The sequence below is a fragment of the Triticum urartu genome, chromosome 5A, assembly GCF_056163025.1.
Source record: "Triticum urartu cultivar PI428250 chromosome 5A, HENAU_Tu73, whole genome shotgun sequence".
NCBI classification, from domain to species: domain Eukaryota; kingdom Viridiplantae; phylum Streptophyta; class Magnoliopsida; order Poales; family Poaceae; genus Triticum; species Triticum urartu.
This window is the reverse complement of record NC_141877.1, coordinates 343297648-343369067: the sequence shown is the minus strand read 5'-3', so window position 1 is coordinate 343369067 and position 71420 is coordinate 343297648. Positions and strand designations below refer to the sequence as shown.

General features: G+C 46.4%; 3 protein-coding genes, 1 long non-coding RNA gene and 1 pseudogene across 4 annotated transcripts; 2 read left to right on the top strand and 3 right to left on the bottom strand.

Annotated features, from left to right (window-relative positions):
- Nucleotides 1–29509: 29509 nt before the first annotated feature.
- Nucleotides 29510–33365, bottom strand: LOC147971332 (uncharacterized). The gene is made up of 3 exons (XR_015604631.1): nt 32736–33365; nt 31420–31496; nt 29510–29798 (listed from the first exon to the last, which is right to left on the bottom strand). It is a non-coding gene; the product is annotated as an uncharacterized LOC147971332 (long non-coding RNA).
- Nucleotides 33366–41903: 8538 nt separating this feature from the next.
- On the top strand, nt 41904–47278 carry LOC125543055 (uncharacterized). Its single transcript, XM_048706300.2, has 5 exons — nt 41904–42341; nt 43766–43919; nt 44777–44997; nt 46642–46815; nt 46924–47278. Exons 1-5 carry the CDS (start codon nt 42150–42152, stop codon nt 47008–47010), a joined length of 828 nt encoding a protein of 275 aa, XP_048562257.1. The 5' UTR covers nt 41904–42149; the 3' UTR covers nt 47011–47278.
- Nucleotides 47279–49285: 2007 nt separating this feature from the next.
- On the bottom strand, nt 49286–50713 carry LOC125548050 (uncharacterized). Its single transcript, XM_048711745.2, has 2 exons — nt 50406–50713; nt 49286–50277 (listed from the first exon to the last, which is right to left on the bottom strand). Exons 1-2 carry the CDS (start codon nt 50560–50562, stop codon nt 49550–49552), a joined length of 885 nt encoding a protein of 294 aa, XP_048567702.1. The 5' UTR covers nt 50563–50713; the 3' UTR covers nt 49286–49549.
- Nucleotides 50714–52458: 1745 nt separating this feature from the next.
- Nucleotides 52459–56059, top strand: LOC125543054 (PLC-like phosphodiesterases superfamily protein). The gene is made up of 8 exons (XM_048706299.2): nt 52459–52696; nt 52965–53087; nt 53210–53347; nt 53488–53586; nt 53912–54215; nt 55057–55280; nt 55378–55464; nt 55747–56059. Exons 1-8 carry the CDS (start codon nt 52619–52621, stop codon nt 55930–55932), a joined length of 1239 nt encoding a protein of 412 aa, XP_048562256.2. The 5' UTR covers nt 52459–52618; the 3' UTR covers nt 55933–56059.
- A 1962-nt stretch (nt 56060–58021) lies between these two features.
- On the bottom strand, nt 58022–62144 carry LOC147971331 (uncharacterized; annotated as a pseudogene).
- Nucleotides 62145–71420: the final 9276 nt, after the last annotated feature.

Here is a 71420-nt window from a genome sequence, read left to right as displayed (position 1 = left end):
CTAGATTTTTGCAATAAGTATATGAGTTCTTTATGACTAATGTTGAGTCCATGGATTATATGCACTTTTTCCCATCCTTCCACCATTGCTAGCCTCTCTAATACCGCGCACCTTTCGCCGGTATCATACACCCACCATATACCTTCCTCAAAACAGCCACCATACCTACCTATCATGGTATTTCCATAGCCATTCTGAGATATATTGCCATGCAACTTTCCACCTTTCCGTTTATTATGACACGCTCCATCATTGTCATATTGCTAGCATGATCATGTAGTTGACATCGTATTTGTGGCAAAGCCACCATTCATAATTCTTTCATACATGTCACTCTTGATTCATTGCATATCTCGATACACCGCCGGAGGCATTCATATAGAGTCATATTTGTTCTAAGTATCGAGTTGTAATTGTTGAGTTGTAAGAAAAATAAAAGTGTGATGATCATCATTTTCTAGAGCATTGTCCCAAGTGAGGAAAGGATGATGGAGACTATGATTCCCCCATATGTCGGGATGAGAATCCGGACGAAAAAAAGAGGCCATAAAAAAAAGAGAAAAGGCCCAAATAAAAAAAATGAGAGAAAAAGAGAGAAGGGACAATGTTACTATCCTTTTACCACACTTGTGCTTCAAAGTAGCACCATGATCTTCATGGTAGAGAGTCTCTCGTTATGTCACTTTCATATACTAGTGGGAATTTTTCATTATAGAACTTGGCTTGTATATTCCAATGATGGGCTTTCTCAAATTGCCCTAGGTCTTCGTGAGCAAACGAGTTGGATGCACACCCACTTAGTTTCTTTTGATGAGCTTTCATATACTTATAGCTCTAGTGCATCCGTTGCATGTCAATCCCTACTCACTCACATGATATCTATTGATGGGCCTCTTCATAGCCCGTTGATACGCCTAGTTGACGTGAGACTATCTTCCCCTCTATTTGTCTTCTCCACAACCACCATTCTATTCCACATAGTGCTATGTCCATGGCTCACGCTCATGTATTGCGTGAAGATTGAATTTTTTTTTGAAAAAGTTAGAGTATGAAACAATTGCTTGGCTTGTCATCGGAGTTGTGCATGATTTAAATACTTTGTGTGGTGAAGATAGAGCATAGCCAGACTATATGATTTTGTAGGGATAACTTTCTTTGGCCATGTTATTTTGAGAAGACATAATTACTTTATTAGTATGCTTGAAGTGTTATTATTCTTTATGTTAATATGAACTTTTGTCTTGAATCTTTCCAATCTGAATATCCATACCACAATTAAGAAATTTTGCATTGAAATTATGCCAAGTAGCACTCCGCATCAAAAAATCTCTTTTTATCATTTACCTACTCGAGGACGAGCAGGAATTAAGCTTGGGGATGCCTCATACGTCTCCAACGTATCTATAATTTTTGATTGCCCCATGCTATATTATCTACTGTTTTGGACTATATTGGGCTTTATTTTCCACTTTTATATTATTTTTAGGACTAACCTATTAACTGTTGGAAATATGCCCTAGAGGCAATAATAAAAGGATTATTATTATATTTCCTTGTTCATGATAATTGTCTTTTATTCATGCTATAGTTGTGTTATCCGGAAATTGTAATACATGTGTGAATACATAGACACCAACATGTCTCTAGTAAGCCTCTAGTTGACTAGCTCTTTGATCAACAGATAGTCATGGTTTCCAGACTATGGACATCAGATGTCATTGATAACGAGATCACATCATTAGGAGAATGATGTGATGGACAAGACCCAATCCTGAACTTAGCACAAGATCGTATAGTTCGTTTGCTAGAGTTTTTCCAATGTCAAGTATCTTTTCCTTAGACCATGAGATCGTGTAACTCCTGGATGCCGTAGGAGTGCTTTGGGTGTACCAAACGTCACAACATAACCGGGTGACTATAAAGGTATACTACGGGTATCTTCGAAAGTGTCTGTTGAGTTGACACGGATCAAGACTGGGATTTGTCACTCCGTATAACGGAGAGGTATCTCTGGGCCCACTCGGTAATGCATCATCATAATGAGCTCAAAGTGACCAAGTGTCTGGTCACGGGATCATGCATTACGGTACGACTAAAGTGACTTGCCGGTAACGAGATTGAACGAGGTATTGGGATACCGACGATCGAATCTCGGGCAAGTAACATACCGATTAACAAAGGGAATTGTAGACGGGGTTGCTTGAATCCTTGACATCGTGGTTCATCCGATGAGATCATCGAGGAGCATGTGGGAGCCAACATGGGTATCCAGATCCCGCTGTTGGTTATTGACCGGAGAGCCATCTCGGTCATGTCTACATGTCTCCCGAACCCGTAGGGTCTACACACTTAAGGTTCGGTGACGCTAGGGTTGTAGAGATATAATATGCAGTAACCCGAAAGTTTTTCGGAGTCCCAGATGAGATCCCGGACGTCACGAGGAGTTCCGGAATGGTCCAGAGGTGAAGAATTATATATAGGAAGTGCAGTTCGGGCCATCGGGAGAGTTTCGGGGGTCACCGGTATTGTACCAGGACCACCGGAAGGGTCCCGGGGGTCCACCGAGTGGGGCCACCCATCCCGGAGGGCCCCATGGGCCAAAGTGGGGAGGGGAACCAGCCCATAGTGGGCTGGTGCGCCCCCCTTGGCCCACCCCATGCGCCTAGGGTTGGGAACCCTAGGGTGGGGGGGCGCCCCACCTGGCTTGGGGGGCACTCCACCCCTTGGCCGCCGCCCCCCCTAGGAGATCCCATCTCCTAGGGCCAGCGCACCCCCCTAGGGGGCCTATATAAGGGGGGGGGAGGGGCAGCCGCACCCTTGAGTCTTGGCGCCTCCCTCTCCCCTGCTACACCTCTCCCTCTCGCAGTAGAACGACGAAGCCCTGCTGCGGTGACCCCTGCATCCACCACCACGCCGTTGTGCTGCTGGATCTTCATCAACCTCTCCTCTCCCCTTGCTGGATCAAGAAGGAGGAGACGTCACGCTGACCGTACGTGTGTTGAACGCGGAGGTGCCATCCGTTCGGCGCTATGATCTCCGGTGATTTGGATCACGTCGAGTACGACTTCCTCATCCCCGTTCTTTGAACGCTTCCGCGCGTGATCTACAAAGGTATGTAGATGCAATCCGATCACTCGTTGCTAGATGAACTCATAGATGGATCTTGGTGAAACCGTAGGAATTTTTTTGTTTTCTGCAACGTTCCCCAACAGTGGTATCAGAGCTAGGTCTATGCGTAGTTCTTTTTGCATGAGTAGAACACAATTTGTTGTGGGCGTAGATGTTGTCAACTTTCTTGCCGCTACTAGTCTTATTTTGCTTCAACGGTATTGTGGGATGAAGCGGCCCGGACCAACCTTACACATACGCTTACGTGAGACCGGTTCCACCGACTGACATGCACTAGTTGCATAAGGTGGCTGGCGGGTGTCTGTCTCTCCCACTTTAATTGGAGCGGATTCGATGAAAAGGGTCCTTATGAAGGGTAAATAGAAGTTGACAAATCACGTTGTGGCTTTCACGTAGGTAAGAAAACGTTCTTGCTAGAACCCTATTGCAGCCACGTAAAACTTGCAACAACAATTAGAGGACGTCTAACTTGTTTTTGCAGCAAGTGTTTTGTGATGTGATATGGCCAAAGTTGTGATGAATGATGAATGATATATATGTGATGTATGAGATGTTCATGCTATTGTAATAGGAATCACGACTTGCATGTCGATGAGTATGACAACCGGCAGGAGCCATAGGAGTTGTCTTTATTTTTTGTATGACCTGCGTGTCATTGAGAAACGCCATGTAAATTACTTTACTTTATTGCTAAACGTGTTAGCCATAGTAGTAGAAGTAATAGTTGGCGAGCAACTTCATGGAGACACGATGATGGAGATCATGATGATGGAGATCATGATGATGGAGATCATGGTGTCATGCCGGTGACAAGATGATCATGGAGCCCCAAGATGGAGATCAAAGGAGCTATGTGATATTGGCCATATCATGTCACTATTGATATTTGATTGCATGTGATGTTTATCATGTTTTTGCATCTTGTTTACTTAGAACGACGGTAGTAAATAAGACGATCCCTCATAATAATTTCAAGAAAATGTTCCCCCTAACTGTGCACCGTTGCGACAGTTCGTTGTTTCGGAGCACCACGTGATGATCGGGTGTGATAGATTCCAACGTTCACATACAACGGGTGTAAGACAGATTTACACATGCAAACACTTAGGTTGACTTGACGAGCCTAGCATGTACAGACATGGCCTCGGAACACAGAAGACCGAAAGGTCGAGCATGAGTCGTATAGAAGATACGATCAACATGAAGATGTTCACCGATGTTGACTAGTCCGTCTCACGTGATGATCGGACATGGCCTAGTTAACTCGGATCATGTTATACTTAGATGACTGGAGGGATGTCTATCTGAGTGGGAGTTCATTGAATAATTTGATTTAGATGAACTCAATTATCATGAACTTAGTCTAAAATCTTTACAACATGTATTGTAGATCAAATGGCCAACGTTGTCCTCAACTTCAAACGCGTTCCTAGAGAAAACCAAGCTGAAAGACGATGGCAGCAACTATACGAACTGGGTCCGGAACCTGAGGATCATCCTCATAGCTGCCAAGAAAGATTATGTCCTACAAGCACCGCTAGGTGACGCACCTGTTCTCCCTGCAGAACAAGACGTTATGAACGCTTGGCAGACACGTACCGATGATTACTCCCTCATTTAGTGCGGCACGCTTTACAGCTTAGAACCGGGGCTCCTAAAGCATTTTGAGAGACACGGAGCATATGAGATGTTCGAAGAGCTGAAAATGGTTTTTCAAGCTCATGCCCGGGTCGAGAGATATGAAGTCTCTGACAAGTTCTTCAGCTGTAAGATGGAGGAAAATAGTTCTGTCAGTGAGCCCATACTCACTATGTCTGGGTTACATAACCGCTTGACTCAGCTGGGAGTTAATCTCCCGGATGACGCGGTCATTGACAGAATCCTTCAGTCGCTTCCACCGAGCTACAAGAGCTTTGTGATGAACTTCAATATGCAGGGGATGGAAAAGACCATTCCTGAAGTATTTGCAATGCTGAAATCAGCAGAGGTAGAAGTCAAAAAGGAACATCAAGTGTTGATGGTGAATAAAACCACTAAGTTTAAGAAAGGCAAGGGTAAGAAAACCTTCAAGAAGGACGGCAAGGGAGTTGCCGCGCCTGGCAAGCAAGCTGCCGGGAAGAAGCCAAAGAATGGACACAAGCCCGAGACTGAGTGCTTTTATTGCAACGAAAGTGGTCACTGGAAGCGGAACTGCCCCAAATACTTAGCGGACAAGAAGGCCGGCAAAACGAAAGGTATATGTGATATACATGTAATTGATGTGTACCTTACCAGTACTCGTAGTAGCTCCTGGGTATTTGATACCGGTGCGGTTGCTCACATTTGTAACTCAAAGCAGGAGCTGCGGAATAAGCGGAGACTGACGAAGGACGAGGCGACGATGCGCGTCAGGAATGGTTCCAAGGTCGATGTGATCGCCGTCGGCACGCTACCTCTACATTTACCTACGGGATTAGTTTTGAACCTCAATAATTGTTATTTAGTGCCAAGTTTGAGCATGAACATTGTATCAGGATCTCGTTTAATACGAGATGGCTACTCATTTAAATCCGAGAATAATGGTTGTTCTATTTATATGAGAGATATGTTTTATGGTCATGCTCCGATGGTGAATGGTTTATTCTTAATGAATCTCGAGCGTAATGCTACATATATTCATAGTGTGAGTACCAAAAGATGTAAGATTGATAATCATAGTCCCACATACTTGTGGCACTGCCGCCTTGGTCACATAGGTGTTAAACGCATGAAGAAGCTCCATGCAGATGGACTTTTAGAGTCTCTTGATTACGAATCATTTGACACATGCGAACCATGCCTCATGGGTAAAATGACCAAGACTCCGTTCTCAGGAACAATGGAGCGAGCAACCAACTTATTGGAAATCATACATACTGATGTGTGCGGTCCAATGAGTGTTGAGGCTCGTGGTGGTTATCGTTATGTTCTCACCCTCACTGATGACTTGAGTAGATATGGGTATGTCTACTTAATGAAACACAAGTCTGAGACCTTTGAAAGGTTCAAGGAATTTCAGAGTGAGGTTGAAAATCAACGTGACAGGAAAATCAAGTTCCTGCGATCAGATCGTGGAGGAGAATACTTGAGTCATGAATTTGGCACACACTTAAGAAAATGTGGAATAGTTTCACAACTCACGCCGCCTGGAACACCTCAGCGTAATGGTGTGTCCGAACGTCGTAATCGCACTCTATTAGATATGGTGCGATCTATGATGTATCTTACCGATTTACCGCTATCATTTTGGAGCTATGCTTTAGAGACTGCCGCATTCACTTTAAATAGGGCTCCGTCGAAGTCCGTTGAGACGACACCGTATGAATTATGGTTTGGGAAGAAACCTAAGCTGTCGTTTCTAAATGTTTGGGGATGCGAGGCTTATGTCAAGAAACTTCAACCTGAAAAGCTCGAACCCAAGTCGGAAAAATGCGTCTTCATAGGATACCCTAAAGAAACTATTGGGTATACCTTCTACCTCAGATCCGAAGGCAAGATCTTTGTTGCCAAGAATGGATCCTTTCTAGAGAAGGAGTTTCTCTCGAAAGAAGTAAGTGGGAGGAAAGTAGAACTTGATGAAGTATTACCTCTTGAACCGGAAAATGGCGCAACTCAAGAAAATGTTCCTGAGGTGCCTGCACCGACTAGAGAGGAAGTTAATGATGATGATCATGAAACTTCAGATCAAGTTGCTACTGAACTTCATAGGTCCACAAGGACACGCTCCGCACCAGAGTGGTACAGCAACCCTGTCTTGGAAATCATGTTGTTAGACAACGGTGAACCTTCGAACTATGAAGAAGCGATGGCGGGCCCGGATTTCGACAAATGGCTGGAAGCCATGAAATCCGAGATAGGATCCATGTATGAAAACGAAGTATGGACTTTGACTGACTTTCCCGTTGAGCGGCGAGCCATAGAAAATAAATGGATCTTTAAGAAGAAGACAGACGCGGATGGTAATGTGACCATCTATAAAGCTCGGCTTGTCGCTAAGGGTTATCGACAAGTTCAAGGGGTTGACTACGATGAGACTTTATCACCGGTAGCGAAGTTGAAGTCCGTCCGAATCATGTTAGCAATTGCCGCATTCTATGATTATGAGATATGGCAAATGGACGTCAAAACGACATTCCTTAATGGTTTCCTTAAGGAAGAATTGTATATGATGCAGCCGGAAGGTTTTGTCGATCCTAAGAATGCTGACAAGGTGTGCAAGCTCCAACACTCGATTTATGGGCTGGTGCAAGCATCTCGGAGTTGGAACATTCGCTTTGATGAGATGGTCAAAGCATTTGGGTTTATGCAGACTTATGGAGAAGCCTGCGTTTACAAGAAAGTGAGTGGGAGCTCTGTAGCATTTCTCATATTATATGTAGATGACATACTTTTGATGGGAAATGATATAGAGTTTTTGGACAACATTAAGGCCTACTCGAATAAGAGTTTTTCAATGAAGGACCTTGGAGAAGCTGCTTATATATTAGGCATCAAGATCTATAGAGATAGATCAAGACGCCTCATAGGTCTTTCACAAAGCACATACCTTGATAAGATATTGAAGAAGTTCAATATGGATCAGTCTAAGAAGGGGTTCTTGCCTGTGTTGCAAGGTGTGAAATTGAGCTCAGCTCAATGTCCGACCACGGCAGAAGATATAGAAGAGATGAGTGTCATCCCCTATGCCTCAGCCATAGGTTCTATTATGTATGCCATGCTGTGTACCAGACCTGATGTAAACCTTGCCGTAAGTTTGGTAGGTAGGTACCAAAGTAATCCCAGCAAGGAACACTGGACAGCGGTCAAGAATATCCTGAAGTACCTGAAAAGGACTAAGGAAATGTTTCTCGTTTATGGAGGTGACGAAGAGCTCGTCGTAAAGGGTTACGTCGATGCTAGCTTCGACACAGATCTGGATGACTCTAAGTCACAAACCGGATACGTGTATATTTTGAATGGTGGGGCAGTAAGCTGGTGCAGTTGCAAGCAGAGCGTCGTGGCGGGATCTACATGTGAAGCGGAGTACATGGCGGCCTCGGAGGCAGCACATGAAGCAATCTGGGTGAAGGAGTTCATCACCGACCTAGGAGTCATACCCAATGCGTCGGGGCCGATCAAACTCTTCTGTGACAACACTGGAGCTATTGCACTTGCCAAGGAGCCCAGGTTTCACAAGAAGGCCAGGCACATCAAGCGTCGCTTCAACTCCATTCGTGAAAATGTTCAAGATGGAGACACAGATATTTGTAAAGTACATACGGACCTGAATGTAGCAGATCCGTTGACTAAACCTCTCCCTAGAGCAAAACATGATCAACACCAGAATTCCATGGGTGTTCGATTCATCACAATGTAACTAGATTATTGACTCTAGTGCAAGTGGGAGACTGTTGGAAATATGCCCTAGAGGCAATAATAAAAGGATTATTATTATATTTCCTTGTTCATGATAATTGTCTTTTATTCATGCTATAATTGTGTTATCCGGAAATCGTAATACATGTGTGAATACATAGACACCAACATGTCCCTAGTAAGCCTCTAGTTGACTAGCTCGTTGATCAACAGATAGTCATGGTTTCCTGACTATGGACATCAGATGTGATTGATAACGAGATCACATCATTAGGAGAATGATGTGATGGACAAGACCCAATCCTGAACTTAGCACAAGATCGTATAGTTCGTTTGCTAGAGTTTTTCCAATGTCAAGTATCTTTTCCTTAGACCATGAGATCGTGTAACTCCCGGATGCCGTAGGAGTGCTTTGGGTGTACCAAACGTCACAACGTAACCGGGTGACTATAAAGGTATACTACGGGTATCTCCGAAAGTGTCTGTTGAGTTGACACGGATCAAGACTGGGATTTGTCACTCCGTATAACGGAGAGGTATCTCTGGGCCCACTCGGTAATGCATCATCATAATGAGCTCAAAGTGACCAAGTGTCTGGTCACGGGATCATGCATTACGGTACGAGTAAAGTGACTTGCCGGTAACGAGATTGAACGAGGTATTGGGATACCGACGATCGAATCTCGGGCAAGTAACGTACCGATTGACAAAGGGAATTGTATACGGGGTTGCTTGAATCCTCGAGATCATGGTTCATCCGATAAGATCATCGAGGAGCATGTGGGAGCCAACATGGGTATCCATATCCCGCTATTGGTTATTGACCGGAGAGCCATCTCGGTCATGTCTACATGTCTCCCGAACCCGTAGGGTCTACACACTTAAGGTTCGGTGACGCTAGGGTTGTAGAGATATAATATGCAGTAACCCGAAAGTTTTTCGGAGTCCCAGATGAGATCCCGGACGTCACGAGGAGTTCCGGAATGGTCCAGAGGTGAAGAATTATATATAGGAAGTGCAGTTCGGGCCATCGGGAGAGTTTCGGGGGTCACCGGTATTGTACCAGGACCACCGGAAGGGTCCCGGGGGTCCACCGAGTGGGGCCACCCATCCCGGAGGGCCCCATGGGCCAAAGTGGGGAGGGGAACCAGCCCATAGTGGGCTGGTGCGCCCCCCTTGGCCCACCCCATGCGCCTAGGGTTGGGAACCCTAGGGTGGGGGGGCGCCCCACCTAGCTTGGGGGGCACTCCACCCCTTGGCCGCCGCCCCCCCTAGGAGATCCCATCTCCTAGGGCCAGCGCACCCCCCTAGGGGGCCTATATAAGGGGGGGGGAGGGAGGGGCAGCCGCACCCTTGAGTCTTGGCGCCTCCCTCTCCCCTGCTACACCTCTCCCTCTCGCAGTAGAACGACGAAGCCCTGCTGCGGTGACCCCTGCATCCACCACCACGCCGTCGTGCTGCTGGATCTTCATCAACCTCTCCTCTCCCCTTGCTGGATCAAGAAGGAGGAGACGTCACGCTGACCGTACGTGTGTTGAACGCGGAGGTGCCATCCGTTCGGCGCTATGATCTCCGGTGATTTGGATCACGTCGAGTACGACTTCCTCATCCCCGTTCTTTGAACGCTTCCGCGCGTGATCTACAAAGGTATGTAGATGCAATCCGATCACTCGTTGCTAGATGAACTCATAGATGGATCTTGGTGAAACCGTAGGAAATTTTTTGTTTTCTGCAACGTTCCCCAACATTAACCGGAGGCCCAGCCCAGAATTGCTGTTTTTTGCCTATTTTAGTGTTTCGAAGAAACATAATATCAGACGGAGTCCAAACGGAATAAAATCTTCGGGAACGTGATTTTCTAACCGAACGTGATCCAGGAGACTTGGATCCTGCTCCAAGGAACAAAAGAGGCGGTCACGAGGGTAGGGGGGCGCCCCCCTAGGGCGCGCCCCTGCCTCATGGGCCCCTCGTTGCTCCTCCGGCGTACTTCTTCCTCCTATATATACACACGTACCCCCAAACGATCAGAACAGGAGCCAAAAACCTAATTCCACCGTCGCAACTTTCTGTATCCACGAGATCCCATCTTGGGGCCTGTTCCGGAGCTCCGCCGGAAGAGGGCCGTCATCACGGAGGGCTTGTACATCATCCTAGCCTCTCCGATGAAGTGTGAGTAGTTTACCTCAGACCTTCGGGTCCATAGTTAGTAGCTAGATGGCCTCTTCTCTCTTTTTGGATCTCAATACAATGTTCTCCCCTCTCTTGTGGAGATCTATTCGATGTAATCTTCTTCTTTTGCGGTGTGTTTGTTGAGACCGATGAATTGTAGGTTTATGATCAAGTCTATCTATGAACAATATTTGAATCTTCTCTGAATTCTTTTATGTATGATTGATTATCTTTGCAAGTCTCTTCGAATTATCCGTTTGGTTTGGCCAACTAGATTGGTAGTTTTTGCCATGGGAAAAGTGCTTAGCTTCGGGTTCGATCTTGCGGTGTTCTTTTCCAGTGACAGAAGGGGCAGCAAGACACGTATTGTATCGTTGCCATCGAGGATAACAAGATGGGGTTTATTTCATATTGCATGAATTTATCTCTCTACATCATGTCATCTTGCTTAAAGCGTTACTCTGCTTTTAACTTAATACTCTAGATGCATGCTGGATAGCGGTCGATGAGTGGAGTAATAGTAGTCAATGCAGAATCGTTTCGATCTACTTGTCACGAACGTGATGCCTATATACATGATCATGCCTAGATATTCTCATAACTATGCTCAATTCTGTCAATTGCTCAACAGTAATTTGTTAACCCACCGTAGAAAACTTATGCTCTCGAGAGAAGCCACTAGTGAAACCTATGGCCCCCAGGTCTATTCTCATCATATCAATCTCCATCACTTTAATCTTGTTTTGTTTTTACTTTGCCTTTTACTTTTCACTTTGCATCTTTATATCAAAAATACCAAAAATATTATCTATCGGATCTCACTTCCGTAAGTGACCGTGAAGGGATTGACAACCCCTAATCGCGTTGGTTGCGTTGAGCTTTTTGTGTTGTGTAGGTACAAGGGACTTGCGCGTGGCCTCCTACTGGCTTGATACCTTGGTTCTCAAAAACTGAGAGAAATACTTACGCTACTCTGCTGGATCATCCCTTCCTCTTCGGGGAAAACCAACGCAAGCTCAAGACGTAGCAAACACACATACATCACCACGCCTCACCGACGACATCCTAGCATGGGCTCATGGGAAGAATGGGATCTTCACTGTTCGGTCTGTGTACCACTTCACGATGGACGAGTGCAAACATCCATCCACGCGAGCATTTACCAGGGCACCGGATCATTAGCGTGCCATCTGGAAGATCATATGGGTTGCCCCTGCCACCCTACCCTCCCAAGACACGCGTTTTTACTTGATGACCAGTGACTAATTCCCTTGCAACGTGGGGTGTGACGCCCTCGATTCAATCATACACTAATCATACACGCAAATGTGTACGATCAAGATCAAGGACTCACGGGAAGATATCACAACACAACTCTAGACACAAATAAAAATAATACAAGCTTTATATTACAAGCCAGGGGCCTCGAGGGCTTGAATACATAAACTCGAAAACACAAGAGTCAGCGGAAGCAACAATATCTGAGTACAGACATAAGTCACACAAGTTTGCCTTGAGAAGACTAGCACAAAAAGTAACAACGATCGAAAAGGCAAGGCCTCCTGCCTGGGAGCCTCCTAACTACTCCTAGTCGTCTGCGGTCTTCACGTAGTAGTAGGCATCCTCTGGGTAGTAGTAGTCATCAGTGGCGTCGTCTGGCTCCTGGGATCCGTCATCTGGTCGCAACAATCGGGTATGGGGGAAAAGAAGTAGCAAAGCAACCGTGAGTACTCATCCAAAGTACTCGCAAGACTTACATCAGATCTAAACTAAGTATGCATCTGTATCAAAGGAATGGGTTGTATCTGTGGACTAAACTGCAGAATGCCAGAAGAGAAGGGGAAAGCCTAGCCTATCGAAGACTAGCATCTTCAAGCATCTTGCAGCATATAGAAGAGTACAGATCAACATAATGGAAAGTAGGTAGTGTTATCAACCTCGGCCAGAGATCCTTTCTCGACTCCCTGCGAGAAAGCAATCCCAGAGCCATACTATCCAGTTATCATCTCATATCCAAGTCTCATCGCCATGTCTCATCTCAAGTATCCAGTTCTAGTTGTATCGATCGGGATACAACTCCAAGTGTCCGTTACCGTATGACAGGCTATCGATATATGTTTTCTTCCCTGCACGGGTGCACCAACTTACCCACCACGCTCGATTAACTCCGACCAGACACACTTTCCTGGGTCATGCCCGGCCTCGGCCAAACAATACGCCGCAACCCGACCTAGGCTTAATAGAGAGGTGAGCACGCCAGACTAAACCTATGCCCCCAGGGGTCATGGGCCATCTCCTCGGGAACTCCTGCACGTTGCGAGGGCGGCCGGTGAGCAGACCTAGCTACCTCCCTAAAAAGGCAGGAGCTTACCAGTCCAACCCGGCGCGCGCCGCTCAGTCGCTGACGTCTATTAAGCTTCGGCTGATGCATACAACGCAGAACGCCCATACTATGCTCACGTGATGGTAAGTGCTATCAGGCCAGAGGCCCCTCGGATCAAATATCCAAATCGTAGTGGATTGGGAACGTGCGGTAACAAGCAGAGACTCACGAAAGATGTGACCCCGTTGCCCCGTCTCGAGGACTTGCGGCAAGGGCTAGGAATGCCCGACCACGCCTCGTAATTATCTCGCGGGCACCCTCCAGGTCAACCCGTCTCCACATCACTCGCAATTAAGCTCGCGCGGGTACCCCTCAGGGACGACCCGTCTTTAGTAACATGGTTCAGTGTAAATTCATAGTAACCATAGTAATTGCGTGTCCAAACATCAAGGGAAAAAACCGAGGAATCACCCCCGGTGAATTCCACTCGATGTAATCATCAAGGTGAATGTAAGAGGAATCACCCCCGAGGTTCACACTTGAGGGGTTGCACGACAGAGTCGTATCGGAAGTGGTTAAGGAGGAAATCACCCTCGATGACCACGACCGAATAACTACACTACAGGGTTAACATCAGAAGTGCTGAAGAGGTCTCATCCTCGGCACTCGATAGTAACCCAGTAGTGTCGAGCAACTAAGGGGAAAGTGATGTGCGGTGCCGAGGCCTGGTCTTCGATCCCGTTGATCGGGTATTCAATGATGAAGCAGGGGCAACAAGGACAAGGTGGGGGTCACTGATGGATCACTAACCAACCTATACTAAGCAGTTTAGGATAAGCAGGTAGGTAACAACAAGCAGGTTACAAAAGCAGGCTATATATGCATCAGAATAGGAGCAAACAAATACAGTAGCAAAATCTAATGCAAGCATGAGAGAATGGAATGGGCGATATCGGGATGATCAAAGGGGGGCTTGCCTAGAAGCTCTGCTGAAAAGGAAGAAGTGTCGCCGTCGATGTAGTCGATCACAGGGGCATCAACATCGTCACGGGGTCTATCAAAGAGAAGAGGGGGGAGAAACAGTAAATACAGAGCAAACAATGCATCACAAAAAATATAACAAGGCAAAACGCGGTGCCAGGGGTGACCTAACGCAGTACTAGGCGATACTAGTGAAAGGGAGAATGAAAGTGCAACTATCCCTAGGTGGTTTTGGTAATTCATAACAACATATAGCTCATTGAGCTAATACTATTCCAAGATGATTATTTCAGGAAAGCTCAATGATTGGCATGGCATGGATGTGAAAGTTGAACCCTCAAAATGCTAAGGACAAAGGATTGGCTCAAGCTCAAAAGCTCAAGACTCTTCATTTCATATTTTAGTGATCCAAGATCACATTGAGTCTTTAGGAAAAGCCAATACTATCAAGGAGGGATGAGGTGTTGCTTAATGAGCCTCTTGCTTCATGTGCTTAGTGATATGCTCCAAAACCCTCAACTACTTTCCCATATCCACATATGACCTAAACCCTAAGCCAAACTCGGTCCTACCGATTCTTCCTATCCGGCGCCACCGAGTTTCACTTGTCATAAGCCACTGCCAAACCCTAGCAATTCGGTTCTACCGATAGGGATCTCGGTCTCACCGAGATGGGATTGCAAACTCTATGTTTCCCTTTCGTAACTTTTCGGTCTCACCGAAAGAGCGGATCGGTCCCACCGAGATTGCAATGTAAATTCAGTGTTTCCTTTTTGTAACTTTTTGGTCTCATCGAAAGAGCAAATCGGTCCCACCGAGTTTGCCTGACCAACTCTCTGGTTAGCTAATTACCAAATTCGGTCTCACCGAGTTTGTGTAATCGGTCTCACCGAGATTACGTCATGCCCAAACCCTAACCGTATCGGTCCCACCGAGTTGCATGTCAGTCCCACCGAAAATCTCTAACGGTCACTAGGTTTACATTTTCGGTCCGACCGAGTTTGTTGATTCGGTCCCACCGAGATTGGAAAACTGTGTGTAACGGTTGGATTTTGTGTGGAGGCTATATATACCCCTCCACCTCCTCTTCATTCGTGGAGAGAGCCATCAGAACACATACACAATTCCAACTCACATGTTCTGAGAGAGAACCACCTACTCATGTGTTGAGACCAAGATATTCCATTCCTACCATATGAATCTTGATCTCTAGCCTTCCCCAAGTTGCTTTCCACTCAAATCTTCTTTCCACAAGATCCAAATCCTATGAGAGAGAGTTGAGTGTTGGGGAGACTATCATTTGAAGCACAAGAGCAAGGAGTTCATTACCTACACACCATTTGTTACTTCTTGGAGAGTGGTGTCTCCTAGATTGGCTAGGTGTCACTTGGGAGCCTCCGACAAGATTGTGGAGTTGAACCAAGGAGTTTGTAAGGGCAAGGAGATCGCCTACTTCGTGAAGATCTACCGCTAGTGAGGCAAGTCCTGTGTGGGCGATGGCCATGGTGGGATAGACAATGTTGCTTCTTCGTGGACCCTTTGTGGGTGGTTGCTTCTTCGTGGACCCTTCGTGGGTGGAGCCCTTTGTGGACTCGCGCAACCGTTACCCTTTGTGGGTGGAGCCCTCTGTGGACTCGCGCAACCGTTACCCTTTGTGGGTTGAAGTCTCCATCAACGTGGATGTAGGATAGCACCACCTATCCGAACCACGGGAAAAACATCCGTGTCTCCAATTGCGTTTGAATTCTCCAAACCCTTCACTTTACATTCTTGCAAGTTGCATGCTTTACTTTCCACTGCCAATATACTCTTTGCATGCTTGCTTGAATTGTGTGATGATTGCTTGACTTGTCCTACAATAGCTAAAATCTGCCAAGAACTAAAATTGGGAAAATGTTAAGTTTTTATTTGGTCAAGTAGTCTAATCACCCCCCCTCTAGACATACTTTCGATCCTACAAGTGGTATCAGAGCTTTGGTCTCCACTTGCTTTGATCTCCATAGCTTTTGGTGGTCATAGCCTTGGTTTCACAACCTAGGAGAGTATGGCGTCTAGCGAGGGAAATTATCACCGTAGAGGTCATTACTTTGATGGTACTAATTTTGCTAGTTGGAAGCATAAAATGAAAATGCATATTCTTGGACATAACCCCGCCGTTTGGGCTATTGTGTGTGTTGGTTTGCAAGGTGACTTCTTTGATGGGAAAGAACCAAACCGTGAAGCTACCGCGGATGAGTTGAAGATGTTGCAATACAATGCTCAAGCTTGTGATATTCTCTTCAACGGATTGTGCCCCGAAGAATTCAACAAAATTAGCCGTCTTGAGAATGCAAAGGAAATTTGGGACACTTTGATTGATATGCACGAAGGTACCGACTCCGTCAAGGAATCCAAGTTGGATGTGCTTCAAAGTCAACTTGACAAGTTCAAAATGAAGGATGGTGAAGGTGTCGCTGAAATGTACTCTAGGCTTGCTCTCATCACAAATGAGATTGCCGGCTTAGGAAGTGAAGAGATGACCGATAGATTCATCATCAAGAAGATTCTAAGAGCCTTGGATGGAAAATATGATACCGTGTGCACATTGATCCAAATGATGCCCAATTACAAAGATCTCAAGCCAACGGAGGTGATTGGAAGAATTGTTGCTCATGAGATGTCACTTAAGGATAAAGAGGAACTTCACAACAAGTCAAGTGGTGCCTATAAAGCCTCATGTGAAGCCCCCACATCATCAAGTGAGAAACAAGACTTCAATGAAGAATTGAGCTTAATGGTGAAGAACTTCAACAAGTTCTACAAGAGTAGAAGCAAAGATAGAAGCTTCAAGTCAAGGTCCTACAATGACAAAAGATCTTCTAGTCGAGAGTGAAACTGCTATAGTTGTGGAAGACCCGGACACTATTCCAATGAGTGTACGGCTCCCTACAAGAGAAGAGAAGATTCTTCAAAAAGAAGAAGCAAAGAATCACCACCAAGAGAGAGAAGGAGTAGAGATGATCGTTATGAACGAAGATACTCACGGAGAAGCAAGGATTCGGAAAGGGAGGAAAAATCATCAAGGAGCTACACAAAACGAAGACATCAAGCTCATGTTGGTGAATGGGTATCCGGCTCCGACTCCGACAGCCACTCCGAGAGAAGTTATCACTCCGACTCCGAAGATACTCAAGATGAAGGTGTTGCCGGTCTAGCACTTGTGTCAACCAACTCCTACGACATATTTGACTCACCAAATGAAGGAATTGAAAGATGCTTCATGGCCAAAGGGCCTAAGGTAACACACCCCGAGTATGTTGATTTCAACAGTGATGAAGATGACTTGTTAGGTGATGATTTGCTTGTTGACAACTCTAGTGATGAATACTATGATGAAACGTCAATTAATCATGCTAATAAAGATAAAACGAATGACAATGATAAGGAGAAGATTGAGACTCTAACTAAAGAACTAAACACTCTTAAGTTAGCTCATGAAACTATCTTCGAAGATCATCGAGAACTTTTAAGAGCTCATGAGAAATTACGCTTTGAAAAGCTCAATCTTGAGAAAGAGCATGAGTTCTTAAAAGCAATCAATGATGATCTCCGCAAGAAAAGTTCTTACATTGCCAAGCGTTTACTCTTATCCACTTACATGCCTCAAGTCAAGTCTAGTAACAAGAACAAGAAAGATTCTTCCTCTAGCAGTAACAATGATCATGCTAAATCCAATATTGTTGCTTCTGGTAGTTCTCTTGATTCCACTAATGATTCTCTTAGCCAAGTTACACTTGAGCAAGAAAACAGCTTATTAAAGGAAATTATAGAGAAAGTAGTGTACAAAAGCCTTGCCGGGAGTAAACAATTCGAGGAAATTGTGCGCAAGCAAGGAATGCACCGGAAGAATCAAGGTGTTGGTTTTGAACAAAAGTTCAATGCCAATGGAGTTGAGTGGGAAGAAGATCAATACCCCAAGACAAAGTTTGTTCCTCAACAAGAGAAGTATGATACTTCTTTCAAGGGGACACAAGCTCAAGATAATCTTCCACCACAAGACTACAAGCAAAAAAGGCAAGGACAAGCTTCAAGAGGAAATTGATGCATTTGAAGAAGCTCCTAAGACCTTAGTCAAGTGGATTCCCAAGACTACTTCAAGTTCCACTTCATCAAGTACGACTACAACTCCAAGGATTCCCATCAAGATGATGTGGATCCAAAAGAAGAAGAACTAGAGAGTTCTTGAGGGTGACTCCGCCAACATACTTCACTCTTATCATTTTGGCAAGAACAAGTGCAATCAACTTCCACATCTTGCACTAGTTCAAGGAGTCACAAACCCTCTTGTTGGTAAGACAAGGGACAAGGTAACCTAAAAGTTTTCATGGACATCATCTTGTGTGTGCATCACTCTATGTCTATGGATATCCTTGTTTGTTCCTTGTGGGACTAACCCATGTAGGTATTTAAAGTGCAATTCACTCAAATGGATAGCTCCAAGTGATCTACATCAACATTGAGCATCCACATCTTCAACATCTACATGAAGTCATCATCGACAAAACCCGAGGTTAGTTCATCCCTCTAAGGGGGGATATCACATCTAGGGGGAGCTTTACTCTAAGACTTGAGCTAAAGCAACTCTAAAGATGTGAACACAACAATGCTTTATGTAAAAGTGGTAACCCCACTTGAGCTTAAACGATGAGTATGACCTATGATCAAGTGTTCTCACTTGACTCCTAAGTCAATATACTCATATATAGATGACCTTGTCATCGCAAATTGCTTGATAGATGCTAGAATTGGTTGTACATTCCTTGTCACATATTTCATTTGCCATCTTATTGTGTGAGCATGCTGGTTGCATATTTTACTCATTCGAGGACATCCACTTGTTGCTTTGATTGTTTGGTTTTATTTCCTTTTGCCAAGTGGATGGACAAGAGTGCCTAAGAACCTCCTATAGCTATCTATGCTTTTCTCGTCTCAAACTCTATTCATGCTACATCACAAAATTTGATCAAGTCAGATTCGAACCACTCTATGTGAGGAGCGCTCGGAGTCCCCGATTCGTCATAGACTTAAACTTTCAAAACCTCTTTATGATTCTCGGTCTGACCGATACCCCACTTTCGGTCCTACCGAGATCATTAAGTTGATCTAGGTTTTCGATCTCGGTGCAACCGATTTGAACCTTTTGGTCACACCGAGTTTCAGTAACTGCTTGCAGTTATGAATCTCGGTGCCACCGAGTTGTTCCACTCGGTCACACCGACAGGGTCGGGCTATATATAGTCACGGGCAAAAATTTGGAAATTTCTCCGAACCCCTTCGCCCGCGCGATAGCCTGCTCTGCCAACTTGGTCTCCGGATCGTCTCCTCGCCGCCAGCCACCTCCAGTCGCTGGTCTCCGTCGCCGTCAACGGAATTCTACCCCGCGTTGCAGCCGTAGGGCTACTCCGCCGAACTAGGGTATGGACTCGATCTTTGTGCTATTCTCCAATCTGTTTCTTAGCACATTGTGATCATCATGATTCTTGCCACGATTGAAACACTCCTATCCAGTCAATGCGCTTGTAGATTAGGTTTGATTCGAAAATTTTAGGGTTAGGTTTCCGTCGAAACCATCTCGGACCCACCGAGTTGAAAAACTCGGTCCCACCGATTTGGCTTATGCCATTGCACAAGTGAGACTCGGTCTGACCGAGAATTACTTATCGGTGTGACCGATTTTGGAACTCTGTGAAACCCTAGCAGTCTCGGTGCCACCGAACTGTGACTCGGTCTGACCGAGTTCACTAGTTTAGGTGCCAAAACTGCTTCGGTATCACCGAGTTTAAAAATCGGTAGATCCGAGATGATTTCAGTGGAAAACTAAAACTAAGTTTTTGGATCATTCTTTTGCAAAAATCTCTGCATTTTGTGATGCTCATCTATTCTACCTCATCTATAAACTGTTCACAGGGTCAGCAGTCAGCTTGTTCATCATGTCAGACCAGAGTGACAGCCAGAATGTGTCAGAACAGCAAGTGCACATGAGTGAGGGCACTAGTCCCTCCAGTTCTTCTGATGAAGGCAGCAGAAGTACCCCAAGCAATTGGCCAAAAGCTGCCACTAGACAGAGGAAGAAGAGAACTTCAGATTCTGAAGATGAAGATTATGTGGCAGAGGAAGAGGCCACATCAAAGAGAGTTGAGCCAGCACAGGGCACAAAGCCAGGCTTAAAAATCAAAAGGCCAGCAGGCAGGCAGCCTATGTCAAAAGCTAGAGCTTCAACTGAAAAGCATGCACCCAAAAAGCCAGTTGCTGTTGAAGGCAAGAAGAGGAAGGAAAGGGTCAAGAAGACCGTAGCCAGAGTGCTTGGAAAGGCTTCCATCATGGAAGAGGAAGAGGAAGAAGAGGTTGCTGCACCAGCACCTAAGGCACCTAAGCTTATGGGTGATGCTATCAGGACAGGGGCTGCTGCATCTAAGCCCAAAGAAGCACCCAAAGCTGCCTCAAAGCCCAAGTCTGCACCAAAGAGGAATACAAGGAGCATCCCAGCTGCTGAGAAGAACAAGGCCCAGTGCCTGAAGCTGCAGAAGATGATGAAGAGCAAGTTCTCAGAAAACTCAAGCCCAAGATCCTAGACCACAACGATGCTCATCCTGTGGCTGAGGATATGAAGCTCAGGAGAGACTCAGGGCTGAGGAAGTGGAGAGAAGCAGATCCATATGCTTCAAGGAGGAGGACTGCTGTTGACTACAGGTTCCACACTAAGGAACATCAGGATTTCTATGAGACAGTTTTGCTTGATAAGAAGCCCATTGTTTGTGACATGAGATGGGTCGACTGGACCTACATGAAGGAAAATGAGGAACACTACCCTGGAGTGTATGACAGCTTTAGTGCTTGTGGAGTTGCAGACTTTGTTGGGCAGAAGCTCACAAAGTGGAATGAGGAGCTTATCATGCAGTTCTACTCCACAGCACACTTTTACCCAGATGGAAAGATCACATGGATGTCAGAGGGTACGAGGTACCAATCTACTGTTGCTGAGTGGGCACAGCTCATCAATGCCCCAGAGGAGCATGAGGATGACTTGGATATCTATGCCAAGAAGAAGATGGATCATAACTCAATGTCCAATATGTACAAGGAAATTCCAAACGAGGCACTTGACACTTTCAAATTTGGCTCAGTGCATTATCTTCTGTCAGGGCTGCCAACTATAAATTGGATACTGAGGCACACTCTCTTGCCCAAGTCAGGTGATCACAAGATGATCAGAGGCCATGCAATAAACTTGCTACATGTATTTGATGTGCCACAGAAGTTCAAAGTGATGAGCCTCATAGTAGAAACAATCAAGAGGACAGCAGCAGACCAGAAGAGGAGCTGTGGGTATGCCCCACCAATTCAGGAGCTCATTAACTCCAAGATGGGCACGGGCATATACTTATTGGACAAGGAACACCTGCCCATCCGTCCAGATTTTGAAGATAATCAAGTTGTGATGACTGAAAATGAACCATCGTCTGCCCAAGCACAAGCAAAGAAGGAGAAGGCAAGGAAGGAGAAAGCTGCCAAGATGCCTACTCAAGAGGAGGCATCTGAATATTTCCTGAAAACCAAACAAGAGCAGCTTGGTTACCTGATTGCATCCACCCTGCGGATTGAGAAAGGACTAGCCACCCTAACTCAGAACCAGGCAAGCCTAGAGAGAATCATGGAACAAAAGTTTTATGACTTGGATGTCAAAGTGACAGAGATTCAGACTGCAGTGGAGCAGCTCCAAGATGACATGCAGGAGAGGAGAGGCAGGACTACAACTGATGCCTTTGCCAGAGTGCCACGAGGTCCGAGGTCGTCTGCAGTGCCAGTTGCTGACACCAGAGCCACCACGTCTGCACCAGCTACAGTCTCAGTTCCACCAGCTCCAGCATCTACTTCAGCTCCAACTCCAGCGTCTACGGAAGCCTTCGTCCTTGGAGTGATCCGGACTCCACCACCACCAGAAGATCAAGCCTGAGCGTCGATCTAGCACTATGCATTTTCTAGGAACTTTTTGGTAACTTGTTGCCAAAGGGGGAGAAAAATGCATAGATCATAGGCTTCGAGAGAGAGAGAGTGTTGCTTTTTTTCTCTCTTGCTTTATTTGGTGGTTTTTTCGAACTTTGTTTGCTTTTGAGTGCTTGAGATACTACGTCATTGCTTGTGAGACATTGATGATCATGTGTTTGATCATAAGCTACACTTAATGCTTGCTTAATGCTATTATCTTATCTATCTTATGTGATCATTCACTATTCTTGGTGATGAGTGCATGTATTTCATTCTTATCATTTTAAGCGCTCCACCAAGATGTATGTGACATGAAAGAGTAACCCATGACTCTAACTCCTTGTGCATTTGCAGTCCAAAGCAAATTTTAAATATGCACAAATTTAGGGAGAGCTCTTACTTGTCACATACTTCTCAAAGCGACGATATATTTCATGCTTATTATCATTTGTCGAAGCTTTGATCTATATGTTGTCATCAATTACCAAAAAGGGGGAGATTGAAAGTGCAACTATCCCTAGGTGGTTTTGGTAATTCATAACAACATATAGCTCATTGAGCTAATACTATTCCAAGATGATTATTTCAGGAAAGCTCAATGATTGGCATGGCATGGATGTGAAAGTGGAACCCTCAAAATGCTAAGGACAAAGGATTGGCTCAAGCTCAAAAGCTCAAGACTCTTCATTTCATATTTTAGTGATCCAAGATCACATTGAGTCTTTAGGAAAAGCCAATACTATTAAGGAGGGATGAGGTGTTGCTTAATGAGCCTCTTGCTTCATGTGCTTAGTGATATGCTCCAAAACCCTCAACTACTTTCCCATATCCACATATGACCTAAACCCTAAGCCAAACTCGGTCCTACCGATTCTTCCTATCCGGCGCCACCGAGTTTCACTTGTCATAAGCCACTGCCAAACCCTAGCAATTCGGTTCTACCGATAGGGATCTCGATCTCACCGAGATGGGATTGCAAACTCTTTGTTTCCCTTTCGTAACTTTTCGGTCTCACCGAAAGAGCGGATCGGTCCCACCGAGATTGCAATGTAAATTTAGTGTTTCCTTTTTGTAATTTTTCGGTCTCACCGAAAGAGCAAATCGGTCCCACCGAGTTTGCCTGACCAACTCTCTGGTTAGCTAATTACCAAATTCGGTCTCACCGAGTTTGTGTAATCGGTCTCGCCGAGATTATGTCATGCCGAAACCCTAACCGTATCGGTCCCACCGAGTTGCATGTCAGTCCCACCGAAAATCTCTAACGGTCACTAGGTTTACATTTCCGGTCCGACCGAGTTTGTTGATTCGGTCCCACCGAGATTGGAAAACTGTGTGTAACGGTTGGATTTTGTGTGGAGGCTATATATACCCCTCCACCTCCTCTTCATTCGTGGAGAGAGCCATCAGAACACATACACAATTTCAACTCACATGTTCTGAGAGAGAACCACCTACTCATGTGTTGAGACCAAGATATTCCATTCCTACCATATGAATCTTGATCTCTAGCCTTCCCCAAGTTGCTTTCCACTCAAATCTTCTTTCCACAAGATCCAAATCCTATGAGAGAGAGTTGAGTGTTGGGGAGACTATCATTTGAAGCACAAGAGCAGGGAGTTCATTACCTACACACCACTTGTTACTTCTTGGAGAGTGGTGTCTCCTAGATTGGCTAGGTGTCACTTGGGAGCCTCCGACAAGATTGTGGAGTTGAACCAAGGAGTTTGTAAGGGCAAGGAGATCGCCTACTTCGTGAAGATCTACCGCTAGTGAGGCAAGTCCTGTGTGGGCGATGGCCATGGTGGGATAGACAAGGTTGCTTCTTCGTGGACCCTTTGTGGGTGGTTGCTTCTTCATGGACCCTTCGTGGGTGGAGCCCTTTGTGGACTCGCGCAACCGTTACCCTTTGTGGGTGGAGCCCTCCGTGGACTCGCGCAACCGTTACCCCTTTGTGGGTTGAAGTCTCCATCAACGTGGATGTAGGATAGCACCACCTATCCGAACCACGGGAAAAACATCTGTGTCTCCAATTGCGTTTGAATTCTCCAAACCCTTCCCTTTACATTCTTGCAAGTTGCATGCTTTACTTTCCGCTGCCAATATACTCTTTACATGCTTGCTTGAATTGTGTGATGATTGCTTGACTTGTCCTACAATAGCTAAAATCTGCCAAGAACTAAAATTGGGAAAAGGTTAAGTTTTTATTTGGTCAAGTAGTCTAATCACCCCCCCTCTAGACATACTTTCGATCACATCCGGGAAAATATCCCCGGTGTTCCGCGTTTTCGGACAGATGAATCGGAGGGGAAAGTTGCGTGTTCGCTGTGCAAGGGACGTGTGGCGGACGAACGGGCTGCGTATCCGGACTCGTCTCGTCGTTGTGAGCAACTTTCATGTAGAACACATTTTCATCCGAGTTACGATTTATTTTCTATGATTTTTCAAAGATTAAACCATTTTTTTGAAATTAATTTTAATTCGAAATAGAACAGAATATTCTTCTGTCACCTAGTGTCACTCTAGCCAGAGTGCATGACCGTGGGCCAGGGGAGTGCTGAGTCAGCAACCTAGTCAGCGTTTGACTGGGTCTACTTTGACTAGTCAAAGGGTCAGGTGGGACCCTTCTGTCAGTGTCACACGTGTTTAAAGATTTCTTTTAAGCTGTTTATTTAGAGGTGGGGGCCACTGTCATAGTCCTATCAAATAACAGGGTTAGTTAGTTTGGTTAACAGGGGCTTTCACCTAATCTAATTAGGTGGGACCCATTTGTCATTTGCTAACAACCTTAATTAGCATTAATTTAATACTACTAAACTAAACCTCCTACTACTAGTAAACAAGAGCCGACCGTTCGTGCGGGAGACATAGCCAGCGCTGTGCTCACACATGCACACAAGCACACGCCACACTCAGCCATGGCCTTGGCCAAGGCCATGACCAACTGCAAGCAGCATGCGGCAGCAGGTAACCACACTACGCAACAGCAATGGCAACGCAGCAGCAAAGAGCAGCACCAGTGGCTAGGAGTAGCAAGCAGCAACAGCAGCGCAGGGGCAGCAGCAGCAGGCTCGCGGGCACTGGCGTGTGCGCACGAAACGGCCATGGCGCCAGCAAAGACGGGCAGCAGCGGCAGCAAGCAGCATCAACAAGCGGCGACAATAGAGCAGCAGCGGTGACGGGCGCAGGTGGCTGCAGGAGGACGCGGGCGAAGCGGCCAGAGGGCGCGGTGGCAGAACGAGCTCGGGTCAGGCGGGCAGCAGCGTCTACGGCGATGGATCCACGCGAAGGAAGAAGAGGATCGACGGATGGGCTCATAGGGGGGGCGTAGGCGAACTCGGCGAGGTCGGGGGCGGTCGAGGCGGCGCAAATCGAGGCGAAATCGACGACGGAAGAAGGAAGAAGATGATCTCGATCCCGTCGTTCGGCGGTGCCCTGGCTCGATCTGGACTTGTAGACGACGTGGAAGACGACGGGGAAGCCGAGGGACACACTATCTTGGCGCAGAGACGACGGTGGCCGCGACAATGATGACGGCGAGTGCGGTCACCGCACGAGCTCCGAGCTTGTTTTCGAGCAGATGAGGAGTGGCACGATGGGGGGAATGAGAGGGGATCGATCGAGAGCAGGCTAGGGTTTTCGGTGGACGCGTTTATAGGTCGTGGGGGCGACGTGGAGACCATCCATGGCTAAGGCGGCTCGGATGCGCGCCACGCCCTCCTTTGCCTCCTGTAGCGTGAGGTAAGGGATGCTGGAGGTGGGCTGGGCTGTTTTTCTTGATAGGCCTGGGTCCAATAGTGTAGGTCCTTTTCTTTTTCCCTTTTCTGTTTACCCTTTTCTGTTTCTTTTTATTTATTTGCTTTTCTTTCACTGTTTTCATTTTTATGGAAATAGCAAATGATTTCTTTTCCACAAAGTAATTGGCACATAAATACTAGGCCATATATTAAGGGTGCACACAAGGTTTGGGGTTAATTGGACAAGCTTAACTAATTATTTGTTTTGAAAAGGCCATTTTATGTGATGTTGGATCATTTATTATTTTCCTAGGAATTGATTTTGTGAGTCAAGTGAAGTTAGTTTCAACATGGCAATGAACACGGGAATTTATAGATTTATTCGAGCATTTTAGTTTTAATATTTGAAAACGTTTATTGTTTGACTTTGTTTTAGATTTGAAATTTCAACCGGTTTCGAACCAACGCGAGTTTAAGAACAGTAATCATGGTGACATGGCACCATTAGAAGGGGATTACTGTAGCTTAATTATCCGGGCGTCACAATTCTCCTCCACTACAAGAAATCTCGTCCCGAGATTTAAGGGGTGGAGTAAGGGGGAAAGACTCAAGAAGGACGGAGCTCAACACAAGATAGGTACCTGGGGCTATCTCAATGAACGTGGCATAGAGGCATCTCTCGAGTTGAAACTTAAGAAAACATCGAGAGCAAAATATGAAGGTACAATAGGAAGTTTCAAACGAATGGACAAACGATCGATACCTAAACAGAGTGTGAGAAGGGTTCAGAGCATCGGGAATAGATCATCTCTCCGTGGGTGGCTCGCGATAATACACAAAGCCAAGAGCAAATGATACTTCGGAGTAAAGGATATACAGGAGGGTCAGGTTCCGATCCTGTGGAACTGTGGGTTATGGGCCCACCATGTGGGTTAAAATAGAAGGAGCGATGATATCTTGCACGGTCATGATAGCAAGGCATGCCAGAGGGTAGCATGTCAGTTATGTCGGCAACAACGTCGGTACCAAGGGCGAGGGACGAAGATAACCATTTTCCTGCTCGTTGAACGAGGCGGGCCGTTAGGCAAAGTTCTCGTCCATCGGTGGCTACCGGAATGTCATCAACAATAGTAACAGGGTCTTTACTGACAGAGTTGTACATTGAGGTGCTTACCTAAGCAGGAAATTATCTCTACTGAGATAAGTTAGTTTACCGGAAAGGTTAAACAAAAGAATGGAAAGGAAAAAATATGATCAATATATTAATCAAAACAATGGAAAGGAAAATGTGTTTAAACACAATTATCAGGAGTATATCCTTCCCAAGGACAAGCAGAGGATGATATCCATGACAAGATAGAAGTATAAAACCATTTAGGTAAGGGGAAAGAAATTTCATGATATCACCCATACAACGGTGTTTGGATAATTGATAAAGAAAATTTAATATCGTGCTTCAAACGTTCTTATTGGAGATCGGATTACCATAGACATGCTTCGAGATAGCATTGACATGGCTTCAAGCAAAGGTCAGACTTTCGATACATCAAGGATCCATCGGAAACAATCTTAGAAAATAAGTCATACAATTTTAGCAGGGGAAATATGAGGGTGCGGCTGACGGGCTCAGCCAGAATCCACCGACATGCAAAAAAAGGATGTATTTCTAAAATTATATGAACAAGTTTGTGTTGGGGGAAGACAAGAATGTTGTTGGTGCTGACACAAATCATCGAGAGGCAAGGATGGTATTGCTAGCCATTAATTCAATTGACATCTCTGAAGAAGCCAAAGTGTTGACGATGATCAAGACAAATTTTGTCGAGAGACTCTATGAAGATGCCATCGAGTAGAAAAGGAAGGATGAAGTGAAAGGCTATGAGAACCACGGATTTGACACAAGCTCAAAGTCAAGCTTGTTGTTTGAGGTGAAATGATAAGATGAGGAAGATCGACGTAAGCTTAGCTCATCGTCAAAAGTTGCTCCAGGCATAAGGATCAGGTAGCACAGTTAAAAAGTTGACATGATAAAAATATAGCCGATCAGGCTAGGAATGATGTGATGGGGTATAAAGCTTATTAGCATCAAGTACTAGGTGTAATGCCAGAAGGTAAATCGGAGTAGAGGTTGGACGGGGGAAATGATTTGCAGATGATAAGTAATTTTAACTTACCCAGTAAATGGGATCAAGGAGGAAATATGGTCAGGACCATAACTGCAAGGGATCCAATTTATGATACCGTAAGAATTATTCAAATGATTAGATATCCTTGCGAGGAGCTTTCATGATAAGTCCCACACCGTGTCCGTGGGCATGAACACAAGGTTCAGGGTCGACTCCCACTTCTACAATGCATAACCTTTCATTTTACTTCTCGCTCTTGATGAAGCTGCAGTATTGAAATTTTATCTGACGAAAAGCCAGTAGAGTATAACCCGCATAACTTTTGAGTTCACACAGATTAGGGAATGCATAGGTTCAGCCCATCGGGGCATCTTAGGAACATATATCATAAATTTCGAGAATAAATAACACAAGCTTAGTAGTAGAGCATGCTTGAGAAAGCGGAGGATACAATTTACCAAAAGCATTATGTCTCCGAGGAAAAGCTCACAAGCTTATTGAATATGAAGGACGTTGTCGGATAAAATCCGAGAAAAGGGGGGGTCTGGTGGTCCACAAGGGATCTGATGTGAGCATCAATATTCAACTAGAGGAAGAAAGAATACAAGGAGATCGGATTATAGAAACAACTGACTAACTCAAAGCTCAACTGCAAATGAATTAAGAATTCCAAGACAAGGGACCAGAAGCAATGCTCTGATTAGGGATGGATAGGTAGAATAGCCATAGGGGTACAATCGATGGCGATTTGATTGGTCGAGATCCAGCACATGTTAAAATGACGTCTGTGCCGGAAGGATGAATTCTAGGATCTGATTGAGGGTTGCGAGCATTCACAACATATTGTATCAACGGACTCAAAATGATAATGACAAAGGCTGACAATAAGATTACTAGACTTATGGTATTAACCATAATGCAAGCAAGCAAGAAATTCAAGAACAATAGGCTATTGAGGATTTTCACAAGAACGAACGGTACTACAAAGACTTTTGTGAAGTACATGAGTCAACTGAGGATGAGCGGATACTCGATAGGTGCACAAGGTTATCCGTAGGGGTATTCAGATGACAAGGAACTGCAAGGCAGTAATCTCAAAGGATTCTCGGAAAAAGGAGAGCAGTTCAGGGCATCTTGTAATAACAAGATCAATGGAATAGAATGTAAGATTGGCAAGTGTGTGTAGTTATCCATAAGGATATTTCGCTGGTAGGGAATTGCAAAGGCAACGGGCACAAAGTCTCGAGAGAATATCGTAGAGTATCTTTGGAATCTTCTGATGCAGCAGGCGATCATCTAAAATAAGGAGGCTCTCCGGGCGGAAGTAGTTACGAGATCCTAACGTTAGAGTTAGCAAAATCGTTTAACCCGAAAGGAAGAGAGATCAAAGTCCCAGAGTATAGACGAGGAATAAAAGATCCTAATACCACCCAATGGCGACGTGGGCCCATAAGCCACACAGCCATGTTAGTAAAAGTTTTTGTGGTGACTAGACTCGACTTCGGCCAAGGAGTTGGAAAGGGGGCGACCTACAGGCAGTCGGCTCTGATACCAACTTGTGACGCCCTCGATTCAATAATACACGCAAATGTGTACGATCAAGATCAAGGACTCACGGGAAGATATCACAACACAACTCTAGACACAAATAAAAATAATACAAGCTTTATATTACAAGCCAGGGGCCTCGAGGGCTCGAATACATAAGCTCGAAAACACAAGAGTCAGCGAAAGCAACAATATCTTAGTACAGACATAAGTTACACAAGTTTGCCTTAAGAAGACTAGCACAAAAAGTAACAACGATCGAAAAGGCAAGGCCTCCTGCCTGGGGGCCTCCTAACTACTCCTAGTCGTCTGCGGTCTTCACGTAGTAGTAGGCATCCTCTGGGTAGTAGTAGTCATCAGTGGCGTCGTCTGGCTCCTGGGATCCGTCATCTCGTCGCAATAATCGGGTATGGGGGAAAAGAAGTAGCAAAGCAACCGTGAGTACTCATCCAAAGTACTCGCAAGACTTACATCAGATCTAAACTAAGTATGCATCTGTATCAAAGGAATGGGTTGTATCTGTGGACTAAACTGCAGAATGCCAGAAGAGAAGGGGAAAGCCTAGCCTATCGAAGACTAGCATCTTCAAGCATCTTGCAGCATATAGAAGAGTACAGATCAACATAATGGAAAGTAGGTAGTGTTATCAACCTCGGCCAGAGATCCTTTCTCGACTCCCTGTGAGAAAGCAATCCCAGAGCCATACTATCCAGTTATCATCTCATATCCAAGTCTCATCTCCATGTCTCATCTCAAGTATCCAGTTCTAGTTGTATCGATCGGGATACAACTCCAAGTGTCCGTTACCGTATGACAGGCTATCGATAGATGTTTTCTTCCTTGCATGGGTGCACCAACTTACCCACCATGCTCGATTAACTCCGGCCGGACACACTTTCCTGGGTCATGCCCGGCCTCGGCCAAATAATACGCCGCAACCCGACCTAGGCTTAATAGAGAGGTCAGCACGCCAGACTAAACCTATGCCCCCAGGGGTCATGGGCCATCTCCCCAGGAACTCCTGCACGTTGCGAGGGAGGCCGGTGAGCAGACCTAGCTACCTCCCTAAAAAGGCAGGAGCTTACCAGTCCAACCCGGCGCGCGCCGCTCAGTCGCTGACGTCTATTAAGCTTCGGCTGATGCATACGACGCAGAACGCCCATACTATGCTCACGTGATGGTTAGTGCTATCAGGCCAGAGGCCCCTCGGATCAAATATCCAAATCATAGTGGATTGGGAACACGCGGTAACAAGCAGAGACTCACGAAACATATGACCTCGTTGCCCCGTCCCGAGGACTTGCGGCAAGGGCTAGGAATGCCCGACCACGCCTCGTAATTATCTCGCGGGCACCCTCCAGGTCAACCCGTCTCCACATCACTCGCAATTAAGCTCGCGCGGGTACCCCTCAGGGCCGACCCGTCTTTAGTAACATGGTTCAGTGTAAAGTCATAGTAACCATAGTAATTGTGTGTCCAAACATCAAGGGAAAAACCCGAGGAATCACACCTGGTGAATTCCACTCGATGTAATCATCAAGGTGAATGTAAGAGGAATCACCCCCGAGGTTCACACTTGAGGGGTTGCACGACAGAGTCGTATCGGAAGTGGTTAAGGAGGAAATCACCCTCGATGACCACGACCTAATAACTACACTACATGGTTAACATTAGAAGTGCTGAAGAGGTCTCACCCTCGGCACTCAATAGTAACCCAGTAGTGTCGAGCAACTAAGGTGAAAGTGATGTGCGGTGCCGGGGCCTGGTCTTCGATCCCGTTGATCGGGTCTTCAATGATGAAGCAGGGGCAACAAGGACAAGGTGGGGGTCACTGATGGATCACTAACCAACCTATACTAAGCAATTTAGGATAAGCAGGTAGGTAACAACAAGTAGGTTACAAAAGCAGGCTATGTATCAGAATAGGAGCAAACAAACACAGTAGCAAAATCTAATGCAAACATGAGAGAATGGAATGGGCGATATCGGGATGATTAAAGGGGGGGCTTGCCTGGAAGCTCTGCTGAAAAGGAAGAAGTGTCGTCGTCGACGTAGTCGATCACAGGGGCATTAGCATCGTCACGTGGTCTATCAAAGAGAAGAGGGGGGAGAAACAGTAAATACAGAGCAAACAATGCATCACAAAAAATATAAAAAGGCAAAACACGGTGCCAGGGGTGACCTAACGCAGTACTAGGCGATACTGGTGAAGGGGAGAAACATCCGGGAAAATATCCCCGGTGTTCCGCATTTTCGGACAGATGAATCGGAGGGAAAAGTTGCGTGCTCGCTATGCTAGGGATGTGTGGCGGACGAACGGGTTGTGTATCCGTACTCGTCTCGTCGTTCTGAGCAACTTTCATGTAGAAAACATTTTCATCCGAGTTACAGTTTATTTTCTATGAAGATTAAACCATTTTCTGAAATTAATTTTAATTCGAAATAAAACAGAATATTCTTCTGTCACCTAGTGTCACTCTAGCCAGAGTGCATGACCGTGGGCCAGGGGAGTGCTGAGTCAGCAACCCAGTCAGCGTTTGACTGGGTCTACTTTGACTAGTCAAAGGGTCAGGTGGGACCCTTCTGTCAGTGTCACAAGTGTTTAAAGATTTCTTTTAAGCTGTTTATTTAGAGGTGGGGGGCACTGTCATAATCCTATCAAATAACAGGGTTAGTTAGTTTGGTTAACAGGGGCTTTCACCTAATCTAATTAGGTGGGACCCATTTGTCATTTGCTAACAACCTTAATTAGCATTAATTTAATACTACTAAACTAAACCTACTACTACTAGTAAACAAGGGCCGGCCGTTCGTGCGGGAGACATAGCCAGCGCTGTGCTCACACATGCACACAAGCACACGCCACACTCAGCCATGGCCTTGGCCAAGGCCATGACCAACTGCAAGCAGCATGCGGCAGCAGGTAACCACACTACGCAACGGCAACGGCAACGCAGCAGCGAAGAGCAGCACCAGTGGCTAGGAGTAGCAAGCAGCAACGGCAACGCAGCAGCGAAGAGCAGCACCAGTGGCTAGGAGTAGCAAGCAGCAACGGCAGCGCAGGGGCAGCAGCAGCTGGCTCGCGGGCACTGGCGTGCGCGCACGAAACGGCCATGGCGCCAGCGAAGACGGGCAGCAGCGGCAGCAAGCAGCATCAACAAGCGGCGGCAATAGAGCAGCAGCGGCGACGGGCGCAGGTGGCTGCAGGAGGACGCGGGCGAAGCGGCCAGAGGGCGCGATGGCGGAACGAGCTCGGGTCAGGCGGGCAGCAGCGTCTACGGTGATGGATCCACGCGAAGGAAGAAGAGGATCGACGGATGGGCTCACATGGGGGGCGTAGGCGAACTCGGCGAGGTCGGGGGCGGTCGAGGCGGCGCGGATCGAGGCGAAATCGACGACGACAGAAGGAAGAAGACGATCTCGATCCCGTCGTTCGGCGGTGCCCTGGCTCGATCTGGACTTGTAGACGACGTGGAAGACGACGGGGAAGTCGGGGGACACACTATCTTGGCGCAGGGACGACGGTGGCCGCGACAATGACGACGGCGAGCGCGGTCACCGCACGAGCTCCGAGCTTGTTTTCGAGCAGATGAGGAGCGGCACGATGGGGGGAATGAGAGGGGATCGATCGAGAGCAGGCTAGGGTTTTCGGTGGACGCGTTTATAGGTCGTGGGGGGCGACGTGGAGACCATCCATGGCTAAGGCGGCTCGGATGCGCGCCACGCCCTCCTCTGCCTCCTGTAGCGTGAGGTAAGGGATGGTGGAGGTGGGCTGGGCTGTTTTTCTTGATAGGCCTGGGTCCAGTAGTGTAGGTCCTTTTCTTTTTCCCTTTTCTGTTTACCCTTTTCTGTTTCTTTTTATTTATTTGCTTTTCTTTCACTGTTTGCATTTTTATAGAAATAGCAAATGATTTCTTTTCCACAAAGTAATTGGCACATAAATACTAGGCCATATATTAAGGGTGCACACAAGGTTTGGGGTTAACTGGACAAGCTTAACTAATTATTTATTTTGAAAAGGTCATTTTATGTGATGTTGGATCATTTATTATTTTCCTAGGAATTGATTTGTGAGTCAAGTGAAGTTAGTTTCAACATGGAAATGAACACGGGAATTTATAGATTTATTCGAGCATTTTAGTTTTAATATTTGAAAACTTTTATTGTTTGACTTTGTTTTAGATTTGAAATTTCAACCAGTTTCGAACCAACGCGAGTTTAAGAACAGTAATCGTGGTGACATGGCACCATTAGAAGGGGATTACTGTGGCTTAATTATCCGCGCGTCACATGAGGGAACAAATTTTCTCGCCATTTGAAAACCACTAAGGTATGTCCTTTTGTGTGGCCTCGAGCGCGGAAATGGATTCCACGTTATGTGTAGGTGCCTCCGCGGGGTGGAGCTTTGGAGAGCAATGGCCAAGAAGTGAAGGCTCCCAGACATCAAGGATGTCTGGCACATAGGCCCGTAGTGATTATTTAACATACTAGAGCCACTCTCACAGACGTTTCATATGACGCTCTTGATGACTATATGGCCCTTGTCAAAGAGATTAGAGAGGCGAGATTAAGATGGTCTTTTTTTAACACAGTACAGAGCAAGCGCTTATATACACGTGCATACACTCACCTCTATGAACGCGCACACACACTCTATCCCTATGAGCACTTTAGAAAGACTGAGCCAGCATATCATACATCTCCTTCCACTGAATGCGCATCATCAGAAATCCAAAAATAAATGCGAGAATCAAGACTTGAACTCTGATGGGCTGGGGATACCACAGTCCCTCTAACCAGTGGTGGAGCTACTTGGGGGCCAACCTGGGCCATGGCCCCCCAGCTCATAGGAAAACATGCACATCTTCTATATCTGAATAGGGACACCCCATTAGCTGATTTTCTTGGCTTCTCAGGAAGCCACATCACCCGGATTGCTATAGCCGTTGATACTGTAGAGCCGAGAAGTCTACAGCCGTCTGATCAGCAACTGGTGAAATTTACGGAGGCTTGCCACCGCTAAGTGACAATAACGCTTCGTTCCTTCTCTCTCATTCATTCTTTCTTCTCGACAGAACCGGACATACACAGCGCAACACACAAAAAAGAAAGGCATCGCTTGCAAGAACTCATCCTCGTTGCTTTCCTCAACCTAGCTCGCCGTGGCAGCACACAAACTACGAGGGCTCCCCAGGCGGACGAGGTCGCTCTCCCATGTGGTTCTCTCGATAGTGCGCCTGATCACTCCCCATGGCCGGATGACGCTCCCTCGCGTGGTTCTATCGACAGTGCGTCTGGTCGTTCCCCATGGCCGGCCTAGCTCATTTTTTGATCTCCTTCGTTACTGGACAATATCGTGTGCGCTCTGGTGGAATGGGTTCGCGAGGAATAGAGAAAGAAATTTCATGTTTAGAGTTGATGCAATCCATGGCCTAAATTGTTCAATACAGCAGGATTTGGTGGTAGTTGTGCGTCTATATATGTTCATCCATGCCTGTGCCGAAGCTTGAGGATGACCCAAACTGGGCTAGATAGAGGTTGCGGCCGCACGGTTCGTTGCTAGCCCATATCAAGCCCAATAGCCCTGCTACGTGTGACATCTTATGGTACGTTGTTGGTTGTCCGTGCTAGCCCATGTAAGAGGCAGGCATGTAACTTGCTTAGTTTGGTCATGTTGTTAGCCCATCTAATGCATCGCACTAGGGGGGTGTTTGTTTCCGGGGACTTTTTGTGTAGGGACTAGAAAAAGTCCCTTTTAGAGATTTTTTTACCAAACGGGAGAGACTTTTTAGGGACTAAATTAGGCATTTGGAACTAAATGAAGAAAACTCTCAAGGAGAGTCTTTTTGGGACTTTTTGGGACTTTTCCAACAATGCCCCTTCATGCACCCATTGGCCCGCCACCCTATAGTGTTGTTTGATTGTTATTTTTCTATATACTAGGGACAACATGGTCATTTAATAACCTCTAGGAAGGGACTAGGGACTTTTTAGTCTCTGGAAACAAACAGGGAGGGACTTTTTAGGGATTAGAGACTTTTTAGTTGGGACTAGAAAAAGTCCTAGGACTAGAGAACCAAACACCACCTAGGTCTCTAAGGCTTCATCTCTCTCTTCCGCTCATCGCCGTCGCTCTATCTTCTACTCGCCGCCGACGCTTTCTCTTCTACTCGCCAGTCGCCACCATGAAACGGCAGCCACCACTACACATGAAACAGAAGCATTCAACACGGATCATTACTCGACCCTCCATTACCCCGCCGCTCTCTCTTTCGCTCGATGCTGCCTTTCTCTTTAAAAAGACGTCCTCAAGCACACACAATTCCTCGCGTCCTCTTCGTCTCTAGCCCTCCACTCCGGTAGGTGGACGCTCCCTATTTTTAACCATCGTCATTCTTTCTGATTCATGCACTTATGCCTTTTGAATTGCCTGCTTGCGCTCTGGATCCACAGGTGCTTGGCTCATTGAAGAAAAAAATCACACAACCTCTCTTGGTCCCCATATTATTTCCTGATATGTATGTGGTCCATAAGATATGTTGTATTCATTTCTTTCAATGCTAGAGTTTAATCTATCATATGCAGTTTTTTTGAAGATGGGGCAGACAGAATAGTAGTTCATTTGACCTGAAACAGTACCTCTGCCTACCAGATTAACTGACCAGAAAGAGGCCAGGGGTAAGATTATAATATTTGTTTGCATGCTATTGTAGAGTATCATGGAATTCAACATGGATTTCCACAAGTTGTGCAACTTAGATTAGCAAACCACTTTTACTCTATAAGAAGACTATTTGGCATTCCATGATAGCATAGAAACACAACCGAATACTATCTCCTTCTGAGTAAAAAATGATTATGCCCTTCAAGTGTTACTTCACTAGGTTTGTGACGCCCCGAGACCGATGTGCCAGGTGTCCTCTAGTTATTCGCTGTTGTTGCCTTGTCATGTGCTTGCGTGTCATGCATTGCATATCATGTCATCATGTGCATTGCATCATCATGTTTTAAAACTTGCATTCTTCCGGGTTCCCCCAGTTCCATATGTTGTCCGTTCTGAGCCTAGACACACTTGCACGCGCTCGCGGCATGTCCGAAATATTATTTTATAAGTGTCCGGAAAATGTTATCGGAATGGGATGAAAACTGGCGTGTGGTCTTATTATAGTGTAGATATACCGCCTGTCAAGTTTCATCGCATTTGACGCCCCAACGTTTAACTATAGCGGCATTATAGCCGGTCTAACGTCGGACGTTTTCGGTCTCCGAAAACAGTCGCTGGGCCTCCCTCTCTTCTCTTCTCTCAACTCGAGACCGCCTACACAGCTCACTACCTTCCGCCAGGTCCAACCTAACCTCTCTCGTCAGCCCGACCCCTCGCGCGCGCGTCCGAAATCTGTCCCGGACCCGACCCGGGCAGTCGTCATCGTTGGATCCGGATCAACCCCAAACATCTACAAAACATCTTCCTTTTGTTCATTGAACCCCCTAGCCTATTTTTTTTCTGCCCGTCCGACTATGATCGGAGGGGCTAGATAGCCCCTACCCAATTCCTACCTGCTATTTATAGTAGATGAAACCCTACCTAAACTAGCCAACCCTAGAAATTAGGAGGTTTGTCCCTTTCCCCGCCGCCGCACTCTCCACCAAATCCCCTATCGGGATCCTCCCTGATCCAATCCACCAACCAGCGCTCCCCCATGTCCCTCCTCGATCCCCATCACTCGCGGCCACCCAAAAATCCTACCAGTCACCGGGAAGCTCGTTGGCGCAAGCTCCTCCCGTGCCCTTCCTGAGCCGAGCGCCATGGCCCCGCCGTATATCGCCGGAGCAGAAGCCCCTTGCCTAGTGCGCCGGAGCTGTGCCTCACCACCACCACGGTCAGCTAGGCCACAGAGGACCAGGTCGCCATGCCCCTGCCTTCCCTTCTTTTGCTCGTCGTGCTCCTGTCTCTCAACCTCTCTAATCTCTCTCGCCTCTCCCTTTTCTAGCAGAGACTCGACGCCTTGGACGCTCACGTCCCCGATCTTGCAGCGCCGCCGCCTGGAGCTTCTTCGCCAGAGGCCTTCGCCTCGTCCGCGTCGTCGGCGTCCATCCCCGCCTGAATCCTCGCGTCCTCTCCGAACCTTGTGACTGCTGCTTCGCCTCTGCATCGAACGAGTCTCTGCCTCCTCCGCCCGAGCCCCCACACAGGAGATGCCCGGCGCTCCACCCCAAGAAGGAACAGCGCCCAAGCGCTCCTTCCTCCTGCGGCCCTCCAGCCGCCTGCCATGACCTTCGTCATGCCCGCAAGCTTCGCCTGCACCTTGCCTCCCCGACATGAACTGTCCCGATCCAGCCATCTCCGATGGCCTCCTCCTCGTCGTGGCCTAGGCGAACTACAGACCCACCGTGACCTCGCCCTCCGACGACCTCCATCGCCCAGGGCCCCGGCGACCTCTCCGCCCTAGCCTCCGCCGCCGCACCGGCGAGTGCGGCGCGGGAGCACCGCCTGCGCCGCTGCTGCCGTCGCGAACCTCTCCTGCCGCTCCTTCGTGGACCCCGCGCCAAGTACGTGCCTCGCCGGAGTGGTCCTCGCCGCCGCCCTTCTCCCTCTGCCTTGCCCGCTCGCCGGAGCTCGGGCGCTGCTCTGCTTCGTGCTCGCTGGCCCTGTCGTGCGCTGCTCTGCTTCGGCCAAGCCTCCCCGTTGAACCGTTCAATCGCCAACGTGGGCAGCCACCTGGGCCTCAAGCCTCCCCGTGGCCCAGATCTGTTAGCCCAGCTGCGGGCCTGCCTCCTCCTCTCCACAGTTCCGGGCCAAGGCCCATGGTGAGCGCCCAGCCGCCCCTGTTTTGGTCCAGTTCCTTTTTTTTTCAGATCTGCGTTTTAGTATTTTTCCAAAGGCAGCAGTTTTGCAGAAAGCCCCTGTTGTTCATGCATTAATAACTCTTGAACCGTGCTTCGGATTAAAATGGTTTAAATATGTAAAATGCTTAGAATTTCATATAGTTTCATGATATGTCTTTTTCATCCATGTTTAAAATGTTTAATATGTTGTTTGTTTAAATTTGCTTAAATAACTTGCTAAAATGGTTTAATTCATAACTAAATAACCGTAACTCAAAATTTAATAAACTTTATATGTAAATGGGGTGGAAAAATGCCTAGATTATCATGATGGCTTTACTTTGCATGTTTAACTACCCTAAAATTGTGTTTAGGGTAGAACAGTACCAAATATAGTTTATGCACATGAGGAGTTTCCGGATTTGTTGTTCGTTGCTTCCGGCCTCATTTAACCTTGACTTGATAGGTAGTTTTACTTTGCTTCACCCTCTTGCCATGGTTAATCAACATTTAATTTTGTTGGGTACATAAACGAGATTGAACTAAAAAATTAATGTGGTGTTCCGTCAATATGTAACTCCGTTGCATAATGAGCTCCACTTAATTTGTAGTATTGTTTGTGCACTTTGCCATGCCATGCTTCATTAAATCGGACATGCATCATACTCGATTGTGCATCATGCCATGTTGATGTGTTGGTTGTTTACTATGTTGTTTGCTTCTTTCCGGTGTTGCTTCTTCGGGTTGGTTCCGATAACGTCATTTGTGTGAGGATTCGTTCGACTACGTCCGTTTATCTTCTTCATGGACTCGTTCTTCTTCCTTGCGGGATTTCAGGCAAGATGATCATACCCTCGAAATCACTTCTATCTTTGCTTGCTTAGTTGCTCGCTCTTTTGCTATGCCTATATTGCGATACCTACCACTTGCTTATCATGCCTCCCATATTGTTAAACCGAGCCTCTAACCCATCTTGTCCTAGCAAACCGTTGTTTGGCTATGTTACCGCTTTGCTCAGCCCCTCTTATAGCATTGTTAGTTGCAGGTGAAGATTGAAGTTTGTTCCTTGTTGGAACATGGAGATGTTGTTCCTTGATGGAACATGTTTACTTGTTGGGATATCACAATATCTCTTATTTAATTAATGCATCTATATACTTGGTAAAGGGTGGAAGGCTCGGCCTTATGCCTGGTGTTTTGTTCCACTCTTGCCGCCCTAGTTTCCGTCATATCGGTGTTATGTTCCCGGATTTTGCGTTCCTTACGCGGTTGGGTAATAATGGGAACCCCTTGACAGTTCGCCTTGAATAAAACTCCTCCAGCAATGCCCAACCTACCATTTTCCACCTAGCCTTTTCTTTCCCTTGGGTTCTGCAGACTCAAGGGTCATCATTATTTTACCCCCCCGGGCCAGTGCTCCTCTGAGTGTTGGTCCAAACTGTCAGCCGCCGGTGGCCACCAGGGGCAACTCTGGGCCTACCGGAAGTTTGGACAATCTGAGTGTGCCCCGAGAAAGAGATATGTGCAGCTCCTATCGGGATTTGTCGTCACATTCGGGTGGTGTTGCTGGTTTAGTTTTACCCTGTCGAAATGTCTTGTAACCGGGATTCCGAGTCTGATCGGGTCTTCCCGCTAGAAGGAATATCCTTCGTTGACCGTGAGAGCTTGTGATGGGCTAAGTTGGGACACCCCTGCAGGGATTTGAACTTCCGAAAGCCGTGCCCGCGGTTATGGGCAGATGGGAATTTGTTAATGTCCGGTTGTAGAAAACCTGAAGTTGACCTTAATTAAAATGCATCAACCGCGTGTGTTACCGTGATGGTCTCTTTCCGCCGGAGTCCGGGAAGTGAACACGGTGTTGGAGTTATGCTTGACGTAGGTTGTTCTAGGATCACTTCTTGATCATAGTTTCTCGGTCGTGCTTTGCCTTCTCTTCTCGCTCTCATTTGCGTATGTTAGCCACCAAATATGCTAGTCGCTTGCTGCAGCTCCACCTCATACCTTTACCTTACCCATAAGCTTAAATAGTCTTGATCGCGAGGGTGCGAGATTGCTGAGTCCCCATGACTCACAGATACTTCCAAAACCAGCTTGCAGGTGCCGTTGAACCGTGCAGATGACTCAACTAAGCTCAAGGAGGAGCTCGATGAAGATCTTGTCCTTTTTGTTGTTTCGTTCTAGTTGATCAGTAGTGGAGCCCAGTTGGGGTCGATCGGGGACCTTGTCACATTTGGGGGTTCTTCTTTTATTTTGGTCCCGTAGTCGGACCTTGATTGTATTTGGATGTTGTAATGCTTTATTCATGTATTGTGTGAAGCGGCGATTGTAAGCCAACTATGTATCTCTTTCCCTTATGTATTACATGGGTTGTGTGAAGATTACCTCACTTGCGACATTGCTTTCAATGCGGTTATGCCTCTAAGTCGTGCTTCGACACGTGGAAGATATAGCCGCATCGAGGGCGTTACAAGGTTAATGTTTCATGTAATCCATCACTTGGGGTTTCTGCCTATGGATCTGTCAGTATCATATACAAGAGGTATATATGGGTTGCTATCGTCAAGCATGCATGCAAGCAGCAAAGAACCACACTTCTATTTAAATTTATATATTGTTGCTTAAATTGTAATCCATTCTAACTATTATTTGTACTACTTCAGGATGATCATATGCATGTTTATGGATTCAGCTTATGCAACTATAAATGGGCTGAATTGCATTAGTATAAAACTGAGCAAATCTGAATTGTGAAGTATATATGCGCTTCTATCCACTTTATTGGGATGATTATGTAGATTTTACTATAATTGTTGTCAATATATACTATTTTCCTATTACATGTGCAAATAGTACAAAAATAAAGACAGACCATATCAAAATTTTGAATGAAATTGCTTCCAAAATATTGATTACATCGATATGATTAAAAAATTGTCAAAATGTTGCAGCAAGCCTTAAGGCATAGCAAGTATATGTTTGCTTTCACAATGTCAACATTTATCATTGCACCGGCTCTCATCTAGAATATCCCGCAACAACGCGCGAGGTACCACCTAGTATGCCTTAATATTTGGTTTAATTTTTGACTAAAATCAGCCTAAAGCAATCATGTTTGCCCCCCCCCCCCTCAGTCCATGCCCCTTCATAATTTCATCTCAAGCTCCGCCACTGCCTCTAACCATCCAACCATAGATTGGTTCGCACTAGATTCAGATGGTCGTATGGTTACAATCGGATTTCGAGACATTGTGTACTCCTTTAGTTTGGAGAAATTTCATAGGAATTGTACATGATAGGATTCTTATAGAATTTTTTTCCTATAAAGCCCTTTGGTTCATAGGAATGGATTCCTATTCAGACTTAATGAAAAAATTCCTTTGGTGTCAACCAAATGACATCTCGTTTCCTATTTCTACTCATAGAATTTGAGATACATGTTATCTCATTTCCTACAAAATTCCTATTCCTACGATAATTCTATCCTATGAACCAAAAGAGACGTGAAACTGCGTGAACTGGATTGTCTTAATTCAGGTTAATTAATACGAAACCCTATCTCCGTCGGGAAAAAAATGCAAGGTGTGTGGCGGTTGACGCGTGGAACCCTGGCCTCGCGTCGGATCCTCAGGCCACCCGAAGCAAGCAAAGCACAGCACGGGCCATCGGCCTGCCCGCCCAAACGTCTCCCTTCCCTGCCCGAGTCGTCCCGTCCCAGCCTTTTCCTCCGGCCTCCCCACACTACCCTCGAGCGCCGACCCCCTCGGCACCCGTACAAATCCTCGCCGCCCTCCCACGAAACCCTAACCACAACGCCCTTCACCTCGCGAGTGAGGCGGCGGCGGGCGGCAAGAGGAGCAAGGAGGCGAGAAGGAGCAGCAGCGGGAGAGGCCCGCGGCCCGCGCGGCATTGGCGGCGATGTCCGCGTCCATGTGCCGGAAGCGGGCGTCCTCCTTCTCCGAGGAACGCTCCCACGCGGAGGCGTCGTCCTCGCCGCTCTCCAAGCGCGCACGCTTCCTCGCGGACGGCGGCAGCCCCAAGCCGCGGGGCGTCGTCGACTCCGACCTGGTGGCCGTGATCCGCGCGCGGTTCCCTTCCGTGAGGCTTGAGGTGATCCCACCCTGCTCGAATCCATTCCAAAGCGGACATGGTTATGCTTCCTTGTTTGGATTGATTGCGAGAGGAAACGTTTCGTGTGATGTAAATCTGTTCTTTCACTTGAAATAAGTAGTAGCTCTCGCTGATGTGGCTGTGCAAGGAGCAAGAGTTCCCACGCGCCGCTGTAGCCGTCGTGAACAAGCGTGGCATGCTTTCCAGCCCCCTGGGAGTGGGTGCTAAGTTCCCATTGACAAGGTTAGATGGAGTTGCCGGAACAAGATAGTTTGCTTTAGCTTGTGCTTTTAGTAATTGTGTGCCCTTGTTAATTGTTGAACTTGTTGTTTGTGATCATTTTATGCTGAAATGGAGGTAGGATATGTGTGCCTAGATATTTTCTGCATTATGCATTGTGGGAAATTTTAGTAAGAAATATATTTGTTGTCCGACCCTGCGCAAGCGGGAGCTACTTGCACCGGTCTGCCCTTTTCAAATATATTTGTTGCGAATATGAGCAGCTGGCAGTTCTAACAAATAATAACGTGGCACCGACAGCCTTGTCTTGGTTGGAGGAACATGCTAACCGGTACCATTACAAATCCCTGTTGGTTAGTTGTCTTCTTCTTCGCCTGTTTTGTACCTAGTGTTATGCCACTTACTGTGTTTCTTGGCTTAGATAGGATGCCATTGTTTGATTTTGTAGTCATGTCATGTGTTGTCTTGTTAGCTTACATGGGATGCTATCCTCTAATTCTTCAACTTTTCGTAATTGTTAAGAAGTGGTAATGTCAGCCTGCCATAGCTAGATATTCTTACCCTTTTATTGAATTCTCCAGTGTTCAAGAAAGCGTTTTTAAGCCAGGCTTAAGCGCTGAGCAATGGCAAAACACTTCGCTCTGGCACTAAGCGGTAGATTAAGTTTTTTTTTATTGGCCAGAATTTGGCTGTTTTTGAACTACTTCTGCTTGGCTGCTTGCGCAATAGTGGCAATATGCCATTTATCTTATTATTAGTGTCTGTTCTGGAACTATTTCCTTCAGATTCTGGCCACATCATCTCTATTAAGCTATGTCTATTTGAACTAAACCGCATTTTAGTTGTTATTTTGCTTGCTGTGTGAACCTGATGTGTATTTGCTACGGTGTAATGGTAATATTTACCTATGTGCTATGTTTCCTATTTTCCTGTGCATATTATTCAATAACAGTAAAAATCAGGCCAATTTAAAAAAAAAACGCTTGAGCATGCTCTAATCTGTGCCCTTCCGCTTCACTTAGGCTTTCCGCTTTTTTGAACATTGGAATTGTCACATTTGCTTATTGACATGTTAGATGTAGTTTGCTAAAGTGGTATAAGTATGTCACTTTTGAGGGCTTATTGGCTTTGGCAACTAAACCTACTCACTATTTGAAGCCTTATGGAAGCTTTTCTCATTTCAGTTCATTGAAAAGGCTCTGGAAGAATGTGAAAACAATTTGGATTCAGCGATGAAGTATTTACTTCCTCTACACTTAGAACCCACAGAATATAATGTGGATCCCGTGTATCAATCTCCCAATGAAATGTCTACTGAGGTTCAAGTGCCCAATGAAGGTAGTCTTTCATTGTAGTCTGATCCTTTATGTGATGTTGACACCACTTAATCTGAAAGAAAACCAAGTAATGCGAAAAGCTTTGCGTCTTGATGCATTAATAGAGGAAAAACAATTCTTTACACTCCCTAAGCACTAAGCTCCGCCTGTAGTGATGCCTGGACACCGTAATCTTTGTTGTTTTGAATTAGATTTGCTTCCTCTTGGCATTGGTAGATTTTACCACACTTGTGGTCAAGCATTTTCTTCTGTCAGTTATCATTGTCAGTTACTATGTTAGTATCCACTCTTCTAGCTTGTCCCAGCATTGTTTTTCCAGCAGGAGAGCTCCACGTATATGTGAAATTGGTTGAAATATTTAATGTAATGCAATGCTATTACATTCTATCACTTTGGTGAAGTACTCCCCCCCTTGTGCAAGGTCTTGGGTTTACGCAGCCTCTCTGCATTGCACATTTGCACTATGCATGGTAGGTCTTGCCTCGTATAATCCTTCCCAGACCTCCCCTGGTGTGGGAGCTTCTAGCACTGGGTCTGTCCTTTTAATGCTATATCGCATTCTACCTCGGTACTTCTTCTGTTCATATTTACGTGGCTTTAAGGCTTCTGTTATTTTAAGGAATTTACTAAAATGACCACGTAACTGTATATGTTTTTTCAACAATGTCTTGTGCTAAGTAAAAACACCCTGTTTAATGCAAGTAGCATGCTTTAGATAACAAATGGTTTACATAATGATTTATTCAGCTGTGAGAATCGTGCATCCATGTTTTATGTTTTGATTAGATTAATTTGGAGATATCTTATTCATAAAAGCGATGATCTTAATAATGACAGCTATCTTGCTTTATGCTACAGGTATTGTAGAATGTAATGAAGTTCCAGCACCCATAGGAAGTGTTCCCGGTGCAGAGAACCTTCAATCAGGTATCACCCAATGGGTTGAGATTCTTATGAATGAGATGGCAAGTGCCTCTAATTCAGATGATGCAAAGGTTCGTGCGTCAAGAGTACTGGAGGCTTATGACAAGTCCACGTCCTCTTGTATCCATACAGAAGCAATGCAGAAATATCAGAAGGTAGTTGAATACCCCTCCCAAAGCACTTCGGAACTTGCCTGCTTGTTACCTGTCTGATTTTTGATACTTGTTATGGGTTTTGTGCTTTTATCCTTGTCCTTTGATTTTGGCTTCTCGAGCAATATAAGTTTGTGCTTGTAGCTTGATTCCAGTGACTGGTCGGACACTCTATAAGTGGCTTGAGGGCCAAGTATTGGCAACTGATGGTTTGTATAGGTCCATGCCTTGTAGAAATCTTGTCAGTAACGAGGACTTCCATGATGTGTCACATATCAGTAATGAACTAATGACTTCCAAAAATGTACTTTGCATCAAACTTCCGCTTTCTGAAATGTACTATTCCATGGGACTTGCTCCCTTATTTCCACAGTTTGTTTGTTTAAATTACCTTCTCCTTGTTTTCTTTGTTGTAATTTATTTACTAGTGATTGCTAGATATCAAACCATAGCATTTTCATACGATGGTCTATTTATATCACCAAAGAACTAGCCGTGGATAGGGGTGCGTGGAAGTTAGCTATCCACGCGCCAGAACAATGACTTGGTTTCGAGATCTTATGGGTTTCAACTCTAGCCTATCCTAACTTGTTTGGGAATGAAAGGCTTTGTTGTTGTTATTGTTGGTGGTTTTGTTCACTTCTACAGGGTAATACTTCCTCCTTTTGGGTTTACAAGGCCTGTATGTATTTTAAGATTATTTTCACCATCAGTTAGACCAAGAATATATGAATTGTGTGCCATAAAAATTACACTATGGAAACTTCTTTCGAATACTGAATACAAATTCAATGGTAATACTTACGACATATAATTAACACGAGTTTTTTGTTAGTCAAATTTATGGTCAAAGCTGACCTCAAAATACGTGCAAGCCTTCTAAGCCCTAAAGGAGGTACTACCTGTTGTGCTCGTAGGTTATTTGATCATGTACGTAATTTAGTTAAAAATATTGAGTGGTAAACATGATGGAAGAAATTCAAGTGCGCAGCCAAATCTTTGATTTCATACCTTTTTAGGAGACTAAAAGCGAAGCTATGGCACGTTGTACCGCTATCCTAGCTACGACCGCTATAGCTAAAGCTATAGCAAGTGTGCATGGTCCAAAAACGACCATATTGAGTGGTAAACATCATGCAATCATTTGTACACATAAATTTAATCCAAAACGACCACATATATAAATAAAATAAATTAGAAATCCTAACAATGTAGCATCCAATCTATCTTGGGTGGTTGTTTTATCTTGGAGCATAGGCCGGTTGGCGACTACTTCAAGACGACTCTCACCGACACTCATGATGTTGCAACCAGAAAAAGAATCATTGATCCAATTAGTTAAATGATGGATCCTCTTTAGTCCTTACCTGGCTAGTGTTTTTGGTTAGGCACTTACTTTTATCTTTTTCCTATAAAAGCGCTATTCCTATAAAAACACTATTGTAAATAGCTTCCGTGATAGCTGACATAGCTATAGTGTTCTGCTATTACAGCCCCATTACGAATATGAATAAAATATATCAATGTATGGTGGTTTAAAACATGAAGTAGGTTTACATAGTATGTTTGCTATTGTAAGTATGTGAAGCAAAATTAGAATTTGATTGATTTTGTGCTCTCCCTGAGAAATTCTTGCTTTTCAAACAGGAAATTTTGTTGTACAAGGAACAATTTGAAGCCGTCATTAAAGAAAATACTATTCTTAAGAAAGCCGTGGCAATTCAACATGAACGCCAAAAGGAGCATGAAGAGAGAAACCAGGAGCTTCAACAACTAAAGCAGTTGGTTATGCAGTACCGGGAACAAATTAGGAATCTTGAGGTTCAGTATTCTTACTGCTCTGCTATTCCCTTTTTATCATGCCTCTGATGTACCTTGGGAACACGGTTGTGGTAAATGATATTTTTGTTTCTTTCCACTTGTGTACAGATAAACAACTACGCCTTGTCCATGCACCTCAGACAATCTCAGCAGGGTAACTCGATTCCAGGGCACTTTCATCGGGACATTTTGTGAAACCAGAAGCCAATACAAGGTTTCCATAGCATGAGGACAAGTTGCAGGTCTTGTTGCGAGAGGCTATGTTCAACATATATCACCTATACTCAAGATATTATAGGCAAGTGATACGATAGCTTTGATATATGGTGATGTATACCTTTGTACCTCTGTATAGTGTGCTGATTGCCCTCCCGGTCAGCCCAGCATGAGTCGTGCTGTTGTTTAAGAACAGACATAATGTGATGAAGTTTAAAAGAAAGGAGAAAAACACATTTGATTTTTACACAGATGTGCGGTTTTTCATTCTGTGCCGTGATTGCAAAATGTTCAGTTTTGCTCATCCTGTGACAAGGAATGTGTGGCTTTATTACTGTATAGTGTTCATCATATAACTGTTGCATGCTGCACAAGTTATTCAAGTGTGGTGCGTTGTTTACTTGTCTTGTTTTTAAGTTATTCAAGTATATGTAGCTGTCGGGCGACAACGTGAATCTGTTGAGCCTGTTGAGTAAATGCATGGTAAGAAATTGTTCTGCATGTACTCCCTTCCGTTCCTAAATGCAAGTCTTTTTAGAAATTTCACTACAAACTACATGCAGATGTATATACACATATTTTAGAGTGTAGATTCACTCATTTTGCTCCATACGTAGTCTATAGTGGAATCTCTAAAAAGACTTATATTTAGGAACCGGGGGAGTAGTTTGATAGGCTGCATCAGGAAAGCAATCTTTCCCTGGTGTTTGGTGGCCTGCCTTGGCTGGGCTGATGTACTACACGGTGTTTGGTTGCATGCATTAGACAATTAAAAGTTCAAATCTACACATGGGTCGCGTCCGACACGCACGGAGTGGCAGCAGCTACACATGATTCCATCGGCGACACTAGCATCATTTGTCGCACGGGAAGTCCGCGAGAAGGGACGAGGAGGAGGGTGCTGAGGCAGAGGGCGGGGAGGAGAAGTGCGGAGTCCGAGAGAAACAACACCGGCGGTGGCGGCGAACATGACAGGCATCCGTGCAGCAAGGTTGACGATGATCAGTGAGAAACAGAAAAAAGCCGCTCCAAATTTCATGTCCTTTGAATGCTTTTGTTTATATTGAACTTGCCATGTTCGGTTCTTTGAATGCTACGTATATGTTGATGTACGTTATGCTACTTTCATGTTGCATGTATTGCATGGATTTAGAGTTTCCACATGAGGGGGCGGCTGTGGACGCAGAAACTTGACAGGTGACACATGTTCATGGACATATAGGGATTTAAATTAGCACATCCTAATTGTAGATGGTCTTAGCATCACTAATAAGAGCTGGCAAGGTTTAATATTCACTAGCATATCCAAACTTTCTACAAATGCACATTTTGATAGTCTTTTGATTTGGTTGTAACTATTCCCGTATTTCCTCAAGGTGTCAGAGAGATAGAACCATGACGCAGTTTTCCCTAACCTAGCCGCCACCTCATGAAGGTGACTAGGGAGGCGATCCTCTACCTTCGATCTACACCAGCCAGGGCCGGTCCCCTCTCCCTCTGCTCTGTAGTTAGGGTATCGTTTTGTAGGTCGTGGTGAGCCGTTGGGGTGGTGGGAGCAGCGCCCGAGCGAATAAATCTGCCTCAGCCCCACTCTCACACCGGCGGTGTCTTTCATGGCGGCGTCTCGAAGTTGATGGCATCACGTGTTTGTCGATCCTTCATATCAGCAGCATTAGTGTTCATGGATGGTGTTGGCGAGGCAGCGACAGTGACCCTTTCATGTGTGTCTCCCCTTTTGCTCTGTCCATCTTACTGTGGCGTTGTCTCCGACGTCACGATGGAGCGGGGAGGTTTTGACGTCTTGGAGTACGCGCAGACGGTTGTCTATGCAGGTGATAGCTGGAAGAAGGTGCATCCTGTGTTGGGTTGGTGATTGGAGGATGGCAGTTTTGGCTTCCTTCTCCGACGTCGTAGTCATGCGGGGGATGTCAGTTCTGGAGTTCGATAGCATGTCTGGGGACACGTTGCCCTGATCTGATTCTTTCAACGGCAATGGTTTTGCTTGAGGCAAACTACTTTGGAGGTTCGTAAAGCTGTTGATCAGCGATGGAGCCACATCCAGTTTGGATGAAGAGGTGATTTGTCTTCTTTTTCCTGGTGAAGAGGGACATGCATCGGTTTTTTGCGTAGGATTATCCTATCTTTTCAGTCCTGTGATGTCGGTGTTTGTGTGGCTTGTAATAAAAATTTTACTTTATTAATAAGACTAGTATTATCATTATCATGAAAAAAAAGCGAGATAGAAACACTGCAATTCACAAAACTACTATGAGCATATTCCTTCAAAGTGGCAAAAGGAGCATATTACGTCGATTAACACGATTTCACGATGGTTCACACAACTGCTGTCGGTTCACAGATTCAGATACAATGCCCTTGTTGAAAGTAAAACCATCTGAAGCTCACCATGAATCTGCAGCAGCTTTCTCTTCAGCATTAGCTGCAGAGAGATTCATCGACGAAACTATCCCAACAGGCTTCAGTCATCGTCAAAGAAGCAGGCCATGGCGAGGTCCGGTCACCACGCATCATCTGCGGCTGCTCTGGCATTGGTACGCATGCGCTCGAACGCCTCGGCGGGCACCGAGAGGGGCCCAGCGCGCGCCTGCCACCTCGCGCCGTGCCGCCCGGCCTTGCCGGACACGTCCTCGACGGCCTTGAGGAACTCCTTGGCCTGCGCCGGCGTGAGCACCTCCTTCACGGCGGCCTCCACGGCGCGCCACCGCAACTTGTCGGCGCGCCGCGCGGCGCGCGCCATCTTGCACACCTCCTCGGCCGCCGTCTCGGCGAACCCCTCCTTGGTCTTCTCGCACGCCAGCTTCATGGCGTAGGTGGACTGGTACTCGGCCACCTCGCCGTCCAGCGCGGCCTCGCGGGCCTGGAGGCGGCGCCTGGCGGCGGAGAGCGCATGCGACTGGCGCTCGTTGGAGGGGAGGAAGAGGTCGCCCTCGGACTCGCTTGTTCGCAGGGACGGGAACAGCGCCGGGAGGAGGGCGAGGATGCAGGACGGGCGCAGGTCGCCGCCGAGCCAGGAGAGCGCGGCGACGGCGAGCGGCGGGTCGTCCGTGCGGGCGACGAGGGCGGGGACGTCGCGCGGGCGGACGGGCGGGCCGGCGGCGAGGCGGGAGTAGCGCAGGCGGAGGCGGGCGAGATCGGCGGTGATGTCGGTGGCGGCGACGTTGTCGCTGTCGCTGGAGTCGGAGGAGAGGAGGCGGCGGTGCGCCATCGGGTCCACCGCCCCGGGCGCTGGTCGGAAAGAAACGAGAAAGAGGCACGAATCAGCGAAGCAAGAAAGCCAAGAAATCGGCGCCATGGACTAGAAGAGAGCCGCCATGAAATCCTTCTTGGACAAGAAAGGAAGGGGAAGCAATTACAGAAGGGGGCGAAGCAGGGGAGGCAGGAGAAGATGCCCTTGTCCTTCTTGGCGCTCTTCCCGCCGGTGCCGCTGCCGCCGCCGCGGCGGTACCCGGCGTCGTAGCCGTAGTAGTAGTCGTCGGCGTCGTCGCCCGGGAGGGGGCTCAGGAACGGCATTGCAGCGCGGTGGGTGCGTGTGACCTGCGGAGACTGGGGGTGGGAAGGTGGCTTCTGTTGGGTGCGCTGGTGGAGGAGACGAGTTTGAAGGTGCTCGGCCGAGACCCGTCCCGTCGGCGCTGAACGCCGGGGGAGCAACTTGTCGATCAGCGCTTCAGGCGCGATCGCTGACCGTTAGATTGAGATCCAACAGTCACAGATCAACAGAGCTGAGGATTGATGTTCCACTGCGTATTTTACTGAACAGGAACTTGTGACCGGATACGAAAAGAGGAACATGAACAATAGATTCATAGATTTCTGCGGTTCATGAACACAAGATGTTCATAAGACCATACTGTGAAAGGCTAAGTGATTGACTGATTGTGTGTGACATAAAACCTTCATTGTGGAGAAACCCTAGCTGCCACAAAATCAATCTCCTCTCCCCTTTGCTTTCAGCCGCTGCTCCGACACCGTGAGGCGAAGGGAAGGGGATTCCCCTTGTCTCTCACCCTTTGTGTAGCAAGTTTTGTGTCTTAGTGATGTTGCTCTAACAATGCTATCAATGTCATTTTGAATAAAAGTCCTTCAACTCCAATCGTTTTTATTGGTGTTGCGTTGCTGAGGAGCTCCAGAGTTTTTGTGTCCCGGTTACTCTTTATGAAAAGTTGGTTGGTTATTTGTGCTCCAGGTCGCGTGTTTTCATGCGCATCAACAACTGTAACACTATCTTCTTGGTTTGGCGGCCCCATCGCTGGTATGCTTGACGCGATTGCCAACCTTCATGTACGCGACGGTCTACTACTGTTATGATTTGTTGAGATTTCTTCCTCTATAGTTGCAGGTAGGTACTTCGTGGTTTGACTGGATTTATCTTGATGTTGTCAATTGTGGGAAAGAGCTATGATGGTGTAACCGTGACAAATTTAGTTGCGACTTTGATAATAATTTTAAGACATATAGCCGTTTGCAGTTGCATCTTTGTTTAGGGTCCGCTCAATTACCTTGCATCTACTTGTATCCAACGTTCTATTGATCTATTATAAACTAGATTTAATATTATATTATAAAATGTTAAAAGATTTAATATCCTTTCACTATCTCGACTCGCACCCTACACATATAGCGTTATGTTTGGACCCTGTTGTTGGAGTGCATGCTTGCTACATGGGACGTCGCTCTTGTATCTCGATATCAGTATAGTCGCTCAACAGTCACATCCAAGCTGATGAACAGGCATGCCAGTGGTTCTAGCGTTGAGGTCAAGGCATCTCTCTTCATGGAGAGACAGCTGGACTCCAACTGCTTTCTAAAGCGGTACGACGTGGACAGTGATGATGACAGAGCCTGACGGTGGGGACAGTCGTTCAATGACATTAACAAAAGGAAGAAAAGAGCGCATGAGCATGACGGGATGATTTCAAGACTGCTATTTTACTTGTGAGGAGCGCTAATACTCTTTGTGCTTTTTTTTCAAAAGTACACCAAAAGTGTGTACCATATTTTTGTATAGGATAAAACTAGATTACGAGAGACCTATTGAAATGATGCCACAATATTCACTACATTCCTCTTTGATTCAAAGATTTTGCCCGCACAAATGCAGTATAATTTTTGGGATTCATTTGTCCTGCATTTTATAGTAAAAAGTTTTATCCACTCCAAGCTCATGTGAAGATTCCTACTTTCTTCGGTTCATATTACTCGTCGCTTAAATAGCTCTATAGAGATATATTTCAATGCTACATACATTTATTTGTGGGACATGTAATATGGATGGAAGGGAGTATGCTATTTCCAAATCATGTACGTGAACTATTATAAATACTACTACCGTTGCTTGTTGCTGTCGGTTAATTCTGTAAAGAAAAGGACCGGGGTATCCTACCAAGAAAACAAAGGGAAAGCGTGTTGACGATTTGACCCCTCCTCCGGCGCTGTCCCTCGTCGAAAAGAAAGAAAGAAAGAAAGAAAGAGAAAAAGGGCAGCCATGTAGTGCTTCCCCTGCTTTCCCTTCTCGCAGCAGCAGATCACTAGCTCACTCCATGGTGGAGAGAGTGGTTGGTGGCCACTAATGGCGCGCCTCTCCTGCCGCCGCTTCCTCCTCTCGCTCCACGTCGCGCTGCTGCTGCTAGTCCCCTGCACCTGCCAGGTACCCGATTCGTCAGCCCGATCCTCTCCACGGTTCCGATTCTTGCGTGTTACCTACCTGCTGTGTCTCCCATCAAGTTCTTGTCCAGTTCGATCTAACCCTTCTTGATGCCTATAATTCCTGATGGCATGGCATGAGCATACTGTTCTTTTCTCCTTCTTCCGCGAGAGTGATACATGAACTGAATTTATCTCTCAGTGTCTGTTTCTTCCTAAAAGTGGTGCGATCTTTGAGGGAGCCTGAATTTACCGCTGGGTCTTGTTTGCAGGTCGGGGATTCGTGCTCGGCGGCCCGCGACTGCGGGGTGGGCCTCTACTGCGGCGATTGCGCCGCCGCCGGCCGGACGCGGCCGTCCTGCATCAGGGACCTAGCCATCCAGCCCACCTCCATCGTAAACTCTTGCATTCCCTTAAGCGCTTGCTTGTAGTATTACTCTGTCTGTGGCTTGTGTTCGGCAATTACTCATCTATCTTGTTCTTCAACCATGGGATGGGGCATGCTTGTTTTGTCCAGGTGAAGGGGCTGCCATTTAACAGGTACTCATGGCTGGTGACCCATAATTCATTCTCCATCGTCGGCGAGCCATCACGCACCGGGGTTGAGAGGGTTACATTCTACAACCAGGAAGACACTGTCACCAACCAACTCAGGGTAACTACACTGAATACATGGGCCAATCTTTTTATTTATTTATTTTTTGTTTGGGGGTGGGGGGAGGTTATATTTTCGCGATTTTATAGGATGGGTGTTTTTAGTTTTTTTTTCTTTCTTTGATATAATGGTGTGTGCAGAATGGAGTGAGGGGATTGATGCTGGATATGTATGACTTCGGTGGGGATGTCTGGCTCTGCCACTCCTTGCAAGGGCAATGCTACAACTTCACCGCTTTCGTAAGTTCTGTTCTTTGCAGATACCAAACTAATTGACATTTCATTTCTAGTTAAGCCACCTCAAAATCTAATGAAGCTCGGTTATAATACTCCGTCAACTCGTATGTTAAATTCATGAACACGATGAACACGAAGACTTGTGTTGTTTTGTCACTCTTACGATTCTATTGTGGATAATATTGTTTCAGTGTGGTAATCAATTGGAACTAAAGAATGTGGGGAATGGAAGTTAATTGATTCCTTTCTGAATTCATCACTAACCTTGCGAGATGTATAGCTGTTAAGGCGACCAGACTCCTAATGTTCAAATGCAATGTGATTCTAGGAACCAGCAATTGACACGTTGAAAGAGGTGGAAGCATTTCTATCCGAGAATCCCACGGAGATTGTTACAATATTCATCGAGGATTACGTACATGCCCCGATGAGATTGAGCAAATTGTTTACTGCTGCTGACTTGATGAAGTATTGGTACCCTATCTCAGAAATGCCAACGAGTGGGCAGGAGTGGCCCACCGTCACAGATATGGTTACAAAGAACCACAGGTTGCTTGTGTTTACTTCCGATGCTTCAAAGGAGTCTAGCGAAGGAATAGCTTACCAGTGGAGTTATTTGCTGGAGAATGAGTGTAAGTATGGCTTTCTGGGCTTTATTGAAAAAAACAGAGGTTCTATCGATTCTAGGTAGCGATAGCTATACCACAATTTGCAAATCTAAAACCCAAAATACAAATTTCTTCTTGGCTTTCTATGTCTTGAGATAGCCTACCCCAACTTGTTTGGGACTAAAGGCTTTGTTGTGTTGTTTCTTTGTCTTGAGAACCTTGTTTAACATCCATTTCACCTTTCAACTTATAATATATTGGACCATGAGAGTCTCGTGTGATTAATTTACTCCAAAGATGACTATGAGCTGAACATATTCTGATTTAGAACTAAGTTAAGAGCTAATTGTGTAGTTTTTTCATTTCCCTGTTAAGAGCTAATTGTGCTAGTTGTCCTTTCTGGGATATTCGGTATTTTTTATTTACTCATGTGCTAGTTACACAAGAAGAGAAGGGATCAACCCTCCCTTGAGTGATCCACATGATCCACATTAGATGCTTGATGAATTAAGAACCACCTCGATTGTTTTTGAAAAATATTCATGCTGTTTTGGTGCTTAAACCAATAAAAAAGATTGCACCACAAGTGAATGTTTTATATTGTACTGTATCATAATATACATTATCTGATCAGTATTTGCTTCTTAAGACATTGATCCGGAGTTATTTTGTATGCAAGATTTGTGTTCTCCTACAAATTTGCTCTCATAGGAGTTTTATACTGGTAGTCCTGTGGATATATCACTCAATTTGCACTTAACTCTAATTGATTTATCTTGAGTACTTTACTAATTTTCTCTGAGCACAGATATATAGCTCTTATATTTTATTCATGTTTACATTTTATTTCCCGTGATCATGACAGCTGGAGATCCGGGTATTGACCCTAGCGCTTGTCCAAACAGAAAGGAATCACAGCCACTAAACTCAAGATCTGCGTCTCTATTTATGCAAAATTATTTCCCCACAATTCCTGTTGAGAGTGAAGCATGCAAAGAGAATTCTGTTGGACTACCTCAGATGGTCCAAACTTGCTATGCTGCAGCTGGAAATAGAATCCCGAACTACATAGCTGTGAATTTTTACATGGTAATATAATACTTTATGCCCAGTTCAGACAAATAAAAACAAGATTTATCTGGTATCGAATGTAAGTATGGAACTGTTCTTAATGTGACATGCGCAGCGAAGCGACGGTGGTGGTGTTTTTGATGTTCAGGACAGAATCAACGGCCTTACGCTATGTGGTTGCAACACCATTGCTGCTTGCCAGGTAATTGTGAAGACATAAATTTTCTGCCAACAAAAAACTGTAGTCCCAGAATTTGGTGTAAATTCGCATTAGCTTCAGAACATGTTTTCCAACCAGACTTCTATATACAATTAAACAGTACTAAAAATGAATACCTTATGCACGATCAGGCTTATCAACATGACTCCGCTCCATATATTTAAGAGGACACCATTCCTATTCTGGGCATACATTTTTTCTTCACCATTTACACTTTAAATGCCATATTGTTGTTATGGAAGTTTCATGAAGAAATGTTTGCAGGCTGGGGCACCAACGGGCGCATGCAAGAACACTGGAGCACCTAATCGAACTACCTCTTCTGTAAACGGGAACGTCTATTCAGGAACTATAGAATTCAAGACTTCTGCTTCAAGGGCCAGCAGTACTTACACCTGGAGCAACTTGGTTATTTCGCTAAGTCTTGCTTTGATTCTTAAGCCATTTTGAACCTTCGGGCTTTGGTTTACGTGTCCTTGTGGGTTTGTGAACTGTCCTTTTCTTCTTTCATACCGGCGTATGTATGTTGTCATGTTGCTTCCGTGATGGGATGATGGTCAGCAGCTTGCTAGCTTTCTAGGCTATATTCAGAGAAATGGACTTCTGCACGCGCGTAAGGCGTGCACTCTCTCCAATCCTGCCAGCGCCCACCTGCCGCGTGCAGCCGCCACTTAAACGCACACGGCAGCGTAGACAGCCAGCTCAAACCACGCCACGCCGGAGTGTCCGGCTTGCTAACGGTGTTGATCGTGGCTCGGCAGTGACGAAGCAGCAGCAAGTCATCATCCGTAAACTGTGCTTGGCGCACGAGGGGGATACGATTGGGGATGAAGCATTTCAAGCATACATTCGCTTGTTCGACAACCCGCTCAATGACGAACAGATTGCGGCCATCCTCGCCCTCTTTGGATGGGAGTCGCCGGCATCCCCATTGCAAGAGGACCCGCTCAATGACGGACAGATTGCGGCCATCCTCGCCCTCTTTGGATGGGAGTCGCCGGCATCCCCATTGCAAGAGGACGTGGACACGGTGGAGGGGGGAGCGTAGACTCTCTCCCTTGAGTGCGGATTCCGTGGGCTTTTCTCATGGCTTCACAACCACTCAAGCTGATTGTGTGGAACGTAGGTGGACTAAACAACCCTGCGAGGCGTAGTGCCGTGTATCAGACCATTGCTGCGGTGGATCCGAGCCTGGTCTGCCTCCAACAGACTAAGATGGAAGTGCTAACTTTGAGCATCGTCTCACAATGTTTGGGAAATAAACTTAAGGAGTTTTACTATTTGCCGGCCTCGGGCACATGTGGAGGGATCCTTTTAGCTTGGAACCCCCTTGTGGCTACTCTCTCCCATCCTCACCTCTCTGAAAACACGATCTCGGCGGTTGTCTCTCCCTTTGGAGCGGATTCTTGGTGGATCACGGGTGTCTATGGCCCTAACCTAGAGGCGGATAAGATAGAATTCATGCATGAGCTAGCAGAAGTTCGAGAGTTACAGTCAGGGCCGTGGCTTCTGGTCGGGGATTTCAACTTGCTGGTGAACCCGGAGGATAAGAATAACACCTTGATCAACCGGAGAATGATCTCGCGCTTTCGCTCTCGCTTGAACAGACTGGAACTCAAAGAGATCTACCTTAACGGTCGGAGGTGCACGTGGTCTAATGAGCGGGCTAGGGCTACCTTGGAGAAGATTGATCACATTTTTGCCACGAACTCTTGGGAAGATCTATACCCGTCTTGCTTTCTCACGGCGCTCGGATCGGCGGTTTCAGACCATTGTCCTCTGCTTTTGGACTTCCATGCGGACTTCTCCTTTGGGAAGAGATTCAAATTTGAGTCCTTTTGGACCAAAGCTCCCGGCTTCATGCGAACGGTTCAGGAGGCATGTCAGTCCTGCCCGTCGGATGGCACCCTTTTACGGTGCTCAATAACAAACTCAGAATCACCGCGCGCCGTCTGCAAGCATGGAGCTCCAAGTGGATTGGCAACGTGCGGCTTCAAATTGCCGTTGCACTTGAGGTCATCCTACGGCTAGATGTGGCCATGGATTCGCGGGATCTATGCGAGGGCGAGTTGGCTCTTAGGCGCACGCTGAAAAGGAAACTTCTTGGCCTCTCTTCCCTTGAGCGGACGATCGCTAGGCAGAAGTCGAGGCTACTGCATCTGAAGGACGGGGACGCCAATACTCGATTTTTTTCACCAACACATGCACATCGCCAGAGGAAGAATGCGCTCATGACCTTGCGCCACAACGGCCAGGTCCTCACTGGGCAGGAGGAGATTGCTTCTACCGTGGATGACTTCTATGATAGGCTACTGGGCATGACCTCGCCACGCGATCACGACCTTCACCTGGATGCCATCAGTATGCCCACTCGGGATTTGCGCAAGCTCAAAGAACCCTTCTCGGAGGAGGAGATCCTCGAAGCCATTAAGCACATGCCCCTGGACAAGGCACCCGGCCCGGATGGCTTCACCGGCCGATTCTACACAGCATGTTGGTCCATCATCAAGGGAGACATTACGAAGGCTTTCACGACATTCTACCGTGGAGATCTGAGGGGATTCGTCACGATCAACAAAGCCCTGGTCATGCTCCTGCCAAAAAAGGATGGCGCAAATGAGCTGCGAGATTTTAGACCCGTGAGCCTCATGCATGGGCTGGCTAAGATTTTTGACAAAGTTTTGGCAAGCCGCCTTGCGCTAGAGCTGCCGCACTTGGTCGGCATCCACCAAAGCGCGTTTGTCAAAGGGAGAGCGCTGCACGACAACTTCATGTTCGTTCAGAGCACCGCAAGACGGCTACACGCGCTCCGTCAACCTGCAATCTTTCTAAAGATGGACATCTTGAAGGCATTCGACACGGTACAATGGTCTTTTCTGATTGAAGTTCTCCAAACAATGGGTTTTGGAAGTCGGTGGCTGAGCTGGATCATGGGTCTCCTTGCTATCTCCTCTACTCGCATCATGATCAACGGAGTGCCTGGGGCGCCAATCTTCAATTGCAAGGGCCTGCGGCAAGGCGGACCTCTATCCCCCATGCTATTTATCCTTATGATGGAGCTGCTCCACCATCTCTTTCAGCTGGCCACGGAGATGGACGTCTTGACACCACTTGCCAGCCATGGTCTCAAGCAGCGGGTGTCCCTTTTCGCAGATGATGCAACCGTCTTCCTCAAATCAGTGGAAATCGATCTTCATGCTTGCTCCCACATACTGCACCTATTTGGGATGGCTTCCGGCCTACAGGTCAACTTCAACAAGACGGCGGCAATCCCAATTCGTTGCTCCAATGAAGAAAAAGCTCTGGCCACGGTTACCCTGGGCTGTGAGCTTGCATCTTTTCCACGCCGCTACCTGGGGATGCCGCTTTGTCCCAGAAAGCCTTCGGCTGCCCAGTTACACAGCCTGGTGGAACGCATTGCTCAGTGCCTACCGAACTGGAAGGCTGCTACTTTGCCGAAGAGCGTCCGACTCATCCTCATACTCTCAGTTCTTTGCTCGGTTCCCATCCACACGATGCTTGATTTAGCACCACCAATGAAGACAATTCATGCCATAAACAAGATTATACAAGGGTTCTTGTGATGTGGCAAAAAGGAAGCGAATGGTGGAAACTGCTCGGTGGCCTGGACAACAGTTTGTATGCCAAAGTGGGCGGGCGGGCTAGGCATCCCTGACCTGGCTTGGCTCAATGTCGTGCTGCAAGCCAGATGGCCCTGGCTACAACGGATGGATCAGAACAGACCGTGGAGTGAGTTTGACATCAAAGTACCCAAGGAATCGACCGCACTCTGCAATGCAGCAGCCAAGATAACAGTAGGAGACGGAAGCCTGACCCTCTTCTAGGAAGATCGCTGGATGGATGGATATCGCATTGTGGAAATTGCACCGCAAATTTATGAGGCCGTCCCTCCGCTCAAAAGAAGAACGAGAACCCTTAAGGAGGCCATCACCACTGGAGTCTGGGCATCCGATATCAAACAAGATCTAGGCCTGCAGGCCCTTTGGTAGTACCTGAACCTGTGGTCAAGAGTTCAGGAAGTTACACTGCAGGAAGACGTGTAGGATGTGGTGTCCTAGTGTTGGGAACCTGGTGGCAAGTACTCAACCCGGTCTGCCTATGTGGCGAAGTTTGTTGGCAGAGAGGTGTCAGTCACAACGCAGTTTACGTGGAAGTCCAGAGCGCCACTACGCTGTTGCTTCTTTCTATGGCTTGCCATGAAGAATAGGTGTTGGACAGCGGATCGGCTAGCTCAGCGAGGGCTGCCACACAATGATACTTGCCCTTTCTGCGACCAAGAAGAAGAAACCTTGAATCACATTGTGCTAACTTGCGTCTTTGCTCGGACAATCTGGAGAACTCTATGCACCACGATAGGCAAACTTGCATGGACACCCGCAGGGCACGACACTCTGGCTACTTGGTGTGCAGATAAGCCGAAGAACATGCGCGTCATCATCTCCTTGGTCCTATGGGAAATCTGGAAGCATCACAACGCCATTGTATTCGATGGCGCCTCTCCCTCATTAGCTGGTCTCATCATGAGGATCGTGGAGGAGGGAATGGCTTGGTTCAGAGCCAGACTGCTTAAGGGTGACTGGGCTGAAGTTGCCGCGGAATTATCAAGGTGGGCGCTAGGTGAGTAGTCATACAGATCTTTCTTGTTTCCGTGCGGATGTAGGAGCTTGGCTCACGATGTACTAAATTTGTAACATCATCGGTGGATTTGGGCTCTCTGCCCCTCCCTCCTATATAATATAATACGCGCACTCCTACGTATTCGAGAAAGTTTGGACTCAGTGTGGATAGAACAAATAGTGTGCAATGCTAGCACTCTGTACTTTTTTTGTCCCCCTCGCGAAATAGTACAAAGCAAATGATTGAATTATTCTCACATTGGTAAATTATCAAAACAAAGTTGTGTGGTGTCTGTTAGAAGTATAATAGTGTTTCGAAAACACTAACACCCACACGTGTGGCAACACTGCAACTCGCCCACACGTCTGGATCGCCGTCCAATTAAGTTTGCACGAATCTTGACACACCGAGACAGTTTTCGTGTGCCACGTAGGACAAGGATGGTGTGTGGGCATTGGAGAGGTCGCCCACATGCCCCACAACACACGGTTGCCAGCTGCGTTGTGTGGGCGAACTAGTTTCTGCGCACACAGCCACCACCTAGTCCACGCGCGTGTGGGTGAACTGATTTTCGCCCACACGACAGTCGTATGTTGTTGGATGGCAACTAGGCAAACACACATGGCAACTATGATTCGTTTGCTAGACGGCAACTGCAGTTGCACGTACGTGGCAATCAGATAAACATACATGGCAATTGTGATTAACCACACGTGGCAACGAGGTAAATACACATGGCAACTATTGTTTGACCATATGTGACAAGTAGTTAATCACACACGACAATTATGGTTTGATTACACGCAACAACTACCATAAATTAGACATGGCAACTATAGTTAACCAAAACAGTGAGAGTTGCCATGCTTTTACAACCATATTTGCCATCCTGGATAACTACATCTGCCATCCCAGATGGCAACTAAATCGTCATCCCGTGGGTACCTAATGTAGCTGTGCCAGGACGTGTGGGCATATTTGCTTCGTGCCACATGCACGGGGTGGGGATGAGTAGTACTTGTTGGGCGTGTGACACGAAGTACCTACGTCCACACATGTCGGCAATTCTACTGTTCGCCCACACACAGCCCGTGTGGGCTGCCCTGCTCATGCCACACACGGTATGTGGGCGAATACCTATTATACCACACGTGTGGTGGATATCGACGTCCTAGTGTTTAAGATAGAGACAAGAGCTAGAGATAGAATAGGTTTAAACATGTATGATTTGCTCTCTACTCCAAGTCTCTCTTCTTCATATTGTACTCTATAAATACCCCTACAAGAGACAGATCAACACAACAAAAATATTACCCATCTTACAATTTTCACATGGTATTAGAGCGGTTTGTCCAACGACGCCGACCCTAGGACCTTCCACCACTTCTGCAGAGCGCCGCCCCGAGGAGATTAATCTCCTCTCGTCGGGGGCATGGCACCCGGTCAATCAATGATTAGATCGGTCTCGTAGTTTAGATCCTATTTTCGAGTTCCCTCATAGGTTGTCAAATTTCATTTTTTTTTCAAATCCACCCAGTAGATCAATTCCTTTTAGCCAGCAAATAAATCCATTATTAGAGTTGTGTCGAATATTATTCTACAAGGTAGGTTATAGTTGGTCTTGTAGTTGTATTGTGTTTAGATAGAATATGGAGTCGTGTCCAAATAGGACACTTGTATCTTAGAGCATCTCCAGCCATTGGCCTCCCAGGGGGCTCGTAAAATCGCCGCCAACCGGCGTAAAAATTGGCATGGGGGCTTTGGGGTTCCCAGTCACCGGCCCCAGGGTCGTCCCCAGAAGGCGTTTTTATTTTTTTAAAGGAATTCGGCTAAAATTGGCAAATGGGACAAAGATTCGGCTAACATTTGGCAAACATGACATTACTTAAGCGACTTAAATAGTTTTAAAGTGAAATACTTAAAAGAAACAAAGGCCGCAACTACAAGCCGAAGAACGCGTTGCGCACGGCGAAGTGGCCGCCGTCGCCGCCATCGCCGTTGTCGTCGTCCTTCTCCTCCTTCATGAGGCCGCCCCTGCTGGACCCCTGCCCGGGTCGCCCTGACGGACCGGTGGCGGCGTGTCCTCGTCGCTGTCGTCGTCGAGAACGATGACGCCTCCCTCGTCGCGGCCACGGCGCCGAGCGGCGATCTGCTCTAGGGCGCGACACTGGCGCTCTAGCTCCGTCCGCGCCCAGTGTTCGCGCGCCCACTTCAAGGCTGCCGCATCGGAGAGCTCTGGCTCCGTCTTCACGGCGGCGAGCCCTGGCTCTGTCTTCACGGAGGCGAGCCCGAGCTCCGTCTTCACGGCGGCGGCGAGCCCTGGCTCTGTCTTTGGCTTGACGAAGTGGGAAGGAGCCGATGAGGAGGCATGACCACCCTCGTTGATGATGATGCAGGCTCTGCGGGTGCGCCGGCTGAGCGGTGTCTCCGCGGGCTCGGCCTTGACGCTGAACAACGTCGGCGACCCAGAGGTGGAGGAGCGGGAGGAGGAGGAGGAGGAGGAGGAGGAGGAAGAGGACGCCGTCCTCCTCGGTATCCATTGGCGTGGCGGGGCAGCAGGGTACATCAACGACGGGTCGTTGCCGCCCTCGTGGTGCCGGAGGACGGCATGGAGAGTGCGGCCGGGGGTGCCCAACCACAGACGGCGACCCTCGCTGTTCTTCGTCCCCTGCACCACCGGCGCCCCGTTGGTGGAGGCCAGCCGCTGCGCCTGCCGGTGCTGGAAGTACGCCGCCCATGCCTCATGGTTGCTGGCGGCGTACTGCGGGAGGGCCCGCTGCTCCTCCGTCAGCGACACCCGCACGCGGTCGACCTCGTCGGTGAAGTAGTCGGCGCGCACGGTGACGTCGGGCAGCGGGGGATGGGGATGCCACCGACGCTGAGCTTCCACCGCACCGACACGCGCATGCCGGGAGGCACCGGGATGTTGGCCTCGAACAGCAAGTGGGCTTCCCACTCGTGCAACGAGCGGCGGCCGAAGCCATTGGCCGCCGCCCCATCGCCGGGGAACCTGTAGGATCGAAAGTATGTCTAGAGGGGGGGGGTGATTAGACTACTTGACCAAATAAAAATCTATCCTTTTCCCAATTTTAAGTCTTGGCAGATTTTAGCAACTTAGCACAAGTCAAGCAATCAGACTACACATGCAATTCTAAGAGTATAGCAGCAGAATGTAAATCATTGCACATGAAGGTAAAGGGAGGAGTTTAGAGGGAGCAAATGCAATGTAGACACGGAGATTTTTGGCGTGGTTCCGATAGGTGGTGCTATCATACATCCACGTTGATGGAGACTTCAACCCACAAAGGGTAACGGTTGCGCGAGTCCACGGAGGGCTCCACCCACGAAGGGTCCATGAAGAATCAACCTTGTCTATCCCACCATGGCCATCGCCCACGAAGGACTTGCCTCACTAGGGTAGATCTTCACGAAGTAGGCGATCTCCTTGCCCGTAAAAACTCCTTGGTTCAACTCCACAATCTTGTCGGAGGCTCCCAAGTGACACCTAACCAATCTAGGAGACACCACTCTCCAAAAGGTAATAGATGGTGTGTTGATGATGAACTCCTTGCTCTTGTGCTTCAAATGATAGTCTCCCCAACACTCAACTCTCTCACACAGATTTGGATTTGGTGGAAAGATGATTTGAGTAGAAAGCAACTTGGGAAAGGCTAGAGATCAACATTCTTGTGGTTGGAATGGAATATCTTGGTCTCAACACATGAGTAGGTGGTTCTCTCTCAGAAAATGTATGCTGGAAGTGTAGGCACGTTCTGATGGCTCTCTCCACAAATGGAGGATGGGTATATATAGCCTCCACACAAAATCTAACCGTTACACACAATTTATCAAACTCGGTGAAACTGAATCATGAAACTCTGTCAGACCGATTTAGTTCAAAATGTGAATGTTAGGATTTTCGGTGGGATCGACATGTCAACTTGGTGAGACTGATTTCATTAGGGTTAGGGCATAACATAATATCGGTGAGACCGATCACATAAACTCGGTAGGTCCGATTTCTGTAATAGGCAAGTAGAGAGTTGGTCAGGCAAACTCGGTGGGACCGAATCGCTCATTTCGGTAAGACCGAAATGTTACGAAAGGGAAACAGAGAGTTTGCATCGCGAACTCGGTGGGACCGATTGCTCATCTCGGTTGGACCAAAACGTTACGAAGGGAAACATAGAGTTTGCAATCCCATCTCGGTGAGACTGAGACCCCTATCGGTGAGACTGAAATGACTAGGATTTCTGGCAGTGGCTATGTCAAATGAATTCGGTGGCGCCAGATAGATAATTTCGGTGGGGCCGAGTTTGACTTTTGGTTTGGGACATATGTGGATATGAGAAAGTGGTTGATGGCTTTTGGAGCATATCACTAAGCATTTTGAGCAAGCAAGCCATTAAGCAACACCTCATCCCCTTTTAATAGTATTGGCTTTTCCTATGGACTCAATGTGATCTTGGATCACTAAAATGAAAATATAGAGTTTTGAGCTTGAGCCAATATGTGTCCTTAGCATTTTGAGGGGTCCACATTCCTAATCCATGCCATGCCAATCATTGAACTTTCTGAAATGATCATCTTGAAATAGCATTAGTTCAATGAGGTATATGTTATTAGGAATTACCAAAACCACCCAAGGATAGTTGCACTTTCAATCTCCCCCTTTTTGGTAATTGATGACACATATAGATCAAAGCTTCGACAAATTATAATAAGATTGAAATGCATCGTCGCTTTGAGAAGTATGTGATAAGCAAGAGCTCCCCCTAAATTTGTGCATTATTTAAAATTTGCTTTTGAATGCAAATGCACAATCGATTAGGATCATGGGTTACTCTTCCATGTCAAAATGATAGAAAGTAAAAACATGCACTCATCACCAAGCAAAGTGAATGATCATACAAGATATATAAAACATAACATCATTCAAGCATAAGCATTAAAGTAGGATATGATCAAACACATGATCATAAAAGTATCTCACACACATAGACATAAAGTATTAAGCAAGCACACAAAAGTATCAACAAATAGAAAGAGAGACAAAAGAAGCAAAACACTCTCTCTCGAAGCCTATGATCTATACATTTCTCCCCCTTTGGCAACAAGTTACCAAAAAAGTTTGAAAATGCATAGTGCTATGCGTATCTCTAGGCTTGATCTCCGGGAGGTGGTGTTGAGAGGACTCCAAGGACGAAAGCATCTGTAGAAGTTGTTGGAGCTGATGGAGTTGCAACTAGAGGTGGCACCGAAGCTATGGCTGCTGGTGCTGATGTGGTAGCTCTAGTGTCAGCCATGGGCACTGCAGTACATCTCTGACCTCTTGGCACTCTCTAAAAGGCATCTGTGGTAGCCTACCCTTTCCTCTCCTCAGCTTCTTCCTGGAGCTGCTCAACTATTGTCTTCATCTCAGTCACTTTAAGATCAAGATCATAGAACCTTGTTTCAATGATCCTTTCCAAGCTCTCCTGATTTTGAGTCAGGGTGGCCAAGCCCTTCTCAATCCTCAAAGTTGCTTGAATCAGATAAGCAAGCTGATCTTGTTTTGACTTTAGGAACACTTGAGATGCCTATTCAACACTTGGCATCTTTGTAGCCTTCTCAGCATTTGCCTTCTCTCTTTTCTTGTGCTTGCACATTTGTAGGATCTTCTTCATTCATGACAACAGTGTTGTCCTCAAAATCTGGTCTCAAAGGTAGATGCTCCTTGTCCAAAAGATAAGTGCCAGTGCCCATCTTGGAGTTGATGAGCACCTGAATATGCGGAGCATACCCACAAGATCTCTTCTGATCTGCAGCTGTCCTCTTGATTGTTTCCACAATTAGGCTCATGACTTTAAACTTTTGGGGCACATCAAACAGTTGGAGCAAGTTGATAGAATGACCTCTGATCATCTTGTGATCTTCAGATTTTGGCAACAAATCATGTCTCAGATTGGTGTTGATGGTGGCCAATCCAGACAACAAATAGTGAACAAACCCAAGCTTATGAGTTTCCAATGCTTGGTCTGGAATTTCCTTGTACATGTTGGCCATTGAGTTGTGGTCTTTCTTCTTCTTGGCATAGACATCCAAGTCATTTTAATGCTCTTCAGGGGCATTGATCAATTTAGCCCACTCATTAACAGTTGCTTGATACCTTGTACCTTTAGACATCCAAACGATTCTACCATCTGGATAGAAATGAGCTGTAGAACAGAATTGCATAATGAGCTCATCATTCCATTTGGTAAGCTTCTGTCCCACAAAGTCATCTACTCCACAAGATCTGAAGCTCTTATGCACTCCTGGAAAGTGGTATTCATTCTCATCGATGTACTCCCAATCAACCCACTTCATATCACACACAATGGGCTTCTTGTCAAGCAAGATGGTCTCATAGAAATCTTGCTGCTCCTTGGTATGGAACTTGTAGTCCACAACAGTCTTTCTCCTCACAACATATGGATCAGACTGTCTCCAAAGTCCGAGACCTGCATCCTTCCTGATGTTCATGTCTTCTGCCACTGCATGGCTGTCATCATGATCTGGAATCTTAAGTTTGAGCTTCCTAAGCACTTGGGCTTCAGCATCTTCTTCATCAATCTTAGGCACTAGGGCCTTGTTCTTCTCGGCAGCTGGAATATTTCTTGTGCTTCTCTTGGGCTCTGAAGTCTTTGAAGCTTGAGCAGATGCTTTGGGGGCAGTCTTGGGCTTTGAAGGGGCAGCCCCAGACTTGATGGCATCCCTCATCAGCTTTTGAGTTTTTAATGTTGGTGCAGCATCCTCTTCCTCTTCTTCATCTTCAGCTAGATCTCTCATCATAGAGGATCTACTAATAACTTTGGCAATGGTCTTCTTGACCCTCTCCTTCCTCTTCTTGCCTTCACCAGCAGCCTCTTCAGTTGACTTAGAAGTCTCAAGAGTGGATGCTCTGGCTTTTGACATGGGAATCCTCTTAGCAGGTGCCTTCTTGTGCAAACCAGGCTTTGTTGCAGTAGTAGTTCCATATTCCTTCTTCAACACTTTGTTCTTGGAGCTCACTTCCTCCTCAGTAGCCACATAGTCCTCATCCTCTGAGTCAGAATTCCTCTTCTTTCTCTGCCTAGTAGCTGCTTTGGGAAAATTGCTTGGAGTACTCCTGCTGCCATCATCATAGTTGCTAGAGGGACTAGTGCCCTCACTCATGTTCACTTGCTCTTCTGACTTGTCTTGGCTATCACTTTGATCAGACATACTGGCAAAGCAAACTGACAGCAGACCCTATGAATGGATATAGATGAGGTAGAGTGGATGAACATCACAAAGTGCAGAGGTTTTTCAAAACAAATGAGTCAATAGTTTTAGTTTTCAACAGAAAGCCTTTCGGAGCTACCGATTTGTTAAACTTGGTGACACCAAAGCAACTTTTGGAGTCTAAACTGGTGAAATCGGTCAGACCGAGACATAGTTCAGTGACTTCGAGATTGGCAGGGTTTCACAGAGAGTCGAACTCGGTCGCACCGATTTGCAACTTCGGGTCAGACCGAAAAATGCAAGTGCAATGGCCTAGGACAAATCGGTGAGACCGATTTCCACAACTAGGTCGGTCCGAGATGAGTTCGACAGAAATCTAACCCTAAATTTTCGAATCAAATCTAATCTATGGGATGTTCTGCTAGACAGGATGATCTCAAACATGGTAAAGAACATGGCATTGACCTTGTGCTTAGAATCGGAAGTAAAAAAGAATGCACAAGGGGTCAAACTCATACCCTAGTTCGGCGATGAGCTCGCTATGGAACCAACGGTGACGTTTAAATCCATTGACGGTGATGGAAACCAACGGCGGGAGGTCGCTAGCGACGAGAGGATGATCCGGAGACCCGAGGCGGCAGAGCAGGACACGCGCGGGCTGAGGGGTTTTGAAGAAATATCCAAAATCTCACCCATCAGTATATATATCCTGGCCCTGTCGGTGTGACCGAGTGGAACAACTCGGTGGCACCGAGATGCAGAATCACAAGCGGTTACTGCAACTTGGTGTGACCGAAAAGTTCTAATCGGTTGCACCGAGATTGAAAACCTAGATCAACTCAGTGAACTCGGTCAGACTGAAAAGGATGAATCGGTCAGACCGAAATGCACAGAGAGGTTTTGGAAGTTTAAGTCTATGACGATTCGGGGACTCCGAGTGCTCCTCACACAGAGTGTTCGAATCTGACTTGATCAAACTTTGTGATGTAGCATGAATAGGGTTTGAGACGAGAAAAGCATAGATAACTAGAGGAAGTTCTTAGGCATTCTTGTCCATCCATTTGGCAAAAGAAAAATAGCCAAACAATCAAAGCAACAAATGGATGTCCCCGAATGAGTAAAATACGCAATTAACATGCTCACACAATAAAATGGCAAATGAAATATGTGGAAAAGCATGCACAAACACTCTAGCATCTATCAAGCAATTGGTGATGACTAGGTCATCTATATATGAGTATATTGACTAAGGAGTCAAATGAGAACATTTGATTGTAGGTCATACTCATCATTTAAGCACAAGTAGGGTTACCACTTTTACATAAATCATTATTGTGTTCACACCATTAGAGTTGCTTTAGCTCAATATTTTAGAGTAAAGCTCCCCCTAGATGTGATATCCCCCCTAAGAGGGATGAACTAACCTTGGGTTTTGTCGATGATGACTTCATGTAGATGTTGAAGATGTGGATGCTCAATGTTGATGTAGATCATTTGGAGCAATCCATTGGAGTGAGTTGCACTTTCAATACCCACACGGGTTAGTCCCACAAGGAACAAACAAAGATATCCATAGACATATAGTGATGTTCACACAAGATGATGTCCATGAAAGCATTAGGTTACCTTGTCCCTTGTCTTACAAACAAGAGGGTTTGTGACTCCTTGAACTAGTGCAATATGTGGAAGTTGTTTGCACTTGTCCTCGCCAAAATTATATGAGTGAAGTATGTTGGCGGAGTCACCCTCAAGAACTCTCTAGTTCTTCTTATTCGGGATCCACATCATCTTGATGGGAATCCTTGGAGTTGTAGTCGTACTTGATGAAGTAGAACTTGATGTAGTCTTGGGAACCCACTTGACCAAGGCCTTAGGAGCTTCTTCAAATGCATCAATGTCCTCTTGAAGCTTGTCCTTGCCCTTTTGCTTGTGGTCTTGTGGTGGAAGATCATCTTGAGCTTGTGTCCCTTGGAAAGAAGTAGGATCATACTTCTCTTGTTGGGAACACACTTCGTCTTGGGGTATTGATCTTCTTCCCACTCAACTCCATTGGGATTGAACTTTCGTTCAAAACCAACACTTTGATTCTTCCGGTGCCTTCCTTGCTTGCGTACAATTTCCTCAAATTGCTTACTCCCGGCAAGGCTCTTGTAACCACCTTTCTGTGTAATTCCCTTCAATAAGCTATTTTCTTGCTCAAGTGTAACTTGGCTAAGAGAATCATTAGTGGAATCAAGAGAACTACTAGAAGTAACAATGTTGGATTTAATATGATTATTGTTACTACTAGAAGAAGAATCTTTCTTACTCTTGTTGCTAGTTTTTACATGTGGCATGTAAGTAGACAAGAGTAAACGCTTGGCAATGTAAGAAGAACTTTTCTTGCGAAGATCATCATTGATTGCTTTTAAGAACCCATGCTCTTGCTCAAGGTTGAGCTTTTCAAAGCGTAGCTTCTCATGAGTTTTTAAAAGCTCTCGATGATTTTCCAAGGTAGTTTCATGAGCTAACTTAAGAGTGTTTAGTTATTTAGTTAGACGCTCAATCTCCTTCTTATCATCATCATTCGTTTTATCTTGATTAGCATGATTAATAGCAATTTCATCATAGTTTTCATCACTAGAGTTGTCAACAAGTAAATCATCATCACCTAGCAAATCATCTTCATCACTATTCAAATCAACATACTCGGGGTGTGATACCTTTAGGCCTTTAGCCATGAAGCATCTTCCAATTCCTTCATTTGGTGAGTCAAATATGTCATAGGAGTTGGTTGACACAGGTGCTAGACCAGCAACACCTTCATCTTGAGTATATTCGGAGTCGGAGTGATAACTTCTCTCGGAGTGATGGTCGGAGTCGGAACCGCATACCCATTCACCAACATGAGCTTGATGTCTTCGTTTTGTGTCGTGGTATTCTCACGGGGGGCTTGCGAGTCGACAGATGCCACAAGGGCTTAGTGTGAGGGTAAGACTGCTGCCGATAGAACCGGGAGCGGGTATGCGAGTAGCACGCGCTAGTTACCCAGGTTCGGGGCTCTTCGGAGAGATAACACCCCTACTCCTGCATGTCTGAGTATATCTGGTATACCTATCTGGTACAGAGTTGCTCCTGGAGCTGTATCTGAGCTCAGTGCCATAGGCATCTGGCTTTGCATATGTCTTATATGGGTGTATGAGCTAGCTAGCAAGTGGGCATGAGAGTGCTCCACCATGCGTGGCATGTATGCATGCGTGAGGGAATTCATCCTCCCTGGATGGATGGATGTGAGCCCATATATATAGTGTGGAGCTAGCTTGATATGTAAGCTATGTGGGTAGCTTAGGAAGTAAGCTAGGTAGTGGCATGGGAACAAGGGGGCATGATGGGGTGTCATGCTTGTCCCCTGGGTCACTTCATAAATAGTGCCAAGGGACAAGTGACACTATACATGATGACATGAGGTACAACCGTCTCGTCCGCGGTATGGCCGTCACGTCGGGGTCTTGTCGGTGTCGGGTCAGGTTGCAGTCGGCAGCCGACTGTTTGGTGTAGTCGGCAGCCGGCTGGTTGGCGCAGTCGGCAGCCGGCTGGTTGGCGCAGTCGGCAGCCGGCTGGTTGGCGCAGTCGGCAGCCGACTGGTCAGAGCAGTCAGACGGGGAGCCGGCAGGAGCGGCCGGGCAGTCGGACTGAGGGGCTTTGCTAGCCCCGATGTCTTGAAATATCGTCTTGCCGTCCTCGGGGTACCCGTGGTCGATTACTCCGACAATAGCCCCCAAGCCTCCGGGCAACTTGGCAAAGTTGGGCGGAGGTTTTTTGGCGAGTGTTCATGGAAATGATCATGAAAAAAGACAAAGTTAGTCCATGCGGATATATCAAATGTTTGCTTTTAGCATTGCAAGTTTTATGCGGAGGGTGCCGACTCGGTTTCGTCCGAGCCCCCTTAATCTTTTTCGTGTTCCCTCCGCTTTTTGGCTTGTGCTCTTGCTTGCCGGACAGCCGCTCTGCGGTCTGTGGCTAAGAGTGGGCCGCGAAGTGGAGTGTACAGTACTCAGAGTCTAGGAGCAGATTCAACCAAGTAGATACTTGTAAAG

Coding starts and splice junctions, on each gene's coding strand:
- LOC125543055 (XM_048706300.2), top strand. CDS start 42,150: ATGTCCGCGTCCATGTGCCGGAAGCGGGCGTCCTCCTTCTCCGAGGAA. Junction 42,342..43,765: donor TCCCTTCCGTGAGGCTTGAG/GTGATCCCACCC, acceptor TTCTCATTTCAG/TTCATTGAAAAGGCTCTGGA. Junction 44,998..46,641: donor CAATGCAGAAATATCAGAAG/GTAGTTGAATAC, acceptor CTTTTCAAACAG/GAAATTTTGTTGTACAAGGA.
- LOC125548050 (XM_048711745.2), bottom strand. CDS start 50,562: ATGCCGTTCCTGAGCCCCCTCCCGGGCGACGACGCCGACGACTACTAC. Junction 50,278..50,405: donor CCCCTGCTTCGCCCCCTTCT/GTAATTGCTTCC, acceptor CTTTCCGACCAG/CGCCCGGGGCGGTGGACCCG.
- LOC125543054 (XM_048706299.2), top strand. CDS start 52,619: ATGGCGCGCCTCTCCTGCCGCCGCTTCCTCCTCTCGCTCCACGTCGCG. Junction 52,697..52,964: donor TAGTCCCCTGCACCTGCCAG/GTACCCGATTCG, acceptor TCTTGTTTGCAG/GTCGGGGATTCGTGCTCGGC. Junction 55,281..55,377: donor TAGCTGTGAATTTTTACATG/GTAATATAATAC, acceptor TGACATGCGCAG/CGAAGCGACGGTGGTGGTGT.